This window comes from Neospora caninum, chromosome Ia, assembly GCF_000208865.1.
Source record: "Neospora caninum Liverpool complete genome, chromosome Ia".
NCBI lineage: Eukaryota > Apicomplexa > Conoidasida > Eucoccidiorida > Sarcocystidae > Neospora > Neospora caninum.
The window spans coordinates 8,348-69,295 of NC_018385.1; the positions used below are offsets into that span (position 1 = coordinate 8,348).

At 53.4% G+C, this 60,948-nt stretch overlaps 5 protein-coding genes across 5 annotated transcripts; 1 reads left to right on the top strand and 4 right to left on the bottom strand.

Annotated features, from left to right (window-relative positions):
* Positions 1-7,105: 7,105 nt before the first annotated feature.
* Positions 7,106-14,575, top strand: NCLIV_000010 (putative heat shock protein 90; the record flags this gene model as incomplete). Its single annotated transcript, XM_003879489.1, has 14 exons — positions 7,106-7,604; positions 7,934-8,016; positions 8,690-8,812; positions 9,028-9,293; positions 9,970-10,080; positions 10,283-10,358; positions 10,993-11,256; positions 11,755-11,879; positions 12,089-12,200; positions 12,335-12,436; positions 12,795-12,947; positions 13,422-13,563; positions 13,871-13,968; positions 14,273-14,575. The coding sequence occupies 14 exons, from the start codon at positions 7,106-7,108 to the stop codon at positions 14,573-14,575; spliced, it is 2,457 nt and encodes an 818-aa protein (XP_003879538.1).
* A 640-nt stretch (positions 14,576-15,215) lies between these two features.
* Positions 15,216-23,564, bottom strand: NCLIV_000020 (putative M protein; the record flags this gene model as incomplete). Its single annotated transcript, XM_003879490.1, has 15 exons — positions 15,216-15,326; positions 15,604-15,681; positions 16,304-16,359; positions 16,846-16,969; positions 17,242-17,370; positions 17,774-18,167; positions 18,701-18,775; positions 19,488-19,558; positions 19,881-20,060; positions 20,776-20,997; positions 21,469-21,635; positions 22,064-22,262; positions 22,545-22,721; positions 22,953-23,209; positions 23,513-23,564. The coding sequence occupies 15 exons, from the start codon at positions 23,562-23,564 to the stop codon at positions 15,216-15,218; spliced, it is 2,292 nt and encodes a 763-aa protein (XP_003879539.1).
* A 2,165-nt stretch (positions 23,565-25,729) lies between these two features.
* On the bottom strand, positions 25,730-31,414 carry NCLIV_000030 (conserved hypothetical protein; the record flags this gene model as incomplete). The annotated part of the gene is made up of 1 exon (XM_003879491.1): positions 25,730-31,414. One exon carries the CDS (start codon positions 31,412-31,414, stop codon positions 25,730-25,732), a length of 5,685 nt encoding a protein of 1,894 aa, XP_003879540.1.
* Positions 31,415-35,359: 3,945 nt separating this feature from the next.
* Positions 35,360-39,604, bottom strand: NCLIV_000040 (putative transmembrane domain-containing protein; the record flags this gene model as incomplete). The annotated part of the gene is made up of 7 exons (XM_003879492.1): positions 35,360-35,594; positions 36,345-36,450; positions 36,851-37,051; positions 37,224-37,287; positions 37,754-37,879; positions 38,201-38,415; positions 38,656-39,604. 7 exons carry the CDS (start codon positions 39,602-39,604, stop codon positions 35,360-35,362), a joined length of 1,896 nt encoding a protein of 631 aa, XP_003879541.1.
* Positions 39,605-41,985: 2,381 nt separating this feature from the next.
* NCLIV_000050 (conserved hypothetical protein) lies at positions 41,986-58,708 on the bottom strand (the record flags this gene model as incomplete). Its single annotated transcript, XM_003879493.1, has 17 exons — positions 41,986-42,076; positions 42,501-42,892; positions 43,511-43,822; positions 44,503-44,671; positions 45,469-45,542; positions 46,333-48,009; positions 48,275-50,110; positions 50,547-50,656; positions 50,942-51,110; positions 51,589-51,711; positions 52,295-53,383; positions 53,756-54,254; positions 54,891-55,165; positions 55,845-57,107; positions 57,794-57,967; positions 58,448-58,547; positions 58,644-58,708. The coding sequence occupies 17 exons, from the start codon at positions 58,706-58,708 to the stop codon at positions 41,986-41,988; spliced, it is 8,418 nt and encodes a 2,805-aa protein (XP_003879542.1).
* Between the last annotated feature and the right edge of the window lie 2,240 nt (positions 58,709-60,948).

The window sequence follows — 60,948 nt, forward strand, 5'->3', positions numbered from 1 at the left end:
CCCATCATGCTAATCATACGAAGATACGAAAGGGGACATGCAGTCTCTCAGATATGCGTTCCCCTGGTGCACGAGTCGCGAGAACCCGCCGGGGCGAACTGCAACAGTTGTAGTGTCGAAATAAGCAAACCAACTGGTCGCGGTATTCGGTTTTTCCTGCGTTCGCTTATTCTCAAGTAGAAGCGTTCCAGTGCTGAAGGCAAGCAGTGGACAACAGGAAACGAAAAGTCAACACAACACCACTCGAGATGCCGTGTGCATCCCTCTCCGCGCGGCCAGGCCCGGTCCGTGCCTGCCCGGCCGAGTCGAGCCCGCCCGCTCCGCAGATGATTCGTGCCAGGCTAGCAGGCAAGCATCGGACCCACATTGACGCGGAAACCCGGGAAGAGGGTTACAGGGTGACTTTGCGCGGTAGAATAACGAACAAGCCCAAAGAATGATATTGTCGAAGATGTGGTTCGCGCTGGATCGAAACGAAAGAAGCAAAAAACAACGGCCACGCGGGTAAATGTTTGTTCCTGGGGTCTGAAGAAGAGGCTCCCTATTGGAAGAAGCACGGGGCTCCCTACAGATGTTCTACAGATATTCTCTCGCTCGTTCGCATTATGACCTTGCAACGGCCACTACTACCGCGATGAACCAAAACTGATTGACGGGCTACGGTTGACCCAGTGTGCCCAGAAGTAGCGAAAGTCCGACAGACGGCGCTTGTCTTCCGGCGCGCAGCTGCAAACGGTTGTCTTCGAAAAAGAACGAGCGTCTGCTACATCAGTGTACAGCGGTGGCGGCAGTCTTCAAACTGCAACTTCCTTCTTGGATGTGAAATATAAGGCTCTGTACCGATTACTCCCGATCAGTTATCGCAATGCTATGACCAAATGATGGACTTAGAAGGATATCGGCGACACCACCCGAGCGGGGTTCAGCGCTTCTGTCGTATGTAGCTTCCTTCCCAATAACGATATCAGATAGTATTGAAGTTTTTACGTTGATTATCATTGGCTGTCATAAGTCACTCTTCCCGTGTTTCCGGCACACTTTAGTTACTTCATAATTCATCATCGTCCGCCGCACTCGGTAGACTGTGTACAGACTCAACGTGAGACAAATAGATCGTGAGCTCGTTAGCAGTGCAGTGGGCATCGTCTATGACTTAGAACGTCAGATTGGGAAAGCGATGCAAAGACACCAAAACCTGAAGACAATTGCTGGGGAACCCCGAAGACAATATAGTGAGATACCCCCACAACAAGAGCGCATGTTCAGCCGATCACTCTTAATCGTCAGGATACTTGTGGTGTGATACAACCATCTCTTCCAGATCGCCCAGTTTAACGCCCCCCTACTTTTGTGTAAGAGGGGCGAACTTGGCGAGATATCGTTCTGTTGCTGGTACTCAAATGTTTGTTCCCTGCTTGAGCCGCAGCTGGCACTTGTCACTGTCTGGTCAACCCTCGGCATGACCCACTCGAGCATGATGAAGTAGCATTTCGCTTTGCATCTATCAGAAAGGGGTGTACACTCGTTTCGTCCTCAACGCTTTCACGCTAGCATACCGCCTGGAGGAACGGATTCTTTATCGTTGAGAAAAACTCGACATCGTTCCTATGTTCTCCTTCAGGTATAAGCTGGAATCGACCACTTCTGCGTTCCTTCGAGGTTCATACGGGTCGGATATTCTCGTACGCTGTTTCATAGTTCCCTGTCGTGCATTCTTGCATCTTCCGCTTACATAACTTTGCTCGTGGTCACTATAGGGGTACTGAATTAGACCTCAATGCAGTAGCCACCGGTTGGTGGTATCCGCTTCGGAAGGACATCCCAGTCGACAGCATAAGGCACAATATTCGGCTAGGTAGATAACCAGTACACTGGAAACCTGCTGCACTAGCAGATCGAGCTGGAGTGCAGCTAACAGCGAATACGTGTCTCCTGAAAACTTAAATATGTGTGCACTACCTAAATTGCTACGCAAATTCGCTGACAATTACAAAGCTTCTTGTATAACGACAATTGTGTACAATGCGCACGGATGCCTTATGAGCTTGCCTATATCCTTCGGTCGGGCACAACTTCATTTCCGGTGGACCTTAACTTTGACCGCCGAGGGTAGACCAAGCTCGGCGAAAACCCGGTGCAGTCCTAGGATGCGCGCGAGAATGCCGAGGTGCTGTTAGACGAGGGAAAGCTTTGCAGATACTTTGCCAGCTGGTAGACGGACGATCTGAATCCATGCATCCACGCAGAGTCACCGTGTCTGTGATAGGAGGGTTGTGTCGCAGTAAGGCAGCTGTAATAACGAGCATTCCAGCACAGGATACGAGGAGAAATGTCATACTTCTTCTCCTCCCGTCAGTGGCCCAATCCACTTGTCAGAAGCTGGCGGACGACGTCGGAGTCACAGCGGCTTATGCATCTTGATTCCTCTTTTCTCCCGGACACTGCGGCTTTCAGAGCCTGCGCCTGCGTGCTCTCTCCTGGTATGTTTCGCAAAGTCTCACATTACCGTAGTTCATGTTCGAATGAAAACCCCATGTCGGCACCAGCCAGAGAAGCCCAAATCACTTTTATCTGTGGACGTAGCTCCAACGACGCGAAACCTGGCCAAGTACGGGCGTCACCGTCGCTCGCTCTCACGTCATCGTATCCGCAAAAGGGCACTGGGGCAAATCTACACCTCCTCCCGAAGGCTACGTCATTCTGATGCATTTAGTACCATGCCCGGTAATCGTTGATTCGTCACCAGGCCGGGAAACCGTACGCCGAAGTGGACGATGCTAGATGCTTTGCCGGGTAAAGCATAGTGAACTCAGCGGCAACAGACTGGTGTACCGCCACTACCAAAGGCTTCACGGTTGACTAGGCACGGACACAAGAGCGGCCACCAAGGTGATATTGAATGGCGCGAGCTTCTCACTTCAGCAGGGCAGCCCGGTGAAATGGGTACAGAGCCCCCGTTTGTCGTTCGGCTTGTAAAACTCTTGGAGTTTCTCTGACACAATCGGGAAATGAAACCACGTTGAGGTGTTTGGCCTCAACTGTAGTAACCGCCTGCATTGATTTCCCGATTTGGTTTTCGTGAAAGCCTTTCATTACGCCGTGACATCACTAGCCGAACAGTATCCTCTCTCGTCTCCACGATAATCCACCTCCTGGCGTGAGGGCACACGATTTGCGCCCCCAAACACTTGTTCGAGGGGAAACATAGCTCGGCCAGATGACGCAGGGTATGCAGCAACGATGCTGAGCAAGTCGGGCAATGTACAAATCGCATAAAGTGCCTCTTAATCGGTATACCCTGACCGTGGAGGTACATTGAGTGCGAGAGTCTCCTGAACGGACAAAGCCCAAAGCGAAATCTGCTGACGGCAGAGCAATCAACTGTGAGGTACCGGCAGACTGAGCTGCGAATGCGTAAACTATCGTCACATTGTTTACTATTCAAGGAGAGCCAATACATCCGACATACCCACATCCAGAGCAACTGCCAAATCCGACGCGACGGATGCTCATAGGCTGGAGCCTCGTAGGGGTCGGAGACTTTTTCTCAGTCAAACAATAAAATTAGTATGTGGAGTGGTGCAGCAACGAGCAGTTGTTTGAGGAAGGACAGCCTGTGCACACAAACCACCATCTTTTCTTGAATATGAAGGGCGCGGGTTCGATCCGCAGCCTCCGTTAAAACCTCTACGGTGGTACTAGCATTATCTAATGTTATGCGCAACAAACGCTCTGCTTGTTCAACTACCTAATCATAATCTACTGTTTCAGGTATGGAGGACAGGAGGTCATTTTCATCGCAATAATTGCGACTGTCCCGTGTGAAATCGTGGGGACATATTGAGCACAGTGGCACAATACCGACGGCCAATGTCAGCGTCGTAGCTGAGGGGGAACCCGGCTGACCAATCCGGTCTGGGGCACATAAACAGATAACGAACGTGCTTTCGCACACCATGACGAATGCGCATGGAACTCATATATACACTGGACCTCGCAGTGCCAGCATACTTTTCAGCCATGGAGACACTGTCATATTACCGTCCCGACGCTGCAATTGACACACTTGTTTTAAGCACATACTTGAAACCCTCCCTTGGCGTCACGTTGCGCTTCCCCATCTTTTGTGAGAGGCCTCGGGCCAGTGTGGTCACGGCCTACGATGAAGTGCGTGCACCCCACATTTGTTTCGGTGGAGACCGTGACGTAACCACTCTCGTGCCACAGGCATTCTCATGGGCATGGGGATCAGGGGCATCACCGCCTCATTCTCTCCGTTGTATTTCACAACTTGTTCGTGACACCCGCTCTCGCACTGGACGCGGAAGTCTCTTGGTTGCGGCAGCCCAAACAACTGGAGCGACGCGGCGGTGCGATTGCTTGGATAGCTCTTCCTGAACTTTCGTCAGCGGAAACACCCTACACCCTCAATCGTAGAAACAAGCCCTATAAACAACCTAAACCCAAACAATCCCGAAAAAAGCCACAAATAAACCATAAACCCTACCTATGGGCTACTTAGACCCGAAACCAAGGGTTGTCATGTATGCAACACAGATGGGGTTTTCTACGACGAGGGACTTCGCGTTGCACGGCAACCGTCGTCATTGAGGCACCCGTCGTCATTGGGAAGAGCGGTGCCTGAACGGGTACGTTATGTCAGCTGCTGCCATTCACAGGGCGCGCGCCTACAAAAATTAGTGTTGCTGATGTGTTAAAAAATGAAGCACGCCACGCCAAATGTAGTGCTCAGTTTGCAATTTTGGGAACAGCGTTTTAGTCGATGCGTTACAGTGGTGAGGGTTCGACAGGGTTCTGGAGAAATAGCGTGCATCATCTTGTCTACCTCGTTTAATTATTTAACGTCTATTCGTTTATTACTTGTGTTATTTGCTGCCGGTCATTTGAAACGCCTGCAGAGTTACCGCCACACCAGTTCCCCGCGCGCTAGCCTCTCCCTTGCTTGCTATTTGTTTATTTTATTTCCTCTTTGACGACAATGTCTGTGTCAGGCCTCTGCTTAACTGCCGTGGTGTGAGTTATCCTCCTTTTCCTATCTAGTGCTCTTCATGCTTCCCTCATTTCCCCATTAGATATTGCAACAGAGTAAGATGACCCAGAAAAGTGAAGGATGAGAAGATGATGAATTAGGACCTGTGGCATGTCTGTTTCCTTTTGAAATAGCTCTAACACCGACAGCAGCGGCGGCCTCAGCTCAGTCGGTTCGTCTCTTCTTTCCAACTACTCTGAGCAGCAAGATCATGCATCTGTTCGTTTCCGTGTCGCAACGGTTGACAGAACAGCGCTTTCCGCATGCCGGTGTAAAATTCCTAACCAACTCTTCGATAGAATAAACTATAGTGGCGTACGTCAATTCCTGCTGTTTCGTTTACGAATGGAAGATAAGGGATATGCAGCCCCTCTGCATCTCTTCTGTGTTCACGTATTCTTGTCCCATTCTCATGTGTCCTCAGAATCGTGGAAGGCGCTCCAGACATCACGATGGGATTCTCGCTTCATGTCCTCCAGAACTTTCGACGCTTGTCTTTGGTGAACGAGATAGAGGTGAATCTGCAAATAGCTATGACTAAACACATCGCGCGCTTGCTTTCTCTCATCCTGATATAATCTGTTTTATCTACCTACCTGTATTTGTAAGTGTAAATGTATAGCAACGAGGAGTGAAGGGGGCATCTCCGCTTGCTCTGGGCTTCCACTGTTTCCGTTGTAAAGCAGAACATAAAAAGCGTAGACTCCAGGAAAGAATGGAACAAACGTGTCGTTCACGGATCAGGTGGTGTACATTGTGAAACCAGCGGCGCTAATTGTTCTGCCTCCGTGCTAAACCAGCGGCGCATGCCAAAACAGTCAGCGATGCCGTACTTTTTTACCTGGCATTCCGTTGGCGAGAGCCAGCTAGGCAGAAGAGGTGGTACTATTGTCGCGTAGTTCACGAATAAATCCCTCGGACGTTAGAGCAAACTAGCGATAGATATCAATATATCTTGGATGGTTGTATATTAGCGGCTAGGACCACCACGATAGGCGTTGCACTGCACCCCTAGCCATGTAGCTCCAGCATTTATTTCTCGAGTCTATGCAGCGGCCGAAGCAGCCCTCTACCACCTTTGAGTCGACGATGACCTGAGTGAACGGCAGAATGAGTCAATAACACACTGCTACACTGCATTTAAGATCACAGCATACCTTCTTCTCGTGTTGGTACCGCAACGGGGGCCATCGCAACAAGATGTTTTGTTTCCCGCGCAACAAAAGCAAAAGCAGGAAGTTACAACAAAAACAGCTGCAAGAAATCTATGTGCAGTCCATTGTCACCCGCCAGGGAGGTCCTTTGGCAACCTCTCTCCTCCTCTGCATGCTTCTACCGGTGAGAACTGTAGCGGAGTCGTAGCATTGGGTTTTGAATCAGATCGTCTGGGATGCGGGAAAAAAGTGAATGAATAGCTCTTCCATGGCCATGAGAAAACCTCTCTAGTCTCCAAAAGGGGAAAATATCTGTCTATTTCGTAAGGTCCATGAGCTGGGCCCAAATTCCGTCGTTGACAATAACCCCACAGCGGAGCAGACACATGCGGCGGCGCGCTGCGAAGAAAGAAACGATTGTCTGTTGTGCCAGCCCATCTATTAGGTGTTCCGTTCGCATCCAACTAACTCTCGCGCCGCATGCCTGTACCTTTCCTCGCTTTGATGAGCCTTTTACGTAAAAGCCTTTTCAACTGTGCAATCTGCGAGAAGCGCAATTTCACTCCTTGTCTGGTGTACTCGTCACGCCTGTGTCCTCGCTCATTTATTTTGCATCTTGACCGGTCTCTTGTCTCCCCGGACTCGCGCCGCTTGACGTGTCCAGTGATTCTCGCTCAACATCATCAACGCGCACGCGTCTTTTCTGTCTGCGTTGTTTCCGTTCCGCTTCAACTTTTTTGTCGCCTTCGGCGTATTTTAGTCCTTTAGTTTGTCTGCAAAAATGCCTCCTCCCTCTGTCAGCCATCCGCTCTCACGGTTGGCCACCACCAGGCTGCCGAGCAAATCAGCTGTTTCGCTCGGTCCCGCGATAAAGGAAAGCAGCGGAAACAGTTCAAGAAGAATGGTTTCTTCTCTATCCTTCGCAAAAAATGGGGATGCAGGAACAATGTCAAATCCGTCCAGGAAGGGCCTCTCCGGAAGTGTGTGTATCCCGGTGGCCCCACCCACGGCTTCCCCAACATTTTTCCTCCATCAGGTGAAGGCTGCTCTTTCGTCTTCTGCATTTCCCTCTCCTTCCACAGTTCTCTCCTCTTGCTGCATCCAATCAAAGGATGCGCGTCGAGGGCTGTTCCGCAGTGTTGCACGGGGACTCGCGACAGTGAGCTGCAGTGGGGAAGACAGTTCAATCAGAGGGACAGCACATGCAGACAGCGCCAACACGAAGGACTCCGGCGCCGATGCTGGACAAGGCGAAGTTCATTCCTTCAAGGCAGAGACAAGGAAACTGCTGCACATTGTAACGCACTCGCTCTATACGGACAAAGAAGTGTTCGTCCGGGAGCTTATCTCCAACGCTGCCGATGCCCTTGAAAAGCTTCGTTTTCTTCAGGCAACTCAAGGTGAGCACATGTTTAGCAAAAGAAAGGAACCCTGTGGGCCACCTTTTCCAGGCAGTAACGGTTGGCGGAATCACGATTTAAGCGCTTGAGAGCTTTCTGCAGACCACTCTACACGGAGTACCGTTTGTCAAATGCGGGTTCGGGACTGCAAACCGAATGTGTTGCTGTATGCGGTAGCAACACATCGCGTCTATTGCACCAAAAGACCTCATGCCAAATACATCGTCTCTGGACGTTCTTTGGCTGTTGAAATTTCAACTCCATGGTCCGACTAAGGTGTCATCTGGTCATAAAACTTGACGTTTTAACCGATTCTTGGCCTCCTTCAGTGTCCGGCACGGACAGTAATCAATCCATTCCCCTCGAGATCCATCTGAGCACGGATGCAGCTGCCAAGACGTTCACTCTCCAGGTTCGTTCGTTTTCCCTCATCCACATGTCTGCCTCTTCCTTGATTGCCAGAAGGGCGCGTGTGTGACTGTGGATCTTTCCCGTCGCAGTCGGCGAGATGGCATCCCGTCCAAAGTGTCTTTTCCTTGTATCTGACGAAAACAGAAAGAAACAACCCCTACTGGCAGTTACGCTCGCTTCTAGCACCAGATGTGGGTGGCTTGAGGACAGTGTCTCTTCGTTCGTCCCGCGTTTCCTCGTAGCACAAGAGGGGGGGGGGCAAACATGTAATTTCAAATGGCACATGTCCCGCGGGAGTTCCTCAACCCCCTCATTCTCAGTGATACTCGCGCTAAGCTTCTGCTCCGTCCGGTGTGGCATCCCAACTCTTTCTTTAGACGTACTCAGCAGACATACATTTTTCCGGATTGTTCGTGTATTTCTAACGAAGATGATCCCCTATTGCACGGTGCCGCAGTCCTGTCAGGTAGCAACAGAGCCAGCACGCCCGCAGAACTGGATGTGGTTTGGCAGAAACACACCCAGATCGGCGCAAGTGAATCGTGAACCAGGAAGTGTGTCGATGTCGTGTGGCTACTCCAATATAGCCGAAACTCTCTATAAAAAACGCAGAAAAGTGTCCACAGATGCGATTACGCTACAGCTGTTTGCTGCTCTGTCTTTCTCTCTACCAGGATACAGGGGTTGGAATGACTAAGGAGGAGCTCTTGGAGCACCTGGGCACAATCGCAAAGTCTGGGAGTCTGGAGTTTCTCATGAAGCATCAAGGAGAGAAGAACGCCGATATCATAGGCCAGGTGAGAGCCCAACTGCATATTTCGTTTTCGTTCCTGATTTCTTTGGAGTCGACGTCGTTGGTTCGTCAAGGCAACGTGGTTGTATAGTCCCAAGGACTGTGGGGTCTTAACTGCACGATATTCGTGCGAGCGCTTGTTTGGTCTTCTGACTTGAAAAAATGCCTTCCTCCGTTGAATCGCGTGCTACCCAATTTGACTGCGTCCGTGTCTCTCAGTTCGGTGTGGGCTTCTATTCCGCCTTTGTCGTATCTGATCGCGTTGATGTTTACACGCGAGCACACGAAGAAGGCGCGAAGGCCTATCTGTGGAGCTCAGACGGAGCAGGAGATTTTACCGTCAAGGAGCTTTCCGAGGCAGAGGCGGAAGCTGCCGGTCTCAAGAGAGGAACCAAAATCGTTTGCCATCTCAAGAAAGACTGTCTTGAATTTTCGAATATTTACCATGTTAAAGAATGTGCTACGAAGTTCTCCTCTTTTGTCAAGTAAGTTTTCCGTCGATAGTGAGATGAACGCCAACTAATTAAATTGGGCGTATGCGATATTGTGCAAAATCTCGTCGTGGGCAATAAGCACAGAGTCTTGTTCAGCGGACACCTGAGAAAGCAGCACGGTGATTGTTGCTCGATGGGAATCGTTGTTCTGGGGTGATGCCTCAGTACCGAGTCCCTAGCGTAGCAGCATCTTGTCGCATCGTCCCATGTGATTTTGTCAAGCGCTAATCATCAGATTGACAGGCGAGATAAGGTGCACGCAGAAGCATGGAAGACTTGCGTCGTGTGTCAGGTAGCATCTGTCAAAGGAAACTGTAACGAGCGAACAAGCCTCGAGGCAACCAGACGGTGGCTCTGTGTGAACTGGTGCGTTGGTGCTTTATCGTACCTCGTATGGTGTTCCTATTACGGGGGTTGCGAACTCGTTATATCTGTCACAAACGCTCCATGATTATGAACATGTAACCCTGTAGATGTACACCTTTTGTATGGTGTGAACGCCCTGCACACATACAGGCTTCTGTCATGCTCTACCAAACAGGCGCGACTGAATGTTTATTCAAGTAACACAACGATAAAGCGACACATTTGTTCCATACTCTGACAAGCTCTTATGAGAGGCCTCCACATCACGTGCCTTTCTGAAGTCAAGTGTGTGCATTCGCAGCTTCCCAATCTATGTCAAGGAAGGAGAAGGGAAAGACACGAAAATCACATCCCAACAGGCGTTGTGGCTGCAAGCGTCGGCCACGGAGGACGAACATCGCCAATTCTTCAGGTAGGCACCCAGTGAGTCGTGCTGATTTGTCAATATGCCCCGGAGAAAAATGACGAACGTTAGATACGGGCAATGTTACGCAGGCGTCTGATGCGCGGCAAGATAGACGCACAGAGAAAGAAAAGAACGGGACCAGTATCTCGGAACACATGGAAGTGGCGCAAGGGCGAGTCGTGGTTTTCGAGTCTTGTGTATACAACAGGTACTTAAGCAATACTTCGTGGGGTGACCCCATGTACAGTATCATGTTCCGCACCGATGCGCCTCTCTCCATCAAGGTAAGCGCTGGCCGTCTGTATGCATGCGTTCATGCGGAAAGTCCCTTCTTCTCTCAAGGGAAGGAACGTATATGATCATCGGATGCTGCGATCGAGGCGTGTGCACATTGATGACCAGTAGAATGCACATGCATTCCGTTCACAAGCTGTGCAACCGGCCATCTTGTGCGTCTAGATCCGCGCAAAGCCTACAAGCATGTCCACCCTCCATGCCTATCAGTGGAATATTCAGGCGCAGAATACGCACGATTAGCCAACGCGCTGCACTTTGGCTCCAACACCAAGCTGGAAAGCTGAAACGGTGCCGGTCGGTTACGGGCACGCGAGGCTAATGCAAATTAATTACCGCAGTTGCAATTCGCTTTGTCCCGTCTACTATCACCCAGGAGACACTCAGTTGATCTCAGCGTCACAACGCCAAAGAGCAGCACTTGCGTATGGCAAAAACGGTTTTCGATTCCTTGACGGGGTGCGTTGTCGGTACTGTATCTTCTTCTCTTTCCTGCTTGGCTGTGCGAGTACCGCCTGGGTTTCCTCGCTTCGTCAAAAAGATTTCATTAACGCTCACGTTATCGCCCAGTTTCTTCATCCCTCCCTAACTTTATGTTCGCCGCCCAATGGTGTGTTTGTGCAGGCGGTTTTTTATATTCCGGAGGATGCTCCAAGCCGCCTTTTCCAACCGGCAAATGACGTTGGGGTCTCGCTGCACTCGCGCCGTGTTTTAGTGAAGAAATCTGCGACAGATATCATACCTAAGTGGCTTGGCTTTGTCAAGGGTGTCATCGATTGTGATGATATCCCCCTCAATGTCAGCCGCGAAAATATGCAAAACTCACTTCTCATTGAGAAGCTGTCTCAGATCCTTGTCCGGAGAATTCTGAAATTCCTGGATGACCAGGTAAGAGCAGCAAACGCTGCTTGGCGAGATCGGTATGTAAATTTCATCGAACAGGCTGGCCTCGGAAGTCTTAAAGTCATTTTATGTCTACTAGGAAGTTGGAAATGCTGCCCTACGATGCTGAACCGCAGGCCAGCGCCGCATGAGCTTCCACCACATATGCATCAGTATCCGTTGCACAGTCCGGCTCTACCACATGGCAAACGATCGCGTTGTAATGTTACAAGGACTTGCCCGTTGTCGTATGCGGCCGCTGTAGTGCGTGTAGTCTGCTGGTGTCAAGCGCTCGTGTTCATGCTTTCTTCTGATGTATGGCCAACAGGCGAAACACACTTGGGGCTACATGCTTATGAGGGGGACGTGCCACCAGTGGATAGATGCGTGTTTATTTCCTCTTGCCTTTTTTGCCTCGTAGTCTGATTCATCTCCAGGCGCTTGCCTGCTGTGTTTCTCGTCCCATTCTGGATTGGCACCGCACCGCTTCCCTGTGTGTTGTAGTCGAAGTCGAACCCAGAGAAGTACCTGGAGTTTTACCGAAAATACGCGCAACACCTGAAGGAGGGGGTGCTGGACGACGCACACCACGGAAGCAAGTTCAAAGACAGTCTTCTGAAGCTTCTCAGGTAAGATAAAGATTCTTCAGTTAGCATCGTTTGGGAGCACTGCGGGCGTCCAGAAATTCGGGAAGCGAGGAGCTCGAAAGCAATTCGATTCCAAAGCGGTAACATGACCTCGAAATGCGGTGAGCCATGTCGCGCGTCAAAGGGTCGCGAGCCGCCAGGGAGAGCGAACTGATTCACTGCATGGATCTGCGTCTGGTTATCAATTTCAGATTTCAAACGTCAGAAACCCCATCTGGCGAGCTAGTCTCTCTGGACAAGTATCTCGAAATGGTCAAACCCGAGCAGCAAAACATCTACTTCTACTGCTGTCCTGGTCGCGAGGTGAGAAGTGAACTTCGACTGTGTACACCAGCGAATCTGCATCTCAACATCGGTGTCCGTATCAAGGCAGTCGGCGGAGGCGCAACGAATGCTCGCCTGTGCGTGTATTTGAATGACCTGCTGATTCCCTTCAGACCGCCATGGCGTCGCCGTATATGGAGCAGTTCAGGGAGTGGAAGAGACCCGTACTGCTGATGATGGACGATATTGACGAGTTCGTAGCCATGAACGTTCAAGTAAGTCGTATAAGTTTCTTTTCTGTGTCTGTTCTCGTTTGTGACACTCTCCATAAAGAGTCTTTAGTGGGCGTAGATGCCCGTATTCAAGAACACCACAGCCACTGGATGTTATGTATATCACGGTGAAGTCTTCGTATATGTGCGTCCACCACACGGCCCAACTTTTAAGCCAATTTTCCCAGGTCATCGTATATGCACTTCACAGACGTCCGGAAGTGCCGTGTCTGTGGAGAGCCCAAACGGGTTGCTTACATGACTCCTGGGGTTCCCCCTCACCGCAGGCCTTGTGAGGCATCACTACCCAAGCTTTGCTTTATCAGAGGAATTATGAATGTCGTTTTGTGTTTGCATGCAGTCCTTCAAAGACAAGAAGTTTGTGGCTATTGATGCTCCAGAGGAAGACTTCGAGCCGCTGCTTGAGGAAGACAAAGAGGGGAGAAAGGAGAAAAAGGTCGATACTCCAGCCCTAGTTGGTGACCATCGGAAGGAACTAGAACTGTTTGTGCAGGTTAGTCTCCGGTTCAAATGTGAGGTCGCGGCTTGCAACATCATTACATCTTCTCCGTTTATGTATTGAATGACCACGCCTGGTCGATAGGTCCTGGGAAATATCTGTCGGTTTTGGGGTGGGAGTATACCTGAGACCGTCTGCCAGAGAGGCGATTACGTGGGGGGCAAAAAGTGTGAGACTGGTGGTGTGTAGCAGGGAAAGTCGGAGAAATGCTAGCTGACTCCACCCGCTTGCCTGAAGTGCCGCAACGACCCCCAAATTATTGACGGAGTGCACACGAGAGAGGTCCTGTTCCTCCGAGTTCTTTCTCATTCAGCCAGTGATGCCGGTGAAGTGTGTTCATTCGCTTCTTCGTAGTAGAGGAAAGTGAGTGAGAGGGCTGACACTAAAGGGCCTGAGGGTATTTGTATCGTCCTGTATTTTTCACATGGTTCCATGGTGACGAATCAGTGCCGTTGCTGATCTCTTCAGAACACTCTGGGAAGCCGGGTATCCTCTGTCAAGTTTTCCGACCGTCTCGTCAAGACACCTGCAGTCGTGACGGGCTTTTTGTCCTCAACATTGCGGAAGATGATGAAGGCTACCCTCCAGGGGGCACCTGATGCTCAATTAAGTAAGTATATTTGCGATATTGCGCGGCTATATGGTTCCCGGTATCCATAGTCTCCTCGTGCCTTTCCGCAGGAGTGTTGGGGTACCAGGGTGTCTGCATATGATCTGCCTGACGTGGAATGGCCAGCAATCCATTTGTGCGTGTGTGCAAGATCCCGTGTGTGCATTTTGTGTAAAAAATACAACTGGCAGAGGTCCTGAGTCCGTCGATATGCTGGCCGTACCAAAAGGAATTCATACAGATCAGTCAGAGGTGCAATTCTATCACTGCAGAATACTACATCTGTCCTGTTTCTGTAACTCTTCAGAAATGGCAAGTCTACCTGTTACGCTGGAGCTCAACCCTCACCATCAGATGATTACATCTCTCTATCACCTTCAGCGCACCAACAGCGATGTCGCCAAGGTAAGTCGCCATGAATCGGGCGGGGGGGACCTATGGCAGCTCGTAGCGTTTCGCGTTTGTCCCGCAGCGCGTTACACCAGACCCACGGAGCACTGCTAGGGACTACGTGGGACACGTGTGCACTAGGAACGGGAACCGTTTCCTTTTTTGCTTATCTGTCGTCAAGCATCGAGGAATAATTCTTGCGGTCAACCGTCTGAACGCTTCCCGAAAAGGACGCGCTGACGTACGCATTTGCAACCGTTTCTTCCTTGACCGGAATATGTCGATCCCTCGAACCCCCACGTTGTCTTCTTGTTTGTAGCTGTTAGTCGAGCAGCTCTACGACAATGCGTGCATCGCTGCGGGTATAATGGAGGATCCACGCTGTATGTTGGAGCGCCTTAACCATTTGCTCGAAGTAACTGCTCAGTATGCTTACCACCACACCGAAAATGCGGCAGCGGCTGACGTGACGTCTCCCGACAGCGACACAACTTCAACAAGTGCGACCGAAGACAAAAGAAAACAACCCGAATCTTCAGCTGCACAAGAGGTCTGTACAGGCGTGCCGGAGGTGGAGCCGAAGAAGGCTGAGGCTGTCGGGCGAGAGGGGGCCAGCGCGTAACCATCCCTGTTTCCACTTTTTACAAAGGAGGTTGTAGCTGTATCTCACAGGTGCCGGAGGGTCATTCAGCCCCGTAGCATTTGGTGCGTTGAACGTTTGTAGGCTGTTTACCTTTAGGGTGCTGCTGGTTCGTTCATTTATGCATTCCACGTGGTTTCGTGGCGAACGTGGCCATATGTGAGGGACGAAAAGCGACGGTGACTAGGGTATGCATGGGATATTCCCAAACAGTGAGACATCCCAGCAACTGAATCCGTCGCCGGTTTGCGGGACTTGCTAGAGTTAGCTTCTCCCATTCAGAAACGATCCTTTAGCAAAAGCCAGCTGTTGGCGTCTCTTCAATTTCTGAAACCCAGTTGGGGAGGCATAGCTGGAGCAGAAACTTACAGTTGCAATTATTCACACAATTGGACCAAGGGGTAGATGCGGCCAGTCGCTCACTACCAAGGCCAGTGAAGTGGCCAACCAGCCCACACACACACAGCACTTGAACATCTACTCCAGTGCGTGTTACGGTGGAAAAAATTTTTGCGGCGACCGCCGGGCAAAACTCAGCAATGCAGAGGGGCGTTCATAAAACCCTACGCTTACGGTGCCGATCTGAGTCACACCCGCCGGTGGCCTCTCCGGTGGATTTGGGCTACTCGCCAACGAAGCGGCTCGCAGGTAATGGAGGCATTGCGGCAGCATTGATTGCTGCTGCCCATTCCTGAAAGGTGTCGAAGAGAGCCGCGAGTTCTGGGCGTTCCTGCTGATTGCAGCCGTGAATGAAAGGAGCAGAGCGAGGCATCAGACACAGCCAGGTTCGGTGGTGCGTTCCTCTGTTGGGCAGATTTTGAGGTCGGAATAAAAGCTATTCTGATGGCTAATGCTTCACGTTCTCGTCTTGAATGACAGACAAAATCGTGTTGTGTGTGAAGAGGGAGGTGCGGGTGTCATCAGTCTCTCAGTGCGTTCCTGCTGTCTTTGTGCTTGGGCCTCTCCGTGCCTACCGTCGCGCAGTTCACTAAGTGTCAGTCGAGTCTCACCTTTGTAAACTGGTTGAGGGTATCTGTCAGGCTTTTCGCGTCATTCCGGACTTTCTTGACTGCTGCAATTGTGGATGCCTGATTGCCACACGCGCGATGTAGCACAGTGATGAACCGGTGATGTGCTCAGTTCCGGAGATGATGGCACTTCTGCTTCTTACTTTCAGCGGAGTTCGGGTGTCCTCTTCTGTAGCCACGCTCAGCCGCTTGACGAGCTTTTGATATTGTAGAATGCAAGCAAGGTTCAGCGACCGCCTGACTGCAGACGTGGGTCATCCCATAGCCAAATAAAACGCAGACGCCTCAATTGGGGAACGGGAATCAAGTCTCATTGTTGAGGGGCCCTGTCACACACTGCACACTGGGGCCTTCAGCATGTTTTCTGGTCCTCTATAATGTCCGAACTGCTTCGGCAAAAATAAAACTAGCACATCAGGTTGAATCTAGCGAATGGATACTCGCCGTGTCGTAGCTTGACCGGCAACAAGAGGGCGTACATCTCATCTGCACCGTCATCGCCTGAATGCTGCACATCTCGTTCCGCATTTCTGCTACATCTTCCCAAACTTTTTGGAGTTGGAGGTGCAACTGCAGCATACACGCGAGGCAACAAAAAGCACTTGCCCTCCAGCGTCCGAGTACCTCACGCAAACCAAGTTTTTCGTCCCCCGTGTGTTTATGCGTCGTCCTGAGCACTTACATCAGTGATCTCTTGTACTAAGGCTTGAGTCTTCTCATCAAGTTCGCCCGAGCTTTCTGCCAAAGGAAGAATCCGAACTCACTCTAGTGAATAAAAGGAATGCCATTGTCTTTGCATTTTCGACCAGCCTGTCGGTGACACATTGTCTTGGACCCCGGCGCGTTGACACGCACGGCAACGAGGGTATGGTGTGTTGCAAGCATGCATACCCTCAGCCTGCTTCAGCTTTTGCTTCAGCAGTGAAGCTTGTCTGCCAAGCGACACTCGCATGTGGGTATCGCCTGTCGTTTTTTTTTGTCGTGGCTCTTGTTTAAGCTGAATGAATTGCCGTTTTTGTATCGCCTGTCAGAATGGGCAGGTACACAGGCAATTGCTAACAGAGAAGGTAAAAGCGTTCTACAAGCACTTCCACACAACCATCGGTTTCGGGAAATCATGCGTGTTCTGCTGTACTGGAAAATACCGTCATGGAGGAATTCCGCGCAGCCCTCCAGTGTCTCACGCTTCGCCACCATCAGAAATACGGTGCGGCCAAGTCGTACCCGATGAAACAGAGATGAGACGTACTCGCTGCATCTCGCTGAGCATTTGCTCTTGGCATTTCTTCAGTTGATCCAACCGGAGTTTCATACGATGAATTTCTTTCTTCATAGCAACTAGCTCGCTCTGAGTCGCAAACACAAATTTGACCGAGCAGCTCCACAGCTTTGGTAGGTCCTGCACTTTTTTAGTTGCTCTTTAATTCCTTCACAGGTACTACCCGGGATTCCACGCCACAAGCCACCGGCGGTTATGAGGTCTGCACTTGGCAAACCATGTTTATGTTCTCGAGTCTATCAAACGAACCCGCTCTGGCTGGTCGACTGCTAGTGTAAGGATTAAAGAATTGCAGCAGCTGTCCAGTACCTGTGGTAACCGAACAACTGCAAAGCCCGTACCTGCCCAACGGCGGGGTCCAGGGCCTCGTGCATCTCCTTCTCAAGAAATATTTTCCGCTCCCAGAGCATGATCTGCCTTTCGGCCTCAACCAGTTCTTCTTCGAGTTTGGCCTTCTCCTCTCTGATGTTCTGAGAAGACAGTATACGTAATGTTACAACCGAAACGGACAAACTCGAGTAGACAGATGGTTGGAAAGATTCAGCCGTCAGCATGTATAAGAGCTGATGGATCGATCCATGGTTTGCAATCCTGTGTTGTTGGCAGCTGTCGCAAGGGATCTGGGGATTTTTCAGACGGAGAATAGTTCCGGCGAGGTGGAATGCGCATGGCTGTCCAGCAACCAGTTTAGTCGACCAGCCAGGGTGGCATTCGGCGCCCACGGTTTTAACTGACGGATTGTAGCTATGGGTGTCCCGCTGCCAAAACGAGGACGCCACCTTTTCCCCTGCGGTCGATGAGCTGTTCAGCAGCGTCGTTTGCAAGTTTACATCCATCCTAGTGTGTCATGGCGCGTCTTAAAGCTCGTAATACCTGAGTCGTCTCAGCAAGCTGGGCTTCAAGTTTCTCATGTTCTGCCATGCGAATACCGAAGTCGTGTGCCAGGCTCTGCGTTTCTCTCTCGTATGTTTGTTGCTTTTCAGCCTGTTTGACGATGAGTTGGTTCACCCAGCTCATTTCTGTGCGCATATCTTTTATAGCGCCTTGCATTTCTTTAATTTCCTTGGAGTTGAGAGCTATCTCGGATGTGAGCCTGATTCTTTTCTGCTGGGAGATGAGCTGTTCGTCCTTTTTCGCTGAGATCTGCGCAGGGAGAGTGGACAGAACAGTTACATATGCAGCCGACAACCTCCGCTTCACGAAAGTAGCGCACCCCCGCTCTTGATGTTGGCCCTCGTTGGTGTGTTTGACCTCCGGGATCCGGCTTCTGAAAGTCGGGGCGAAAATCCGCAGGCCCACATCGTAGCTAGCTCAAATGCAAAGTGGAGGCCAACTGTCATCAATCTCTTCTCAGAAGACAATTAGGTAGACCTGCTAGTAAAAGACGCCCTTTGCCCCTCTGTGCATCTGTCTTCCACACATGGTGTTGCAAACCTACAGTGTACAAAGGCACTCCCACATTCGGCAACTTGCCTCTTCCTCCAACGATGATGTCTTATTCTGGATCATAATGAGCTCGGTTTGCTTTCTCATCCACACGTTTTGCATGTCCGTGCTCTCGGTGACCTTGGCGCTTATCTGCTTTCTGCACACGTGACCGGGATTCTCAGCGACATCTAAATGTCTAACAGCCAGGTGCAGATTGCTCAATGATGTATGTGAGCAAATTTAGATCGGCGCGGTAGTACAAACAGGTTTTACGAACTGGAACTACAGAAGACCTGGAATTCCTGCCCCTATGTGAGGCAACCAACTTAACTTGAAATTGTGTGGTAGATGACAGCGAAAGAGCTCACGCACCTCATGCCCTTTATTTTTGCCTCCAACGGTCCTGAGCCTTCGTCGTCGAACTTAGATCTTCTCTCATCGTACTCCCTGAACAAATATAGAACCAGAGAAATGAGGCAGCAGGCATGTCGAGGCCTCCGAAGCGCCTGGCTCCCTTGCGTTCGGCGCTGCATGCGTGATCGAAACTGTCACTGCACACGTATGTTTCACACGACACGCGCGCGTGACCGGACAAACATTCAGGAAGCATGGGAGACACAGTTGCTCATGCGTCGATGAGGCTGTAGCTTTCAAGCAAGGTATAGGCTCCAGTCACATGGAAACAACTAGGGCACTCAAATGTTAGCAGCACTCACTCTGTCGTAAGCGGAAAGTTAAATTTATACCCCTCGTATTTGGCGTCATAAGTTGTCAGGCATCAGAGCTGCGTGTGCGACATTAAGCGATTGACAAACACAATTTTCTGCACGCGAAGAAGTGATTTCCATGCTCATTCGTAAAAAAATATTCCTTCGACCCTATAGTTTCAGTTTTGGTTTCCGAACAAGATCCTCAACCATCGGCGTCTGCATTCCCCGTGGTAGGGACTAGGGTTTGATTGGTTTGGACACGCGGAAAGCCTTGCAAGGTGTCGTACGTATGTGGTGTTTGAGGAGCTAATACGTGAGCAGGCAACGGATATGAAAAGCACATTTGATTCTAAGTTTGGTAACAAAGCCGGTGTACACGTCTGCCACAGACAACGAGTAATATGTTTGTCTCGATACGCTTGCTTGTGGACACGGTTGACCTGACTCACTTGTTTAGTTTCTCGACCAGCTGTTGCTTCTTGTCAATTTCGATGTGACCCTTCTTGATCTCAGCCTCATACTGCAGCGAAATGACACGCGAGTCACAGATTCGAACCAGTGATCACCGATGCACGCAACAGACCTGGTGGCAGGAAATGTTTTAAAGTGAATATTTCCCGTACATAGCAACCACCCCCTGTACACGCCCGTGATCCCAACTGCGCAAACGTATGTCGTAAAAGTTCATTTTCATGCTTCGGCACCAATTACTAGGCCCGGTTGCAAAGCGTAGCATTGATATAGTATTACATGATAGTCGTCTGTCTTTGAATGTGTCTATAGCGGAAGCTCACACGACTATTTTGCCCGCTACCGAACCATTCAACCGCCTGCAAACCCACCTGGTCGACAAGTTTCTCCTTTTCGACAAGAGCTTTTTGAACACGTGTAAGGTCTTCTTGCAGTCCTGTATGCCGAGCCTTCAACTCCAGTGCTTCTACTTTCTTGCGGGCAGTGTCATTCTGAACCTGCTCGAGCTCTTCCTCCTTCCTCTTGCACTGCTCGTTCAGTTTCCGAGCTCTCTGCCCCACCACACACATTGGTCGGCAACCAATCGCATGTGGTAGCTGTTTGCGGCCTCTCTGTTCGGTGGGCCCCAATATTATGGTCGCTTGTTGTCCGCGGATCTTGCGCATCATGTGTATGGTCCCTTTCGTCGTCGCCTTTCGAAGGAAAATGAATGCTTAGAGGTAAACGTACCTTCGATGTATTAGCTGCTGCGCGATTGAGTGTAGCTTGGTTAGAAAGCAAGGTGACCACCTGTTCGTTGAGCGCGGTGTTCTCCTGACTTGCTTTCTTTATGTTATTCTCAACAAGCTGTAACAGCGATCACTCGCATGTCGTATCGCCATACACGTACGTTGCAGGATGACGCGCGGTGACGACCCACTGAGTGGTTCATTCATCTGCAGATCTCGGCGTCTACTATTGGCACGCAGCGTTGACTTGACGATTCATCGACCTACTGGCCAGTCGAAATCCTGTCCAGATATGGCGTCTAAGTTTCACTCCTAAACCGACCCCCACATACAACAGTGCATGATATTGCCCTAGAACCGGGTGCCACTACGCTGGCATAGGTGACGAGAACAATCGTCCACAGTGACGAACATTGACACGTGTATCCTAACTGAGATGGAAAAGGGTCAGCATGACTCTGGCAAAACCCTGACGCTGCGTCTGTCGTTTTTCTCTCCTTTCTACGCGGCAATTCTCAGAAAACACGCGAGGTCACACCTTCACTTGGTTGCGGAAGTGGGACAGAGCGACCTCCGCCCTTGAAACTTCTTGGAGGGTATACTGAACAGATTTCTGTATCATATTGTTTTCTTTTTCGACCATCTCCACATCCCTCTCGACACTGGCAATCTGCGACTGTAACGTTTCCATGTGACTTGTGTTTGTGTTATGCTGCGCTATCAAGTTCTCGTTCTGCTCCTGAGCCTCCCTCACAGTCGCCTGACACGGAGACAGGGACCGCAAGAGCACTTTCACAATCCTACTTGGCTCCGCTCTGTGCCACTGCGCTTTGAGACACCGATGGCGGTGCGTGCACACACAAGAATCGACACACAAGATGGTGTACAATTCGGCAGAGGACAGCATCGCATGATCCAATTCTAATGGGCTGCAAAGCCCCGTTTTTGATCAACAGGAACCTGCGTGAATTGAGCAAAGGAAACACCTTCAGGAGCGCTTCGATGTGTTCGTTGACAGGGAAAGGTTGAGATGTAACAGGCTCTTGTGAACGTGGGGAGAACACCTAGCATGCGTACGCAGGTGTGAAAAACTCTGCTGGCGAACTGAGTCTGCAGTGTAGAGAAATGCAATAATCTTGAACACCCTTTCCTCCGACAAAGTGTTTCAGCTGATGACAGTTTTTGCTAGAATGCAATCATATCATGGCGTTCACGGATGCAAATGGCCCACCTGAACACCCCTCATCTCGGCTTCGATGGCCAGTTCCTTTTCTTCTTGTTTCTTGGCCATTTGCTTGACTGTTTGCAAAGCTTCTTCTCGGCGTTGCATACCGACGACGCTGGATCGCCACTGCTGCAGAAGTCGCTGTTTGTCCGCTGCAACCGCTTCGATCTCACCTGGGGGACGCTCATGAGGGGGTGTGTCAAAATGGACGTTTCTTTCGGTGCTGTAAATAGTTTATTCGTCATTGTCAACACTGTGACTGAGAGGAGATAGTCGAGTGAAGACCACATTTGCCTATTCAGGGTTGTATAATAAAATTTACTCGAGTAACCGGTGCACTTTTTCAACCTCGTTCGCCGCTACGTTGGACATAGGCTGCGAGGGCTGGCTTTGCGGTCGGGGAATTCTCCCTGCAGGCAGTGAGATGCGTACTTGTAGCAGAGGTTCCCTACCCTCCTGAGGTTCGCTTTGGCCCTATTCCCACGTGATAGATGACTATTAAGATCTCCCTCTGCAGGTGCCTTTTGCAGACACCATGTGCTTGCGCTTTTTTAGGGGCCAGGCCTGTTGTGGCGCCGGCCTCAGCCTCAAATTGGCCTACGTTGAGCCTCGTGGAGCGCAGCTCTCGCAGCTTCAATTTTTGTTGTCTGCACGGCGGCCTGATTTTCGTAGAGACATTTTTGGTCGTTCAGATCGCGAAGTTTCTCCTTGAGCTCGTCGATCAAAAAATCCTGTTGCATCTTCTCGGTCTCACGCCTTTGCAACGTTGCGTTTTCCTTATACATCTCCCGACGTTTGAGCTGTGACGCACCATCAGCGAAAGAAATTGCTTGCGTGGTTATAGGAACTCGACAAGCGAGCAGGGTGACGTACCCGATCACCAAGACGTTTAAGCTTCGTTGTCACTCTGCTTGCTGGGGCCCTGTGGAAGACATACCTCCTTGTGTGATTACTACCTGATGTTATTCACCCTATCAGTGGTAAGGTTCGCTACACCAGGTAGTCTACAACATCATAACTGTAGCAGCTTCCCTATGACGTCTTCACAGTCAACCAGCAAGCAATGCTATCGCATCACTTACTTTTATGTCTGCCTCCAGCTGTTCGTTGTAGGTCTGAGCTTGAGAGACAGCGAACTTCAGTTCATTCAGCTCATGCTGGGCATTGTTCAGCTTGGTCACATAGCCATCAAGCTCCTTTTGCTTGGCTTCCAGGTCTTGGACGCCTTTATCGAGATTCGCTTCTGCTTGGTTTCTCCTCTGGTTACAACACAGTTGTCAACAAGGTGAGATCACCGGGTGGCACATTATCATACCTGCACGTCTACGATCCGCTTTTCGTTTCACATAAATCTTGGTTACCGCCTCACTTGTGCACCACCGTGTTCGATGTGAAGCTATTCGTATCTGCGAACAGGACCCTAAAGAGGAGACGACCGCTACCTTTACCTGCGCGGAGACACTTCCCACCGTTACCACTCCTGAGCGTACCGCTTTCATTTCCTCTTCTACCCTGGTTAGTTGCTCGAGATTTCCCTGCAACTTGAGTAGCTCCTGCTGAGTGTTGTACAGCCGAAGGCCGAGTTCCTCATGAAGGTGCGCCAGGCGTTTGTCCTGGTCTCGTTTTTCTGCATATTCGAGCTGGGCGCTTTTTAGCTGCGATGATAGCTGCTGAAACAGCGTCTGTTGAACCCGTTCGAGCAACGGATGATCCGACGCTATCAACGGAGTATCATTTTTGGCCTTCTCTTAGGCGGGACATAAAGACAGAAGCCATAAAACGCGGGCTATTATGGTTCACAGACAATGACAGTAGTTCGATGGCACACCAAGCGCGATATAGGTCCTATCCCGCTCCTCGCAAGCTCGACGGACGCAATCGCGAGAATGGTGTTTGTAACTCGTTGAGGAGTTGTTTCTCTAATCGTTTGAAATCCTCCTTTTATGTCAGAGTATTAACGAGATTCAGATGCCGCAGGTGGTTGAACACTCTACGGTCTTCCAGTCAAAAGTGAATTTTTATGGAGATGAAGGGAAGGTTCAAATCTCACCTGGCAAAGCCACGAAGGCTGTCTCCTCATCGTTACCATCTCCGATCTTCATTGTACCAATTTGAGCTGCCCAATGTGTTTCATGACTTTATGCATTAGAAGGTCGCCGTAAATGCCAAACCCTGAGCATGCTCAAGCCGCGAAACAGACCGCGTACTTTCCTTTTTGGCAGCAGATGCAATACGTTCTCAAACAGCCGGAATATGCCAGTTTTCCGTCGGGGTCTCAGCTGAACGTAGAGTGTCTGTTTAGGGCTAGGGCTTCAGGCAGCCGGAGGGGGAGGGGCCCCTCCCTTTTCTTTGCCACATGCAGTCACAAACCGGTTTGTCTGACTTGGAGAATTAACGGATCTGCCTTTTAGGCGGTGCGGAGCACCAGTTTGCAATACAGGGTGACTTTGCAGTGATGCGGCTCGGCACTATCACACTTTTTGCCAGGAGACACAACGAGAAACTGTTCTTGTAGAACTGAGTGGCCACTGTAAGGACGTCGAGTGGAAGGTAACATTGTTTTCACCTCGCAGTGTAGCAAATAGAGCTGCAATGGTATCGTCACACATGTAAGCAGTGCTGCCTGCTGCTATGCTGCCGGCCAAACCACTAAATCGATTTTTGCTAGATGCGGAAGGGGACAAAACCCAGGCTGGCCGTGGTAACTGTAGTCCTGAGACCTCACGGAAGGCCAACCCGATTTCCTGGGAGAGTAATCCACACGATGAGTCCAGGTTGCCTCTCCTTACTCATATTTTGACACCCTCTATAGTCTACATTTCTAGTACATGAAAAAATATACCCACCCACAGCCACCAACATGTTTTCGTTCGCAGCGCCAGTATACTTTTCTGTCTTTCTAACTGTACGCAAGATATTCAGTGCCAACTGAATTGTCGTCTTCGTCCTGGAGGCATAAGAGTTTTTGTAACCGATCATTTGCATCAGATTACATTCACATGTGGCCAAAGGGGCACAACATATTTGGACCAAATGACTCGTTAGGAAACTCTGCCTACGTAAAGTGCTTTACCCAAGAGCCTCATGGTTGTCGCCCGGTATGGCAGTAACTCTGGCACTGTTGGAGGAAGGCGCCGTTTCAGGATCCCTCTTGATAGCATCGACAAGACCGTCTGCCGTTTCAAGTTTCGCCTCCGGCCCCTGGCAAAATTTGCCGCTTGGAGGTGGTCATTAGAATCAGAGGGTGTGCCTCTTCTCTCCCGTCTACGACTTAGCAGCACCTGTCCCTACCTCTTTTGGAAGACCTGACAGGGGCAGAATTTGACGACTTTGACACTTATTTCACGCGGGTGAAAGTTATTCTACCACAACAGACGGAAGCAGCCTTCTGGTACTACCTCGCCCCCCCCCCTACTGAAACATTCTTTTCCTTAACATAACACAAAAGAACTCGTGGCTTCTAGGCGCCCAGGATTGTTGCTGACCAGCAAGTGCTTTGCAGGATATGCAATACGCAGGCTGGAGCAGACAGAGGAAAGCTGCTCTACCGTGCGCCGCTAGGGATGACCAAACTGTGCGTCGCCCGTCACGGTAACCACCACGACAGAGCAGGTTGTGTACGTCGGCATCAAGGCTGTGCAGGTTCAGATTGCCGTTTTACAATGCCTACACATCTGTTAGCGGGTAAGCGATAAAAAGCGACTCTATCAACGCCTGAGGCGGGCACACCCGACGCTCGGCGACTGAGTGCAACGACTCCCCTGGTGGTGTGTCGGGATCTCCTTCGAGATCGCAGCAAAAAAATGGAAAACACCCAAACTACTAGGCGGGCGCGGCATCCACTCGAACTGATATCCAACGGAGACAGTTTCTCACTGCTGTGAGAGACAAGAAGCGGCGCACCTCATACGGTAAGACAAGAAACCACCTGACGGGCCATGTGGATCGAAGTCACTGGCACGATTGGCCACTCTAAAACTCAGTGACCAAGACACCGAATAGCTTGCATCAAACCGTTCCTGCGGCTGTGGGCGCAGAAACAATGACAGTTCCAATTTTAAAAAGAATACAAACGTCCCTGCATTCGTATTTCACTCCCCCACATGCAGCAAGAACCACACATTTTCGCACACAGGTTGTAAGAACACTGAAGTCACAACACCTGCAGCTCCACGCCTTCTCTTCACCCGCAGCAAAACGTCCACGCCACATGTGGCTGTAGCAATTCTGTGGCGTCGCTCTCCTGCTAGAGCGATTCCCGCGTACTTCACCGTGCCTGTAACTGATACAGGGTTGACATCGACACAGCAGGTCCCAACAACCGTCCGACGGGAACAGAACCACGGCGGTCTTCGACTTCTATTTCTAATTTAGGCGTCGAGATGAGAGAGCCTTGAGACGCCGCGTCCTCGCACAAGTGATGAACAGATGAATGCTGGAGAAGTGGAACATCACAAAACACATTCATTCCGCAGAGTGGTCCTTTTGGATGTTGCTTGGAACTGGCAGAACTGATTTGGCTGGCTGCCGTACTCGTTGTTCCAAGGCCGTTCGGCAACCACGTGGCCTTCGTATCTCCTGGTGAATCTCTAAGCTCCTGCTCACGACTGCTCCCCACGGCAGGTCCAAAGGAGCCGCTCGGCTTCTGGGGGGCTCGCACACGGTGCAATCGGGTTCCCGTGTCTTTATTTCGTAAACGACCTTGCGACGGAGCGGCCACAGAGGTAGTCAGTCGCGCCCGCATAGCAGATCTGTCACCTGCTCCAGGCTGCATCTTTTTAGATTCCGGTGATCCGAGTCCTGTACCTCCAGAAGAGACCCTCGCAGCTTTTCCCCTTATTGGGGACGTTAGGCTTCGTCCTCGAGCAGCTGTTTGATCTGCCGTACCCACCTGGGAAGCGCCGCTCGTGCCTGTGCCTGCAAGTCCCAAAAACTGCTTCTGTAAAAAGGCCGTAAACGTTTCGAAGGGGCGGAAAGTCCCGCTAGTCGGAGAGACGCCCCACCGCTTAGATGCCGTGGCCGAACTTCGGCCTAATCTAGCCTTCGGCCCTGTCAGGTTACCTTCTTGAGGCGTGGCAGGAGCTCTTGGAGGGGCACGGGTGCTCTTAAGAAGCGGTGTGGATTGTGAAGCCGCATGACTTGCCCTTGGAGCAACTTTCGTTTGTGGAGAATCGCACAGCACATGTTCTGTGGAGCGCGAGTCTCCACTGTTGTGGAGAACTTCCCGGGATCCTGGCCCAGTCATGAATTGCGGCGCCTCCAGATGTCTCTGGCAGTGGGTCGCAGCCGCCGTTCGTGAATGAGGACACCTTGCTGCGTCCCACATCTGGTTCACGGAGGCGCATGAGCCGAAGGCAGCGGCACCCGATTCTCCGCAGTCCGACAGGCTGGCACTTGGCCGGGAACCCGTCCGCGGGAGAGTTCCCTCACGGCTTAGACTGGCGCCGTGTCGAAACTCCGGTGAGACGCCCTCTGAGGAGCACACCTGAAGAGGCGTGAAAGACGTGGGAGCTGTGCTGACTGTGGGGTACGCATACGCCACATAACGGAAATTTACTGTCGAGTTTGGAGCGTGGTCCCGGAGAGCCTGACAGGATGTGTTGTCTGAGTTGTTCGAGACGGGTGCTGGCACTCCGGGCAAGTAGTAATAATAAGGAAGGCCTCCTAGGTGATACGGATAGCCGCCATTTTGGACATGATGCAACGGTGGCGTTGTCGATGTTGAGGTACCGGGCGTCACGGGAGTCGTCGGTCTAGAAGAAAGTGGAGACGAGCTGACCCCCTGGCGAACATCACTCCCTTTCAGCTGCGACTGTGCGAACCCCGGGGCAGCGTGGAGTGCAGACTTGACTGTAGCCTCGTCGCTCGTAGATTGAGCATGTCTCACCCGATCTGAGCCGGTAGTTGCGCGGGCTTCAGGCTCGCTGGACGCCCCCGATACACAAGATACACTTCGCCGTTGCACACGAGAGATACTTCCGCTCCCGGCTGCCCACAAAAAACCTCCACTCTGTCCTCGCGAGCCGTGGCTGCGACCAGTCTCGTCTCCTCGACTTCCCTTCCGCACATTTCTCTGAAAGACCTTGGCAACAGATTGGCCCACATTTCCGTGGAGGCCAACTACGGAGACCGGATAGCCTCGTCCCCAGACCGCCAGTTGGTTTGCTTCGGCGGCTCGGCCAGGTGAGACTTGGCAAAAGTATACACCACTGACCGCTGCCCGTGCGCCCACGTCTCCAGGCCCGAGTGCGTCGGGAATGGAGACGGACACGGGTTTCGCTCCAGGATGAAAAGGCGACGTGCTATACGTGGCCATTCCCGAGCAGGTGAAATTGACGCGTTGAGTGTTCTCTGTTAGCAACGGAGGGAGCTTCGAGGGCGAAGACCAGACAGGAACAGCACTTCCTCTCGCTGCTTTTGAGACATGTTCGGCTAGGGGGCCGCGCAGGACAGGCAGCTCGACTGCGGACACTGAATGCTTGACCATTCGTCGCGGAAGGCGAGGATACGTTTTTTCTCCTTGTTCACTTTTCGCGTCCCCTACCGTTTTCCCCTTGCACATTGAAGGACGCTGATTCGTAGTTTCTCCAGTCTGAGTGGCGAAAAGAGGAGGTAAAGACGTCGTTCCCGCGTCCCCGCTGCGGTGACATCCGGCTCCAGAATCCTCCGACTGCGAAAAGGCTGGCTTCACCTTTCTGCTGCCTTGCCTCTCAGCCGTGCCGAGAACAGGCTGAGACTGGGATGGCACCATTTTCCGGCGCCCCACCCCTTTGGGTTTACAGTCTGGCCAACGATGTGCCTCGGTGGCACTCTTGATTGGAAGCGCGGTCGCCTCACTCGCCTGTGCGTCAGGGAAGGGAGTCGCGCCTTCACTCTTTCGGCTCCTCAGCGAAGGCTTAGTTGTCTTCAGCCATAGCTCCTGCACTTGTGGCTCCTTGTCCCCGGTGTGCTCCGCGGTTTGTCGCTCGCACAACTCCAGAGCCCCTGTCCTGTCTCGTTCTCCAGAGACGGGGCGGTTCTCTCCATCTGTCCCCACTAGTTGTGCGACTTGGAAGTCAGCGGGACGCGCTGCCGTGTGTGCCAGTGGTCTCCCTTGCTCCGGAGGCAAAATACCCGGGAAGAGAGAACGAGAGTTGGCCGAAGGCAGCACCTGGCTGTTCTTATGGAGAGCGGACGAGGCGCTCTGACCCTCCGGACGGCCGACACAGTGCAGAGGCGAGGCAGCGGGGGTCGTGCTCTGTTGACCTGGCATCATGTGGAGCGCCATTCCTGGTGACAGAGCATGATGAGCCGCGTCATGTGTGGCGTCGAGGCCTGCAAGGACTTGCGGTACTGGGAAAGTGGCATGGCTCGATGACGGTGTGGACACAGGGAGAGAAACGAGACATGCAGACGGGTGGAGCAGAGAACCGGGCGCTGGGGAAGCAGACAAAGGAGCTTTCCACGAGCGAGCAGGCACAGAAGTGGGGAGCGAACCCCGTGGACCCGCCATCATCGGGTGTAGCGACGGCACACGCACAGGGGAGGGTTGGCGAGTACAAAGTTGATGAAGAACGGTGTTGTCCAGAAGTAAACGCGCGTTCAGTTTCTGCAATTCATCCAGTCTCTGAATCATGAGCTCGTCAGTTGACGACAGACACCGACCGTCGTCCACAGAGTCACTCAGGCTCGCCGAACCTCCTGTACTTTCGCCGGTTGCTGTCCTTCGGTGCTTCTTCTGTGCCGCTGCGACGTCGCCCGTGAATATCTGTAAGTTCTGCCTTAGTGTGATGACCTCATTTTGCAACTCCCGCACTTGGTCTTCTGTCAACCGATCCCGCTCCTCGTGAGACCTCTCGGCACCCGACTGTCGCTGAGTCGCAGCTCTCTTTGATGAGGGGGACAGCGACGCGGTCGGCTCAAGTCGGAGAGAGCCCTCAGCGCTGAAACGACGATTCTCGGTTGGCACACCGACACCCGAGACGATGGAAGATTCCTCCGCCATGGTTGGGTCTTCTCGAGTTGAGGCCCCCCTGGATGTTTCTTCTCCATCCGTAGCTGAGCGGTTGTCTGCGCTGCACATCCGACATGCTTTGAGAAGCGAGATCGTGAGAGCCCTTTGGTCTTCGGCGTCCAGGTTCTGAGAATCAAGCAGACTGGCAGCCTCCTCAAGACGACCCATCAGACTCCACAATCGGTCACACAAAATATCACCTTCATTCTCTGCCCCTTCTCCGTTTCCTTCAGCACTCTCTTCTACTCTGGATTTCGACTCTGCGGCCTCGGTCTGTGTCTCTTCTGCTGTAGCGCAACAATCGTTTAACGCCTCGTTCGCGCCGCCTGCTGCCTTTTTGCTTATTCCTTGTCTCTCTTCTGTGCTCCCTGTTTTCCTCAAGGAGGACGAAGCGAAGGACTCAGCAGAGACAGTCCTTTCCCCGATTTGTTGCGGATTCGAACTCATCCTCTTGCCGGGGTCTTCTACAGCAATGTTCGCTAAATCCGTCCTTTCCCTTAGAGGAGGGGCTACCGCGTTGTGTAAAAGAGGAGTTACTGCCTTGCTACAGACTGAGCCGCCACGTGTGGGTTGAGAGCGAGGTGACTGCGGATCCAGCGGAGCTCGAGGCGTGAACACCATGCTGTCGACTGCATGGGTGAGAGCGTCTTGAGCGAGAGCCAGCGCATTTTGGAGTTGGTCTTTGTGCTGCAGGGTTGCCGAGAGATGGCGATTTAGTGCGTCCATCTCTTCCCGCAGACGACCTAGCTGCTTCTTCAAGTCCTCATTTTCTGCGTTCTTCTTCCGCATATCCTGGTAGTACTGGCGCTTCAATAATTGCTCAACCTGAAAACTCTCTTCCTGCATTGTTCTCTTCTCCTCTTCTTGTGCCTGAAGTTTCTCCGCCAGCATCTTCAGTTTCGCTGCCTCGCTGCCCACATCGCCGCAATTGGCCATTTCCGCTGAGAAGGCCGGACCGGACGCAAAACCTCCATCGCCACATTCTCCTTTCCCCGATAAACGCGGACAGAAGTCTGAATCGCTGTAGGCCTGAGAATGTGTACTTGGTCCTTCATGTGCAGGAGAAGAAGGTCCCCTTAGCAAGGCGTCCTCAACCTCTTCAAGCAGCACCGACTCCGTTCCCCGCTGTACGTCCACCGTCTTCATTCTCTGGTAGACGGCCCGGCTCAGATCCAGGCGCGTGAGAGCTTTGTTTAGAGGCATCCTTGCCGGTTCTCCCTTCTTGTTTGTAGCATATGCGACCAAAGACTGGCTAGGGACCGGCGACGCGGAATTACTACTCGGAGCCATCAAATCTGAGGAGCCCCGTTGTGGGTCACGACACAGATATCTTGTCTGCGGTACTTCCTCCTGTTCTTCAGTTCCCGCGATGGCCTCGTGGCTGATCTTGCAGTGCTCGAAAGCACGGGAACCAGCTGAATGTGACATGTCAGCTAAGTGTGCCGTGTCACCCGGATGAAAAGAAGTTCTTGCCGGTGAGCCCTCACAGCGAAAATCCCATCTATCATGCGGATCGCCAGAAGTTGGGTCAGAACTGTGGACTGGAAGGGGCGCAAGTGAAGCCGGTGATACGGCGCCACTTTCCGAATGTGGAGGGATCGGATACTGCGGAGGAAGATGAGGGTGACCGCCTCCGACTCGAACCTGACCCTCCGGAGGAACTTGCGGACAAGCTGCGTGCGTCTGAGCAGAAGGCGCAGACGGATTCGTCATTCGACCAGCGAGGGGAGCAGACTCGGCCGCAAGAAGAATCGGAGGAAGACAGGGCGACGACTGAAGACACTCGCGGGCGGTGAAACTTGGACTGATCTCGACTCCTGGTGCTTCACCCCTATTTTCTGGAGCAAAGGACACGTCCCGTCCAGTTCGCTGCGTACCATCACAATCGCAAAAGGTTGTCTCCACGACAGAAGATTGAGAGAAACCACTGGACGGAGGGGCACCACCGACGAATCCCATTCGCTGACGCTGCAGCACTTGACACTTTGCTGGATTCGAGGGGCCGAGAGACTCTGGACAAGGGAGGCGGTGTCGGTGCCGTGTAGCCGACGAGATGAATTGGTCCGCGTACAACACAGAACACGGCGCACTCACTGGAAGGTTCTGGTTAGTAAGATGCGGTCCGAGAACCGACTGACTGTGGTGCATCGTCTGATCAACTATGGCTCGATTACGGCGGCCCGACTGCTGTTGCCGGAGATGCAGCATATGTTGGAGCCTTTCCTGTTGAAGTTTTATTTCCTCATCGAGAAGAAAACCCTTCAGCGAAAATCCCGTACTCGACGGCACTGCTTTCGCGGTCAATACAGGAACAGAAGCAGAACTCATGGCTCCACTCTTCGCAGCCGAAGAAGCGGAATCTGAATGGTCGGTCGCTGCGGCCACCATCGCATACTCCTTTCCGCCAGCGACACGGTTTCCCGAGAGAAGCAATGACTTCATACCATCCACGTCCTTTGACAACCACCAACTGGAAATACCTTAGAAAGAATCGATAGGGACACGCGCAGAGTGGCAGTGACATGTAAGGACTGAAGAAGTCCCACCAACGGTCCACATGGATATGGAAATAACTTTGCTGAAATAACGAAGGGGAATACAACGACAGCAACTGGACAAGCAGCTCGTAGGGGCTTGTCCAGTTGCGAAATGAAAAAAACAGTCGCCCTTGCACACAGAAGCTTCTAGACTCGGAAGGCGACAGTAACATCTGGAAGTCGTTGCCTCATGAGTGGCTAGGAGCCGCCAATAACACAGAGCAATTGCAGCGCAATACTTCCACTACGGCTCGGGAACCCGCTGGACATCGTAGCTCACGAGCTTACGGTGGCGGCGGTGAGCGCACACCTGAGGAATATTCACGACGCTACGAGGGCAATAATCGTGTAACAGACAAGACAAGGTGGCTGTCACGAAGTCCACTCGACATTTCCAAAGCCTTGGCGTGCCACGCCAAACCACTCAACGTCCATGTACACAGTTATACGTGGAGAACTCATCTTGCACACGAAACTTGGTCAAAAAGAAGACGTATTTCGGAGCTCGTTAGACGCAGCTCACGAGTGGAAAAAGCTTAACGCACCGTGATCGGACGCCACTCGGCGCAATCCGTTTTGCCATCTGCCTCCGGGCGTTCACTGGATATCCTTGCAACACAGCAGCGACAATACGGATGTGTCATTAGTGAGACAGCGGCGGTTGACTCTGAAAAGCACACAGCCAGAAGCGCCTAGCGAAGAGTGGAAAATGTTTTGTTTTGTAACACAACTCTGTAGCAGCTGTGATTTCCTCACGGCGTCAAAATACGCGCTTTGCCGGTTCCTCAAGCAGCGGGACGGAGGGGGGGAGGGGGGCAAGGTGCGGGCAAAACTTTAGAGTTTTTTCCTTGGCGACAGGGCACTTGACGAGCGGCCACAGACGGAAAACGTGTCCGAATCAGGAGGCAAAACCGCGCGCTCAAAGGTGGGGAATGCGGCGAGAAGACGCCAACTAAAACCGTGCCCTTCCGGCGGCCACCAGCCAGATATGAGGTGTCTGCTTGACGACTGGGGCGCCGGCGCTGTTGAGTAGGTACACTGCAGCTGCTCAACCGACGAAGGTGCAAACGAAGACCTGCGTTGGATGAGTGCATGAGGAACCGGCAACTGGAGGGAGGCTTTGGAACAATATCGTTTTTTGCGCGTTTGACTACAGAGCAGAAACGCACGAGTAAGCGAACACGCTTCAAAGTAGTTCAATCTCGTGTGAAAACTTCCGGCATAGCTGCGCGGGACCGGCAGCTGTTTTTCGCCACTGGAAGCAGCAGACGTCGTGCGCAGTCGTTGTAGGTCGCGCCGGAGGCACTGGACGAACAACCGGCAGCGGACAAGAGTCTTGAGATGGAATACCCTGTATTCCTTGAAAAAACCGGCAGCGATAAAGTAGAAAAGAAGAAAGATCGATACGGGAGAAATAGGAGCAAACAACGCAGAACGACTGGGGTGACAAAGCCGAAGGGGGGTCACCGTCGGGCAATGGAAACAGAAGACGCGCGCTGTCTGACAGTCGCTGGCGGCTGCGATCTCTTCAGTTCGTTGAGAGAGAGGAGACAACGTGGGTTGCGCTGCTGAGTTTCCCATTGCAAACTATTGATGGGCGGCTGAACCCCAAACCTCCCGAGAAACAGGTGATAGTCTGATGAAGTCGCAGTGTACGATCAAGACAAGCTCGCTGTCTCCCTGGTTTTCAACCCAGTAGCCCTTTCACACGGCGCATCCCAAATATAAGGGCAACAAAAAACCTCGATTTTCCTGGAAAACATAGTGGCTGCTACAGCAGTCAGCAGCTTCCGACGGCAGAGGAGGTTATATTTTCAAGCGTAACGTGGCGTGACAGCCATTTCCGTGCCTGTCAGAATGTCTTAAGCTGGTTTAGTCCGACACAACGACCTTAACGAATGCCGGTGATGTGAATCAACACCTCTGGCACGTTCAAGAATGCTGTAGCAGCTAAGCGTCAGTGGGTTGTGTCCCACTCAACAGGAGCAACTGTGGCACAGACCGAGACGAATGAGGGAAACTACTGGGGGTTCGACGCCAGTAGAACCAGGGATTTTTTGTCTGTTACGCGCAGGACTGGTTTGCACTTCGCTTTCGTCAAAGGGGCTCGATCAAAACGCTGCGTTGTGTGTATGACTACGAACACGCCTGTTCGATTTTATTCCAGAAAGTAAGTCCCATCTTGAGGCCGAGACATTTCGGTGCTGTTCGAAAGAGAAACGTGTTGGCACCAGCCCTAGAAGCTCGACTGACTGTCGGCCTTTTCAGTGGCCTCGTCGCTCCTCATAGTCCATGCTAGCGCTGCTGCAGAATATTTGTGAAGGATAGCGACTTCCGTGTAGCTTGTCTAATTCAAGGAGTTCGCGATCGGAGCGATACATGCAGCAGCGGTTGATTTCCATTCTCATGCTTTGCATCTGGTACAATCTGCGTGTGATGCGTTGGTGACCTCAGAGGTAACCGAGTTGAGACAACTCCGTGAACATCTGTCATCACAAGTGCGGAGCAGGTAAAGCACTCCTGCTCGATGCGCTTTCGGTCCTGATGTCGCGCTCAGAGAGGAATTGTTGTGCTCGTTAGCCACGGAGGTGGATTGTTCTGGTACTATTAATTACCTTGAAGCGCATCAAAATAATGTTGAACTGCTACGACGCGGGGTCCCCACTCGCGCTTCCGGGTGCCCGCTAGGTAGTCTCCGCCACCACGAACTCATATACCGACGGACTGGACTTACGTTCCTTTTTTCTGCCGTTGAAACGTTGCGTGAAGCAGTTTGTTACATATCCATGCGGCATGAGGCTAGTCGGTTCGTGATTTCTCTAGTTGTGAGCCCCCCGCTGGAACCACTCATTCATAGGCTTTTTCGCGAGGGTCAGGCTTAGCCACTATTGTTTATGTTCCGTTTCAGAGCAAGTCCGTCTAACTATGAAGGCATGGCTCTACAGTCGCTTTGCAGTGAGTAATGTTTCACCAGTTCCTAGCCCCTAGGCACCAAGTTGCTGCATTGTGCCAGAGCTTACTGAAGAAAAGTGGCTGAAAACCGAAGGGGTGAGTCGGAGCCGTCCACGCTTCTCACCATCTCAGGACGAGTCACACTTCGTCGCGATGGGTAGACGAACAACACAACGGACGTACGCAAGTTTGTAACCGATATCAACAGCACCGGAGGCTGCGTCCCAAGGGAAGCGACCTATGTTTCATTAGGAGACCAGAGGAGGAAAAGTTTACAAGCACTGGGGTGCGTAGTATCGACCCTAAAAAACACGGCAGTAGCCCTCAACTACTTGCACAGATGTTTGGGAGATAAACCCCCTACAAAATGCGGGGAAATGTAGAAATTCGATGCTGTATGACACCCAAACATATCTCACAACCTTGATGCCACAATTTCTCGATCGTCCCCGAAAGGGTCGATCGCTTCCTCACTCGTTACACTCCCAGAGCGGAGTCTCCGTGTACTGCCACCCCCTAAGGAAAGGGTCGTCCCTGATCCGGGGGCCCCAGTAGTTTCTGAGGGGCCTCTGGAGCCGTCCGCAGCCGGAGAGAAGCCGAACGTACCTCGTCTGTGGTCGTCCGTGTGCGAACGGCTAGACGCCAGCCTGCTGCGGCAAGGATAGACACAGGTTTGAACACGCGATGGCACACCACCTTTAGGAGGCCATGTGCACGCCATTCGCAGTTTCGATGGGGCACCCACTGATGCTTCCAGACAACAGTCAGACCGGCCGCAGAAAAAATTACGGACGAAGATCCCAGTGAATTAATCCACACGAAATGTAGGACGGATTCACTATGCTTGAGAATGCAACAAGCCTCGGGCACTGACTCATGTGTCTCTCAAAAATACCAAGCATGTCAGCCGGACTTCACTGATGTCTTAAAGGCGACGCAGTTCCCCGCTTTTTTGCACTGCAGCGCGTACTTCTGTATAAACCAACACGTAACACGAGTTAAAGCAACATGGTTGCCATGATGTATGCGATCAGCAAGATACCTACGTTTTACCCAGGTCCAAGTACCATCCTATGCGTGCCACACTCTATTACCACTGCGGGGCTCGGAAACTGACAGATGAACGCTGCTGCATTACCCACAAACGGCAGAAGTCTTCGAAGCCATCGCAGAGGAAGATTTCTCGAACCCATGAGAAGCGAGAGCAAGTTTAGGACTTGCTCCTGCGCTCCATTCCCTGCACGGTTGTTTCCGGTGACAGAATTTTCCGCAACGACCCCCAGCCCCAAACCAGAGTTCTGGCGCACAACACCATTGGCGGGAACCAGGAGTTTTTTTCACTTACTGCTCTGTGGCAGTATCTCACAAAACAAGGAATTCAGGTTTCCGACAATCCTTACTGCGCTCGCGTTCGCCATCGTATGTAGCGGACATTCATTTCAACTCCCGTCAAGATGGGGGCGAAGCCAATAACGATGCCAGCCAGTAATCCGAATACAAGGCCGACTGCAGTCGCACACGCAGGGTACAGCCAAAGCATTGAATTTGTGCTTGTGCTTGCGTTCACACAAAAGAGGAAAAAGTGCCAACGCAGCCACTTCCGTACGCATGAACTGCAAAGTCATCATCTCCTCAGCACTAGGTCCGTTTGATGGGGAGAAACGGTTAAGCGCTGCCTTCTCTATGTAAGCAGCAATGCTATTCCATCCGCATTGGTAGTACACCGTCGAAGCGATTCCAAACGTATCATGATCAATAAAAGTGGTTCCGTGGGACGATAATGCAGCAACTGACAAACACAGAATCCGATGAGCAAGCAGAAGGGCACCACCGGCGTTAACTGAACACTGAAGAATTGCTATTTGCACGTCTTCTGAATCCACTGCAAGCTCGATCAGTGGCTTACGAGTTACAGCTACAGGGGTTGCGCTAGCAAGTCCAGCAATTGTGGCTCCTGCGATGGATCCACCGAAACCGCCAATCCAGGCACCTCGCGTCCCCACCAGTACAGAGGAGACAGCAAATGACATAAAGCCACCTCCAGCATACAGTGCGCTCGTCCAGCACTGGTTAACGAGTCCACCCAACAAACCTCCAGCAACTAGGCCTGAAAAAACCAAAAACATAATACGAGTTCGAGGATCATCAGAGCCGCACAGCGTACAGCTGTAGTTGCGCTTGTTTGTGGATTCGATGCTGATAGGTGGATAGTAGTCAGTGTTTGACTACCCAACTGCTGGACGGCACAGGGGAAGTATGCACCCATATGGTACACTCACCAACGCCAGATGCCAACAGTATCACCCAGCCACCGTGGCGGAAGAAGTTTTTGGAAAAAAAACCCTGACACACATGCAAGGGGTTGCAGCAAGCAAAACGCATGTGTCCCGTCGCGGACTACCCGGTTATGGCATCTTTATCACCGTCTCTCTGTGGTCTGTCATATGCCGAAACGGCACATAACACTCGATAAATCCACGCACAGTAAACAGGAGTGTTAATCCGTATATACGCAATCATTCCTTCTTTTTTGATCTCAAGGTGAGGATAGCGGCAAGCACGGAGGAACTAGTCTTCATGTGTACACCTTCGGTAGACGCTTGCAAAGATTACCACACCCTCCAGAGAGCAAGAGTGTGCGAGGTCAACCAGGCCAATCCATTTGCCACATCGACTGAACGATCTTAGCGATGTGATGACGGCCAAACATAGTGAAAACCATCCAAACAATGTAATAAACCCGAATAGAGGGGACACTCCCCAAAGCTACCAGCTGTTACCAGGTCGCATTTGGAGTGAAAAACTCTACCTTGGAAAACAACTGAGACATGAGAATTGTCGCCGCCAAAACGGAAACACCGCTAATGACCAGGACACTAACGCCTCCGATAACGACCGGTATGCACGTGCATCGGTCGAAGCACACGTTGTTAGGCTGCAGAAGAACGGGGCACAACAAAACACTTGAGCGTCTGAAGTAAAAAAAACAAGCGAATTCAAAGACCTGGTTGACGCCATTTCTGTGGCCGTTTCCGATCGAATTCAACACCCGTACCACATCGGTTCCCGGGATCGAGGAGACCGGCACAAACCAGTAGCGGTACGGTCGTGATGAATGTGTAGGAATGACTGCTGATGGAGAAGCCTCTCGACGGGGGACGCCGTGGCACGCAAACGCCTTTCGCTGGTGCTATGGTATCGTATGGTGCCGACGGGTAGCTGTGAAGAACAAAATACCAACAACTGTAAGACTTACAGACTGTAGTAGCTCTTCCGCTGCACCCAGCTGAGTGACCCCACTCCCCGCATTTTCATCCCCCTCCGATGGCATGCCGGCATCCGAGATTGAGACGTCATGTCCTTCTTTGACCTCGGTTTCTTCTGGCTGGCTTTCTGGGGCCACATGCTGAGGGCCCCCGTCACTTGGCGTTGCAATCGTTCCTTGAACTTGACTTTCGGATGAAACGGGAACTGCAGCATGCACAGACATACAGGGACAGCTGCTACATCTCCGAAAACTGTATGGGTATAGTATGTAATCCCTTCCCGGTACAGTAACATGTAAACGGAGACTCCACCATGAATTGCCTGGCCCTGGAAACCGTTTAGGCTCCCGCAACTTATCTGGAGCAGGCTCGACAACGATGACGCCACTGGCAGTTGAGACCACGGCGCCGGCGTGAGCATCTGGCGTTTCTGTGGGTGACATACCGTTCAGCGGAATAACCGGCGATATTGGAACTGTGGATGAGGCTTGCGCCACTATCCCAGGCATCGCTCCTGAAGCGGGAACGACACTAGGTGAGAGTGGCTGATTCAGACTCGGCTGAGTCACCGACGCAGACTGAGGTGTTGTGGCTGTCGCAAGAGGAAGTGCGATGCTTGGCTGGAAAGCCAGTGTCTGCTGTTGGGGCACAGATGAAGACGCAGCAGGAGCCACCACAGGTTCGGGTGAAGCTGGGGCCGGTGGCGCATTGCTAACCACGGATGTTGGCAGTGGGGCGAGTGGAGGTGGAGGCAAGACGTTCACAAATGGCAGAGCGTTCGCAATCCTAGTAGCAATAGGAGACTGCATGGCTGTCGTATTCACGTAGGAGATAACTGGCAGCTCTGGGAGATGTGGCAGGGGGAGATCAGAAAGAGGACCGGCAGGAGGGGTTGGTTGCGGTAGCCACGTCTCCAGCGGCCGTGGCGCTAAGTACGGACCACCTGTGGTTGAAGCAGGCGGTTCGGCCGCGGCCGTTGAATTTGCACCTAAGAACGATGTGAGAGTGTCTTCAGGGCTGGTTAGTTGGTCTGGTACAACTGTGTGATCCTTGCCACTCGCTGAAAACTCGCTGATCTGGCCTCGGTAAGCATCACTGGGTGGCTGGTCACGCAGGAATCCGTGGCGTGAAACTGCAGCACTCCACGGTGCATTCCTCACAAAACGTTTTGGGCTTGCGCGGCCAGACAAACCTGGATCAAGCTGAGTCAGGTGTTCCGTGGTCGTTGCAGCCAACGTTTCCGGCGCGCGGGCAGTAAGACCAGCAGTCGAACAAATTTGCCATGGGCAGGGCAGGGAAGTCATTAATGAAAGGAGAAGAGTAACCCACCACATGGTTGACCATGTGACGCAGACCAACGCACTGAACTTGTGGAGATACCAGGCTGACCCCATTTTGGAGCCTGGTGGAAAAGTGGACTGTTTACATCCGGGGAAAAATGACAATAATAGGCAGGGCTGGCCTGTTTAAATGCACCATGAGTGACTCCACATGCTTCTTCCGCATGTGTTCCGCACATTGAAATCCTCGTGCGAAAAGCCAGAGGTTCGACTACCACGACTAGAGTGCGAGAATTGCGGTGCTCAACTGAAGAGACATATGCGTAGCTAGCAAACTACACAAGCTTGCACCAGCTCGACCGCTAGCACCGTGTGACAAAAACTAGCACCTAGAAGCAGATCGGAAGAAGCAGCATGCGGCCTCTGCTATGCGGAGGAAAATTGTGAAACATCAAAGGAAGGTAGACTTCAAAGAAAAAACTCAAGATTACGGCTTGAGTGAACAATGGGTACGGTTCCAGAGAGATGGCGGCTGCCTCGACGTCTGCCCAGTACCAGACTGTTGGTTGCGTTTGTGGATACCATGCGGGAGACCACGTTCTGCTGTGTGTTACTACCTTACCCAGCCGTCTCTATTCCGCAACGGAAACTGATGATCCACTCTGTGGTATAATGTAAACAGATTCCGAGTATTTGAAGCTTTTGTTACTGAACTCCGCACAAAAACTTTATTGCACCACTGTAAGGAATCGATGCTTTGCGTCACTCAATGCAGCAGTTTCTGGCCATATTTGTGGTCCGGTACTGTCCAGTTTAAGAAAATATACTGGAAGGCGTTCACACTTCCCAGAAAAAAGTAAAAAGCGCCAAACTTGGCTGGCACTTCGTTGGTGGCGTGAGCATTTGTAGTTGAGTTCTGACACGTCGGTAACGGTGTAAACTGTAGCAAGGTTGCGATGCCACGCAATAACTACTCGTCATCGCGAGAAAAGAGCTGGTTGCAACCTACACATTTTTAGGTAAAATGATCCGAGATAGCATAAAAGCTGACAACAGCATCTTCCACTTGACGTTGAGCGTATGAGTGTTCGAGCTGTCTCCCACGGGGGGACAGTGTTGCCGCCGGATAATACGGATGATCAAATCAAAGCGCGTTGTACCCAGTTATAGCTCTGCATGGATATTATACAACTACAATGTATCCTGCCTGTTATGTCACAGCGTAGGCATCTCCTCTCGGCAGCCACCTTTACCCAATGGTCTCTGGACATCCAGCTCGTGGACGCCATGTACGTCAACCTTCGAAGACGCGCTCTCAGGCTGACCACACCCTTGCCGTGACAGCGGATCCCCCGTTTTCGCATGATAGCCCCATATTGCCGTGCAATCCACGTAACACATGCAGACAACAAAACAGAATCGAAAAATTGTCGCCATTCGGAGGAAGCGTACGACGCTGGCTTGTACGGAACCACAGCGGCTTTGTCAATGATTGACACCGAATGCAAGCAGTTGAGATTTCCACGAAGGCCCACCCGTCGACAGCACTACGCCCAGGCTCTACCTGTTCTGCGTCTTGGCCCATAGCGGGAAGAAACATCTGTTCTCTTGTTTTTTAGCGACCAACGTGTTTACACATTAGGCCACTACCTGCACTTTTGACGAATTCTCCACGAAAACGGGTTCCGGGAGTGTTCTGAGATGTTTTCAAGGTACGAGAAAACGTCGAAGTCAGCTCCCTTTCGTCTGCCGTATTTTCTCCTTTGTGGTCTCTAATGAAATGTGACATGACGCATCCACCATCACACACGTCTTCAACTAGCACCTGGTTCAAAGAATTGATTCATTTTTGTAGTTCAGCACTGAGAGTCAACGCGGGAGAACTCCGGGTATAACGCTGCGCCATGGTCTGCCCAATGCTTGCACCCATTCTCCTCTCTTGGTGAGAACCAGGCAGATGAACCAGAAGCTGCAATAGCATTGTCGTTTGACAAAATATCAGATGACGTACACCAGGTCCAAAAGTATGCACGGCTGGGGCGTTTCAGCTTGGTGCCGAACGCAAACTTCTTTCAAACAAAAACAACTTTACCGAGGTACTTTCAGAAGGTCTGCGGCTTAGTTTGAAGAAACAGCCATCTGAAAAAGCACTGGAGAGCCGACATGCCCCCAAAGTATCTGAAACAGACGGGTGTGCGCAGGGGTAAGATGTCCATATACACACGGTATATATATATATATATATATATAAAAGGACTTGCAAATATACGGGTATACCTGCAGATATTACTCTCTTTACCTTGCGACGCTATACGGACACAGACTTCCTTACATGCAATAAGTGCCAGTATATCATTAGCTGGTGGTGTGTGCATTCAGATGGCGGGAAAACTGCCTAGAGACACCCGCAGTTAATCAGAAAAATCATCCTGACATCTGTCTTCCACACTTGGGAGAAGAGTTCCGGCGGTCTGGTGAGAAATTGTCAGGTTCGCTCATGATACGTGTTCACCAGATGGCGAGCTGAGCACGCAGTTTAAGGCAGCATCCACCTGGGCGGCGTCGGGCGTATCAATCTCGATCAGCCTGAATGAAGAAGAGACGAAGGGCAACCACTCTTAGCGAAATTCAGGAGCGAAATCAAACAAAATCCTGACTGCCCGCCACAGGCAATTACAACGTGCCCCGTACCAAGGATGCTAAATAGGTGTCGTGCAGAATATTCAACAAATGACACAAGGGATTTGGTAGAACACATCACACCAGAACGTTTATCACACTCGGGGGCCAGCAAGCTGTTGAGAGAGAGGAAAAATCAGCAGACACCCAAGGCAGTATCGAAGCTTGTTTTCTTGACGTGTGGCCGTCAATGTTGCGTTTGTGTTGCTGGGTTTCTTGTTTTTGCCCCAACATGTCATATCCCACAAGCATACACTTGTCACTTCATTCGAGCTTCTGCGGTGTATATAGACAACGGAGGGTATGCTGTCGACTTCTGCTTCGTACTTACCTGTATCCTGCCTTTTCGGTGAGCCGTCTAATGAGCCGCCGCCCTCCACAGGAGCCAGCATCCCTAAACTTCTGTTTTTGTTCTCCAATCTCGTTAATTCCTGATCGTGGTGGCCCCACGACGCATTCTGAGAGCTCCCAGTCGAAGTCTCGTTCTTCTCCCAAATGGCGTGCTTCCCCTACCCCGTCTGCGCTCGCCCCCCGCCGTTGAACGACCAGAGGAAGCGTAGGAACAGCAACAACGAGATCAGGCTCGAGTCCGCTAATGCAAGAAAGGGGATCAAAAGCATCTGCGTCTTCTGCGAGAGCCACAGATGCGCAGTGCGATCCGAGGAGGAAGACGACGCGCTCTTTCGGAAGAGCTAAATCAAAATAAAAGGGAAGTCCTGGAATCTGAGGAAATACGAGAGAAACGAACAAACAAGAACAAAAACGGAGGCGGTGGACAAAATTGAGGGAAGGAGAAAGGGTGGAGATAGACGCACCAAAACGTCGAGAGGAAACACGAGTAGGGAACGGAGAACGCGGTAATAAGAAGCACGAGATGGTAGCGACACATGCACAGACAACGACCGAACGTTACGGGGGTAACTCGTCCCAAGCAGATAAACGGAGAGGCAGACAAGCACGGAGAAACGAAACAAGACAGGAAACGGACAACAGAACGAGAGGGACCAAGATGACGCACATGCATCAAACATCACACATGGACAACACACCGAGCATAAAAGGAAGACAATGAATCGGAAGTGGAGCGTGCAAGAAATGACGTAGTGGAGAGACACAATACAAGAGAACTTCTGGTGTGGAGGAAAACTGCCAGCAACACGAACACGCAGTGTTCAGGGGGCTCGTCCCTTTTCATTTCCTACCCTGACTGCGTACCTCCGTCTTCTTTGCTTCTGTCTGTTGCTGCGTCCGACCATGCATATGTATGCAAACCTTTCACCCTTTCCCTTTCGCCGCCTTTCCAGTCGTTTTCCCGCCATTCTCCCTGTCTCAATTCCCTACCTGGAAATCTGTTGCCCATAAGAGGGACAGTCCGTGCTTCATTTGTGCCATGCGTATGACGGACTGCGCAAGTGGTGAAACAACCGAGTTAGCACGCAGGCTCGTTTTCCTTGACTGTCCCTCGGTTTCGTCTTCCGACTCAGTCCCATGGTCACCTTCGTATGGAGCTTTCCCAGAACCGGATGCCGCGAAGGCGTCCGAAAAAATGCTCCTTTCCTGGTGGAAGCGCGTCGACGACAGCACCTCCAGCGCAACCCAACAGAGAGGGAAACGAGCTTGCAGAGACGACACCACCGAGCTATCCCCTTCATGCTGAAAGAAGACACCAATGGACAAAGGGCGAAGCACGGGAAAACCAGCACAGGACAGTGAACAAACGAATGGAGAAAGGCAAGGATGCCAGCAGAAAAGGGGGACCGAAACGCTGTATAGCAACAACAAGTATGTCCGGTCGTCTCTGAACATGAAAAATCACAGAAAGGACTTCGGGGAAGTCTCCACATGTCGGCTTGGGTGTTGAATATACGGCAGAAAAGTTTGATGAATGACGGACAGAAGCCAGTGAGCAGCAAAGAGCCTGGATATGTTGAATCTGGTGAATCAACGCTCAGAGAAAGAGGACTCGAGAGCCCATTCCTGGTTACTGCCTGTAGCTCCCAACGCGACAAAGTTTTCGCGATCGCTAACACAGACTGCTCAGAAGATGGATAAAAGCAGGTGCATGCAACTCCCAATTCTGTCGCATCGACCGGCGCCAGACTCGCACGACCCGAAGGGCTTCTCCTTTCTGCTATTCCCTTACACAAGAGCAGCACCATACACACACCTGGGGGTTAACACAGGGCGAGCCGCACCACGAAAAAACGAAAGTTGCTGAGACCTCAGTCAAGGCGTCACTTGACAGGAGAGTCATACGAGGAATGGATCATGCTTTGTCGCAGCGACACCAGCAAGAACGTCCTTAGCTCGGGAACAACGCTTGTAAGGCGTACCAGAAGAGAGACGCATGCAGCTCTCAAGCGCGTCGAATCAACAGGTGTCTGTGTAGCAAGAAATCGGTAGATCGGCCCCGACGTGAGGAAAGGGATGTGGTTAGGAAGATCCGCGGGTTGCTCGATAACTCGTTGCTCTTGCAGGACCACGTTGAAAAAAGATTCAATTCTGAAGAGACGAAACGGAAAAAGCCATTGGAGAAATGAGGAGCACGGTAGAATTAAGTTGCAAAATATCCATGGCGCGTGGAAGATATAAACGGACCGAAACAGCGGGAGGCGACGCCCACGTACACAACAAGCGAACTGCGTTGTTTGTTCTGAGATGTGGCCACAGTGGTCGTTGACGAAGTTGTCCTGTATTACGGACGCAGTGGAAGGAAACGACGAGCGACACCAAGAGAAGCAGGAGCCCAGAAGAGAGAGACAAGAGAAAGGAAAGAGGAGAGAAAGAAGAAACAGCGGTAGGCTGACAGCTACACATATGCCGCAGTCCCCCAGTGACAGCAAGACGAAGAAAGAGAAGAGAAACACCGCACAGACAAGAGGAAAGAGAGAGATGCGGATGACGAAACACCGACGCCCCCGGGTGTGAAGCACATAACGAGAGGGGAAGGAGGTGACAGACACGCGCGAAGCACGCAACCGAGAGAGGGCTGCGCAGGCCGTAACTATCGTAACTGGCAGTCGCGTCTCCCGAGAATACGGTTACAAAGCTGTAGGGGAGTCCCAATGGACACGAACCTGACAGACTAGTCAAAGAACCCGGTCCAGACGAGGCCGACGTGAAACACAAACATATGGCGAGGGAACAGAATCTCACGCGGGAACACGGCGCTGTCAGATCGGCGAGCTATGGGATATACGCACGACAAGCAAGAGGCCCTCACGGTCGATATAACGGAGCAGTAAAAACGGCACGAAAAAAGGCAACAAAAAACGACGTCAGACACGAGACCGACCTACCTGTCGAAGAGAAGTACGAGAAGATCCATTTTTGGCTCTGGCATGACTGTCAACGCCCAGAGAAGTCCTGTCGCCTGCACGTATCCGGGATGGCCAAGGACAACATGGTCTCCTGCTGAGGAACGACTGCATCTAAAATGGACAGGAATGTGTTGCCATCGTCAAAGACAAGCTTTCGTACCTCCCTGGGGCTGTGCTCCACATGTGAACAGAGCTATGGGCGCACGGGAAAAAATGAGGTGTCGCGCTGCTAACAAATACCCCCTTTATGTTGTGCTTCTACATTTTATACGGGGCATTACACAGTCAAGAACAGGCGTATGAATCGAGAGACAGAAAGCGAGACCGCGCGGACGCGAGCGCGCTCTTTCCTATCTGCTTCCCACATACACTTCGTCCTCGTATCTATTAACCAATTTGGCCATTCATGTGTGCCTGCAGGCACTGCGGGGGTTTTATTCAGTTACGCGCTGGCGCGCGGAGAGGCAGTTGGGTGACCAGATTTCCAATGTACACGAAGCGTTGTGCGATTTTCTCCACGTACAGAGCTTCTACTGTGTCTCCCTCTTCTACCGCGATCGGCATGTATCAATTTTTTGGTGAACGCGTTGCGAAGGCGCTGGATACAGATACGAACTCTTCCTTGTCGGGTGCCACATTACATCCCGTGAGAACTGTTATGTCCTCATGAATGATGTATCCCTGCAGTGTTTATACATTGGTCTTCATGGACATTCACACCTGCACTTTGCAGTCTCGTCCTCTTTTTCGCTACTCATCACGCCTCCTGGTAGGGAGATCCTATTTGTGTGCGCCACGACCTGCTTCCGCTGGTTGGAGATCCACCCGGGGCTTCATTCTTACTTCCGAGAAGGAAAGAGTTTCCCAGCCGTAGGCGAGCTTCGCCCTGAGAGAGCCCTCGAGAGCCCTCTGCAAGTGCGTCGCCGCACGTCGTTTTTCTTCTCTCCACTCCCGCTGCAGCCTGTCGCTTTGCTCTTCTCGTCTTCTTTCGGGTGTCTCCCTCGTCTCCTTGCGAAGCTCCCTATTGTCTCCATCCGTTCCCTGCTTCACGGTTTCCCTTGGGTCGTCGACGCCTTCTTTTCTTTCCAGCTCCGGCGCCAGAAGGAGATGAAGCTGGATCGAGTCCGCACTGAGGGCAGGAGAGGACCCGTGGAGGTTTCGAAGGCTGTTCGAGCTCGGAGAGCCGTCCCCGCCGTTACCCTGTCCGCCTTCTGCTTGCGGGGTATGTGGCCCGAGCAGCCTCTGTCTCTCGGCTGTGAGCGAGGCCGCAGCAAGAGGCGAGGCAGCGAAAAAGACAGGACAAGTCAGCGGGGAAGCAGCCGCGGAAGGCGCAGGATACGAGAGAGCCGACCCTCGCCAGGCCTTCTCTTCGTCTGTGGGAAAGAGACACCCGAGAAGATCTAGGCGGGCAACCGCGAGAACAAGACGGAAGAGCTGACAATCTGAAAGGGTGGGCACTGCGTTGCAGAGCAGTTCAAACGGCTTTGAAAGGTGAACCAGCAAGTCCTGTCTCTCCATTTCCTCGGAGAGACCACTCTTGTGGTCTGCCGCGGAGTCGGCCGCAGTCCCCCCGAGGTGAGACGGAGACGCGAGGGTCAGATCCGACTGATCGGCCACAGAAGTCGCGTCCTGCTCCGTCCTTCCGGCTTCGGGGTCGTGGTCGGCGCTGCCGTCTGTCCGTTGCAGCAGAAGAAACAGCAACTCACGCTGAACAGGAAGAGGCGAGCCCGCGAGCATGTGCAGAAGGAGTTCGAAGAGCGACACGGCCTCCTGCGCCTGACTTCTCATCGCTTCCTTTCCTCCCGTCGCCGCGTCCGTCTGCTCCGCCTTTGCCTCCGCCGACGGCAACTCCCCAGCAGAAGCCCGTGCGAAAAACCTACGCAGGGACGAATTGAGTTTCGTAAGGCGCAACACAAGCGCCTGCATCAGAGAGCCGTAGAAGAATTCGCGTCTGTCTTTCATCGCCTCTTCCCACCGGCGGGAGTGGACGAGTTGCGGCTCGGCCCGCTTTGTCCCCCTCCTCGCGCTCGGTTCCTCTTCTTCATCGAGCTCTAGCCCTGGCTCTCTGCCCCGGTCGGCGCCGTTCTCTTCTCTTCCTTCCGCCGCGGCCCCCGCCTCTCGCTCACTGTCTCTCCATGGACTGCCGCTCGCTCCGGCCTCGGCGACAGGGGGTGCCAGGCTCTCAGCGGAAGACCCCAATTGGCTGCGGGCGTCTTCCCGCGCGGGGAAAGGAAGGTAGTGCGGCAGTTTGATGACGCGTCGAGTGTTTAGCGCCAGAAACTGAAGCTCGGGGACCGACGCAGAAGACAGTTTTTCCACGAACAAGAGGTCAAACGCGTCGTAAAGCGACGAGAGAGCTGTCTGGTACGCAGCAATGGAGGGGAAAGGATGGAAGCACGCTGACAGAAAAGCATCCTTTTCGATCGTCTCTGCCGTAGCTGGGGAAGAGACGGAAGACCCGAACTTGGCATTGAGACGGTTTATCACCTCGTTCAAACACTGCAGCTCTTCATCGACAACCTGAATGCAAAGACCGCACGGAGGCCACAGAAAGAACCGGAAACTGTCCTCGCATGCGAAACGCCCTAACATCACACCTATAGACGCATGCAACTGTGCATACCGCTTCTTGTCGGTTCGAAAAGCCGTAGCTCCCCGCGTGCAAGGCAGAGAGCCGGGGCTCGCGGCTGCAAAAATTGCCAGAGTGTGCGTCCCTGCCTTCAACGTCATCGATTTGTTTGCGTGGATAGAAACGGGGACTTGCTCATCTTTTCCGTCAGCTTACCGTCATTCCTGTCGCCAAGGTCGTGAGGGTCAGATGTCGCAGCGGCTCTGCAAAGCGAGACGAATCCAAGGCCCCGGCGACTTCTGGGTCCGCTCCCATCTCCATCCCTTTTGCCTCTTCCTCGGCTCGACACATATCGTGCGAAGAGGGTGCAGAGACACTGCCTTGTCCAGAATGGAGCTTTTCTCCGTCTCCTGCCGTCGCGGGTTTCGTGCTCTCCGGCTGGCTGCGCTCTCTCGCGGTCGCAGCCTCGCCGCTTTTTTCCTCCGAAATGAAGAGGTTCCCGTCGGCGTCGAATGTGAGAGAAGAGAGAGCTAGGTCGCCTTCATCCTCCAACTGCAGCGCTGCAAATTCGGAATCCTCTGTGGCCTTCGCCGCCTGCACTGCGTCGTCCGTCTCCCCGGTCGGGTCGACTCTCCGGGCTTCCTGTTCCTGTTCAGCTTTAGGTGTGCACGTGCCGCTCGTTCCTTCGTTTCCCTCGCTTGGCGAAGCCTCAGCCTCTTCGCTCTGGAGCGCTTCTTGCTCTCCCCCTTCCTTCTCGTGGCCAAGGCCTCGCTGCCGCGAGGCGTGCTGGGGAGGAACTTCCCATCTCGGCCCCACAGCCTCTCCTTGCCCCGGCCCTTCCTGCTTCTGCCCAGTCCTCCCCCTCGTTTCCTGGTTCCCTCCTGCCTCGCTGTCGCCGTGCGTCGCAGCAGCCGCCTGAAGTTCGTCTACCCCCCTCAGGTGCGCAGGCAACGGAATCCCTGCCGCTCGACAAAGGAAGAGAACCAGCGTGGAGACAGCGAGCTCGGGGGAGACCGGCTTTGTGCCGGCGGGACCTGGCCCGCGGGCGGTCTCTTCCCTGCCTTCCGCAGTGCCGCCCTCCAGGTCGTCCTCGGTGGCTTCGCCTGTCTGTCGCGTTTCTCCCTCAGTTTTGTCGGCAGCCTCTGCGCTTTGCTGAGTGGACCGGAAGAGCGTACTCCGCAGAGCGCTGTAGCGCCGCGCATGGAGCTTTTCCTTCCAGATGTTTAAAAGGTGCGGCAGAAGCAGCGGAAGATGCAGAGCGCGGTCGACGTCGGCGTGCTGGGCTAGCGGCACGGCCCAAGAGCGGTGAACCGACGCTTCCGTCAAACCATACAGTGTGACCGTTCCTTCTGCCTGCATCTCCTCACTCGCCTTTTCGCCTTCGGCCAAGACTTTGGGCATCGCCGCACGTCTCCCCTGTTCCCCCGACGAGGCAGAAATCTGTGCCGCTTTTGTTTCACCCGGTAGGCACCCCGAGGGAACTAGGGAAGAACGCGAAGGCAGGCACGCCGAAACGCGAGGGGTGTCCGGACTCTCGGGAAGGCCAGAGTTGGGATTCACGGGCGTCGAGGAGGGTGCACGACCGCGAGACCCCGTCTCTCCAACTTGGCGGGAGGCAAAGTGGGAGATGAGCTGTTGCGGCCCCATGCCGTTGAACCCTGGGGTGCGGAGACACGCCTCAAACAGCACTTGGTACAGCCGAATGGTGCGCCGAAGATAAGAGACGCGAGGATTCACAGAACGCAATTGGGACGTGTCGAGCGCCACCAGATGGAGGTAGGGCAGCAGCGTGACCGGACTGGGCGCGAAAACCAAGTTTCCCGCCTGCTGAGAAGGAGGCGAAGACGAGACAGAAGGCGGAGAGGGGGGAGGCAGGTGACGGGGAGACGTGGCGAGGGGCGAGGACGACGAAGCGTCAGCAAGACGATACGGCACGAAAGGCGGCCCAGGAGAACGCGACGGCCAGAAGAAAATGCCCTTGCAAAATAGGTTCGACAAGAGCGAAGAGAGCACCTCGAAGAGCGCGTGACGAAGACCTGTTGCTGCATGCATCTGATGAGGAAGCGGAGACGGAGGTCAAAACACACAAAACGCTCAGACGAACTGGAGAGACGAGAAGAAAACCCTCGGTCGCACGGCGCGTACCACGTCGGCGTGCACGCTGCCACCAATGAAGCGAGAGCGAAGGTTGGGAAAACAAAACCAACGCAACAGAACACCGGGGAGGCATGCACAGCCGCACAGGGATAAGGTGCATAGGGAACCGTACTATGGGCGGGAGCGAGAATGAACGCTTGCCCAAGCACGCGAGATGGACGAATGTGCGAGGCAGGCAGGACAGCCGGAAGAGGCAGGCGGCAGGCAACAGCAAACGGGCCCCCACGGACGTGGTCGCAGCGAGAAAACGGGGAGACCATCCGATACAGGGAACAAAGTCGAGAGACCTGAGAGAGTAGAAGCGAGGAACACACGGTCAATGTTTTCTTACCTCGCGCGTTGCCGCCAGCATGCAGACGACGTTCGCAGCCGCTCGAGGCCCGCCGTGAGTGGCTAGCTGGTGAATGGTTATGCGATTATGTGGAGTGTATCCGAGGTGTCCTGCAGAGCGACAACGACGAGAATTGCGCACAAAACGACAAAGTCGCAGGGGAACTGAAGACGAGGAGTTCTCACACTTGATAGGCGGACGGGTGGGCGTTCTGGACCTACGGCGAGGAAAAATGCGGCACGAAACCGTAAACCCTAGACACACAAGGCAGCAGGTGAAAGGACCGTGACGAAGCCACGCAGCAGTTGTCGGAGGGATGTTGTTTTCCACCTTGGTTCGTTTCCCTTCCTTCCTCGGGGGCCGTTCACTCTCTTTCCCCGGTGTTCGCCACTCACGCAGAAGCTGCTGGAGGAGGAGATATCGCTCCTGCTGGTGGGGCTGGAGAAGACGGGCGGTGTAGAGGGCCTCTGAGTAAAGCACACTGATCGCTTTCATGAAGTTCTCGAAACGCGACAGGGGTAGGACGCGATTAAGGCCTCCAGCAGTCGCGGTCGGGTTCCCGTCCTACTCGACACACACACCCAAAGTGGAAAGCAGAAAAGTGGAAAGCAGAAAAGTGGAAAGCAGAAAAGTGGAAAGCGGAAACGGGAAGACGAGCAGCAAAAGACGAGAACACGTGCAGACGAGGGAGGTCACCGTCTCAGGCGTTCTCCACAGGTTGAGATGAGCTTTCAAGGTGCCGTTTGCGCGAGCCGAGAAAAAGAAACAGTTTGCCCTCCAGCTGCGAGTCGACAAGCGAAACTCAGGAGGAACACTCTGCTCCGTAAAGCCGACTCGAAGCCAACTGACGGACACGCCACGATCGACTCCACCCCGCAATGGAGTGCCACAGCGTCGGAGCCCCAGCAAGCGTCGAGCGCGGCAGCCTACCAGCGAACTCGCGGCTCTGGAAACAATCTTTCGCGCCCTGTCTCACGTGACTTCCACTGCGGGTTCTCCGCTGTCCTCTTTTCGCCTGTGTTCGAACGACAAGCACACTCACCGATGTCCATGTACAAACCCACCGCCAGCGAACGGCGAGGAGGGTCAGCGCTGCCACATGGACGCCGCGGTCGTCGCGTTCGTCTTGCCGGAGAGGCGGAAGACGAGGAATGAGGTTCTGGAACTGGAAGAAAAGTGGAGGTGCCACAGGGTGGCGGCAAGGCAGGAAACAGGACGACGCCAGCCGCTGCGGTGTACTGACACCCGAGGGAGACAGGAGGAGCGAGGAGAGCGCGAGCTTCGACGAAGCCGAGGTCGAGGCGGAGAGCGCCGCGGGAAGCGGCGTGTGAACGCGTCGGCTTGGCGAGGGAAAAGACGACACCAGCTGGGACCGGAACAGCGGCAGGACGACACAGGAACGAAATAGAAACGGGGGCGCAGACAGAAAAGCAAGGGAACAGAACACGTGTCGTGAAAAGCGCGGGGAAACCGCCAAGAAGTCGACGCAGCTCGGCGATAACTGACAAAAGACAAAAGGGAACGGCCGTCCCCCCCTGTCCCCCCCCCCCCCCCCGTGGCGCGCCCCCGGAAGCCGTGAGAGCCACACAACGAGAGCAGAACGAGAGAGGACTTTCGCAAGACTGAAGCGGAAGGCCCAGGGACGGTCAGTCACGCACGAAACGGAGACACGCGTGCCCGGGCGAAGTCTGGGATGAAAGCCAGAGAAGGAAACGAAGACGCTGTGCGGGGAAGATTCGCCTGCCTACCATGAGCATAATGAAATCCCGAGGGCGAGTGCGAACGAACTGCTCGATTGCATGCTGAGGCGCCCGACAGAACTCGTGTGCAGCGCGGCAATACAGATGTTCGAGGGCGACGAGAGTCCGAGGGAGAGATAGCCATTCTGCACTCTCTGGGTCCTCCACATTTCCGCCTGCCGTCTCCGCGTGTCCAGCAGACGGAGGAGTCGCGGCGGAAAGAGGCACAGATGCGTGGTTTCGCAAGTGGAAGGCAGATAGGCCTGCGCGCTTGACGAGTCCGGCTTCCAGGTCAGCCTGCATGCGGACTTCCCACGAGCGGAAGGCGTTTTTGCCGACTTCGTTCGCTGCGCCCGCGGGTGTGCCATCGAAGAGCGGCGACTCCGCGCCTTCGCCCCCCTCCAACTCCGCTTGTCTGTCTCCCTGCTCAGCCTCCAGAGAACAGCGCGGAGCGTCAGCGCGATGCAGGCGCGCGGCAAACGCGGCGAGCTTGAGCCAGACAGGCTCGGCCTCTCCGGGCATGGCCCAGAGAAACGACCAGTCGGAGAGGAGCTCGTGAGACGCCTGGAGAAACTGGACGCCGTCTCCAAAAAGGCCCTTGCCTCCCCACAGACCCTTCGCGACCTGCGTCCAGTCTCCTTCGCGCTCGTCGCCCAAGCCAGACGGCGGCAGAAGCGGCGGCGCACCCAAGACCCGCGCCTGCCACGGCGAAGCCGACAGCTCGGTAGGAGACAGAGAGTCCGCAGGCCGGTCGGCACGCGGAGACGCGCGGGAGTCGAGCGGAGGCGGAGGGGCGTGTGGGGAGGCCTTGAGAGACGGCAGGGAGACGTACAGCGCGTCTGGATAGACAGAAAGCAGCGACGCGCCGTCGGGGCTGTTCGAACTGGCTGCTGCAGAAGAAACGTCGCCGGTCAGCTCTCCACTCTGTGCTTGGCTCGTGCCTCTTCGGTCTTCCTGCAAGTGCTGAAGCTGTCGGAATATATACGTTTGGCGCATGCGCGCGCTGTAGGCGAGCGCTGCGAGGTTCCCGACGTCGGTCGGCATGTTGGCGTAGACCTCGTCGCACGTGCGCTGCATCGCCGCCGCCCAGGGGAGAGCCTGCCGAGGAAGCCACGCAAAGCAAGGCAAGAAACGACGCATCGGTGCGGCAAAAAGCTGAAGCGACGACCACGCAAGACGCCAGGAACTAAGAAAAAGCTGTCTTTGGCCGCTGAAAATGCCTTCCTTGTCGCCTTCCTAAAGAAGGGAGAACCTCTGACCTCCCTGATCGGCGTCGACGAGGGTTCACATCAAAGCCCTGCCCTGCCCACCTCCGCTCCGAGTTTTTTGTTTTTGTCCCTGAGCGTGCGTAAGCTGTGCGCGTTCCGCTGGGACGGCGGATGTCGTTTTCCCAAGTCCCACGCTTTCACAAGCTTCTGTGCCCACGGCCCCGGGTCTCTGCCTCCCCTGAATTCCAGCACAGATTGTCACCTGAAGAAAGAAGGAGATTTTTGCAGAAGGCCGGACGTCTGGGAGACGCTGGAAGATCAGCCACAGCTCCTGCCAAGCCGCCACAACGGCGTAGCTCGCACGCGCAAAGCCCTCCTCGGTGACAGGCTCGTCGAGCGTCCTCGGTGAGCGCCACGTGGAAGAAGCCGACGCGCTGGATCCAGTACTGGTAGAAGCTGGGGAGGAAGGAAGGACAGGAGAGGAAGAAGTGACAGGAGAGGAAGGAAGGACAGGAGAGGAAGGAGAGACAGGAGAGGCAGGAGAGACGGGAGAGGAAGGAGAGACGGGAGAGGCGAGTTTCTCCGTCCTTGGAGCCTGCGCTGGGAATTTTATCTGGTCAGCGACACTGAGTGCGATCCCGCGTAGAATGCGAAGCGCCTGCTGCATGTCGGCCTCGTTCTTCACGAGGCGCGTGCCCCAAAGGGACAGCGCCCCTTGCAGGCAAAACAGAGAAGCGTAGGGCAGGCGCGCACGAGCTAGCCTGCAGAAAGGAAAAGGCGAGACGGGAGAAATGGCGACGACGCCCGCGGAGATACGCTTCGGACAAGGATAGCGAAAGTCCGAGAGGTGAAAACTCCCCCGCACGCGACCTCGACCGGGCCTCGACTGGAGGCCAGAGACTCGGAGCTCGCCTGACAGCGCGTTGCCCCGACTCTCCAACTGGTGGTTTCGCCCAGACAAAGAAAGAGCGGCACGAAAAAAGGAAGCAGAAACGGCGGGAACTGGGACCAGAAGAACTCCGGAAATGTAACTGAGGGTTTGGACAGAGCAAGGTCCCCATTCAGAAAAAACCGAGTGGAAAGGAATGAGAGGTAAAAGGTGTGTAACGGAGTGCCTGCGGCTCTCGTTTCGACACAGGTAGACGGCGAGGCAAGAGAAAGGGAAGTCGATCGAAAGAGCGGCCCACACCAAAATTAAGATTAGGCGACCCTGATAAAGACACGGGGATAGAGTTTGTTGTACACTTTCGAGCGAGCAGCACGGAAAAGAAAGAAACCTTTGGAGCACTGCCGAAACGCACACGGGACGCACAGACCGGCAGCGGGATGCGCACACGAGTCACCAGAGACAATGCAGGGCTTGACGGCCTTCTTTGCGCGACTTCTATTTCACTCACGCTTCGACGAGGGGGAGAAAGGACTCAGAGTCGATCCGGAAGAAAAGGGGTTCGAAGTCGATCGCGTTCTTGGCTTTCTGCTTCTCGTTCACTTTGCCACTGTTCGCAGCTGCGGCCGCTGCTGCATCTCCGCTCCCAGGCCTCTCCCCTGTCTTGGAAGATGGCGACGAGGAGCGAAAAGCGGAGGAACCGGGCGCCTCAAAAAAGTGAGGGAAGGTGGGCAACAGCGTTCGAAGAAAGAAAAGATAGAGCTTATCGTAAGAGTCCTTCGGGCCCTGGGCGGGAGGGACACGGGACACAACATGGGGAAACACGAGAGATTGCAGAGGATTTGCAACGAAGCAGCGAGAGCCCAGCAGAGAGAAGGGAATCAGCATGCAACGGAAAACGACAAGCGCCAGGCACAAGCTTTCCACGCAAACCGAGTGGGAGTCGGGGCACAACGGACGCGGCCGACAACAAAAGGGGGAGCTGGCAAAAGCCGGGCAACAATAAAAAACCGAGTTGCGGTGTGTTTCGAACACTCCGTGTGCCCGCCTCCGCTGTTGTCTTCCTCCGATGTGTCTTCCTGTCTACGTCGGTTTCTGGCCGCCCTGTTGCTTTGTCTCTTTGGCGGCTGTCTATCAGACCAGACAGCACCAGAAAACCCAACATGTGAGCACGAACACGTACACCCCGAACTGAAAAGTGAGGGATGCTGACACACACAAGGTTCTCCGGTCAGTTGTCTTCCTCCTCGGTCGCGGCGTCGATGCCTGGTACCTGTGGCCTGTCTCGAATTTACGCCTTCTCCCCCCGACCTTGTCGGCTCGCCCTCCAGGAACGCGAGAAGCACAGGCATTATCCGCATGGGCGCAAAACATGCAGTCCTTTCCTTTTCTCCTGGAAATGTCTCGGATCCTCTCTTCCCTCCGCGTCGCGCCCTCGTCTCTTCTCACCGGTCGCTTGACTCACCATGGCCTGGAGCGAGTAAAAGAGAGACAGCCAGACACGGGGAGTGAGGGCGTTGTCGCGCCTGAGCTCTTGGCCGAGGTCGCTGACATTCTTGTACTTTTCCGTCAACGCGATCAAGTGTTTGTGAGTTTTTGCGCTCGGCAGCCGCCGAAAGTCCGGCAAAACAGAGGCCAGTGCAGCTGCAGAAAGCGGGCCGCGCGCGAGCTGCGATGCCTGTGCGGGCGCGGGTCGGAGGTACACGGAAGACAGGGACGGAGGCGAGGAAGATCGACGAGACGTTTGCGGTTCGCCGTAGACTATGGCATAGAGTTGCAGGAGCAGGGTGCGTTTGGTGTGAAGAAGCTCTTGCACCTTGGCGTGAGCCGGGTCTGGGGCCTGGAGGCCCTCTCCTGGCCTCCGACCGCGGTCGGAGGCCTGTGGCCCGGCGCCGCGGCGCCGCGCCTTGTCGCTAGTTGGGCTCGGTGGAATCGCGACAGACTCGATCAAGGACAGGAGACTGAAGAAGAGAGAATCCTCGAACGTCAAGCACGGCGGGCCGAGATCTGCGCGCTTGCTCGGTGGCCATGCGGAAGAGGGGCCAAAGGCGAGAGGCGCGGAAGACGGGTGCGAGGGAGACGGCGACGGGGAAGAAGGAGAGGCAGACGGAAACGTAGGAAGACCCGTAGACGGAGGGACTCTGTTCGGCGCTCCGCCCGCCATAGAAGGAACGGGCCGTTGAGGCGCACCCCGCGGTCCCCCCTCTCCATAGAGAGGCGACGCGGGAAAGGGGCCAGGCAACGGTGGAGGCGCCGAAGAAGCGGAAGCACCGCGCGGCAGAGGCGGGAAAGGAGCAGACGGAGACGAATGAGGAGACGGAGTTACAAAGGCCGAGGGCGCCCGAGGGACAAACCCATGGTGGGGAACTGTAGAGACAGGAGGCGCAGCGTCACCTGGACGAGATGCTGGCGCCGAGGCGGAAGCAGAGGAAGGAAGGGGACTGGGAGACGGCGCAGGCTGCTGAGGGAAGAATGGAGACGGCGGGGGCCGCACGCTTTCTGGCAGGCCCGCGAGTCCGCCGATCGCTGGCCTTTGGCCTCCGCCTCGGGCAAGCGTCGGCAGAGGCCGGAACCCCGAGGGCGGCGAGGCATTCGATGCGGAAAGGGAGAAGGCGGAAGGGGAGGCACGTGCGCGAGTTTCCGGTTGCGGCGCGCGCTGTCGCCTTGCGCTCTGCGCCGCGAAACTGCGAGACGGCTGTTGGCGGCCATCGCTCCTCGCCCGGAGACCCTGAAGCAGAAAGGAAACAGTTGAGAAGCGATGACCGGGCAAAGATGTTTGCAGAGACGGAAGAAAGGTCCGAGGCAAGAGGGCGAGGAAAGCGAGATGGGAAACAGATTTTCCGTCTCGAGCTGGGGCACACGAAGGAGAGCCCGATATACTCACAAGGACCGGGGAGCAATCCTGGTCGAATTCCGAGTCGCCGGTCCACAACCTCACATGGGACTACACATGCACAGGGCCCAGGCAAACGCGGAGGGAAACCTGAAGCGGGTACATACGGGAGGACCGCAGGAGTTCTCTCTTCTCCCTTGGCAAAAACCGTGTGACAGGTTGATACCCCCGTTCCAGAAGAAGCGAACCGCCCCAAATAGTTCTCGGCAAAGACGCAAATCAGGATCCGAAGCGGAAGGGAGGCGCCCGAATCGACAGAGACAGAGCGTCTCCCCTTTTGATCGGGCCCGAATCTCCACGACCCTCTCAATGGAAGGCTCCACAGCTGGCGTCTTTCCGACTCGTAAGATTGCATGTCTTCTAGCAACTATAACTTTGAAGTTGTCTGTCTCTGTCCTCTTTTTCCTGTCCTGAGTTCTGGCCCGTGTTTCTGTCACGAGACAGGTCGGTGAGGCTGCCGTATGCCTGCTGGGAGACTGACGCCTCCAAGTCTTCTTCGCCTTCCAGTTTTTGCAGCTTACCCGCGCGACAGCCGAAGCCGCGGTTGACGTCGGAAAAGACGGAGAGGCCATTGGGCAGTTGGCGTCGGCCGCGGTTTGTCCCCAGACTCTCCTTTTTCTTCGCAGGGCGGTCAGACGTAGAGAGAGGACAGGGGCGGCAAGGGGGACCGAAGAAGCGGAGTCTTCAACGGAGAGCTAGGACAAAAACGGAAGACACAAGTGAGAAGAGAAATCGACACAGACTAAAAAGTTGAAGAGAAGGATGCACAGACTAAAAGGGCGTGGGCGAGACGAGATGAGGCACCGAAAAAGAAGGACGAGAGAGAGGATTGTCACCTCGCAGGAAGGGCATGACAGGAAATTGGGCGCCTTTCTTTAGAGAAGAGCGCCGCCCAGAGAGAAAGGGGAAAAGCGAACGCAAAAAAGAGAGACAGGCGAATGGAAAAAAAAGACACAGAGAGAAAAGGTGTGCTGTCATCTCCGACAGGTTGCACGACCTCGCTTTTCCACCAAATAAAATGCGTCAGGAGACAGGACGAATCGTCTGTCTGTCACACGCCCTGTCCAGCCACCTGGTCAGTCCCCCATTCTAGCGCTTTTTTCTCTTACAAACTCCCGTGCTTCTTCTCACACGCTTCTCCCTGTTCTTCGCTCAGGAAAAAGGTGTGCACTCACCGAGACGTGAAGGCTAGCCTCGGTTTGTGGGTTTCCGGCGAGCCCGCAGCGAGGAAGAGGGGCACCCTCGGACGTCTCCGAGCCTCGCTCTTTTTCGATGCTGCGCGTGGCCGGAAGGCGCGAGAAAAGAAGCAAAGGGGACGAGAAGAAAGAAGATCGCTCGACTCGTTTGGCGAGTTCAAGGACTTCTGCTCACGTATCGGTTGTACGAGTGTCTGGCGACGGCGGCCCTACGCAGGAGATCGAAGCCAGCTCCTGCATGCGTAAAACGGGAGGGAGAAGGGCCAGGAGAGATGACCGTTTTTCATCGTTATTTTGAGTTTGCTGAGAAAGACGCGGAACAAATCTGAAGACGACTCAGGAAAGAAAACGAGGGGGGCTGGCCGAACAAAGCGGGGTGAAAGGACGCGAAAAAAAGTTGCGAAAACATGTACCGCTTCTTCTTCACGCTGGAGTTGCACACTGCGTGAAAATCGAGAGACAAGGGCACTGCCGCCTGCAGACAGGGGGGGGGGGGGGGAGCACGTCTCTCTGCGCTCGTTTTTCCGCTTCTTCAGATTTGGCAAACACCGAGGAAGCACAAACAGGAAATAACACAGGATGATGCGCCGTGCATGAATCTAACCTAGATCTTACGGGTGAGAGCGAGGAAGGGGGAAACATGAACTTTCTGCAGGCGAACGCCGAAAAGGGGACAGTGTTTGTGTCGGAGATCCGAGACCAGCCGAAACAATAAAGGAACGAAAATGAACTGTGGAGATCAATCCAGACTGAAAGCGGGGGATATGAGAGGCCAAAGAGTGGAGAAGCGACAATGGGGAACGGTGAGACAAGAGCAGTGAAACAGAAGCTGGAGCCAGGACATGAGACGCATTACCGAGACCGCATTGAGGTGGTTTTTTATCGGCACCTCTTTTCACAGTTAGGACAGCCGGCTTGCCTCACCTCGCCACAAGAGGACTTCCAATTCCGCACACGATGGATATACGCACCTGCAACGACCAAGTGTATACACACTGTCAGTCATCAATGTCTTTCGGAGTTCGCGCTGTTGAACTCCAAGAAGCTGCTGTCCGAGGCTCAGCTGGCCTGCTCTGACTTCCAAAGCGGCTACCAGTTTACATTTGACTAGTCCCAGCTGGAGAATGTGTTCCGGAAGAGCGCGGAGCAGGGGTTTAAGATGCTGCGCAGACCACACGTTTTTTTTGAGAGGGGGGAGGCTTCTGCATTGCTTCTGGGAAAGCCGAAAAGGTGCGTCAACGAAAACGCTGACAAAGGGCGAATGCTCTGACATCACCTTTCATTCAGCCAAGTGCGAAACAGAGCGGCTGCATCCGAGCTCTCTGCTCATCCTAAGGGGTCCATGGCAATGCCATGAACTGAATGTGTATCACCGTGGAGAGAAGCGAGAGGTTCGCACAAGATCTCTAGCACACAACGCGTAACGCGTCTGAGGCTGCTGGTGCGTATCCTTTCGTACCACGATTCTCGGTTTTTGTGGGCAATTCATCCATGAAGAAACGAGCGTACCACCCTTTCAGGAAGACAAAGCCCTTCCAGTTCCCCCCTTGACACGGTCGAATTCTGCGGAGCTTTAAGCGAAAGGCATAAAAATCAGCAACTGTTGATGAGGCCAGTACGGGCGGGAAACTATCAGGTGTAAAGGCACTGTGCGAATGGCAAAGAAGTGACTTGAACAGGTTCCACCTTCGACCTTAAGTTTCTCGCCGGATATAGCTAGAACCTTCTGAAACTCGAAAGATCCCCTCGCGTTGACGCCAAGCTACCTAGAATGCTCATGGGACACTGGAGAGAGGGAACATGCAGTCGGTGAGTTCACCACATGAATCCGATCGATCTCGCATGATCGTCCTTTTGGAGAAGCGACGAGCCTTGTATTACCCTGTCTGTGCTAGGGGGAGGCGCACAGGCTCATAAAATCATTTTGGGAAAGCATCCGCATAGCGATGCTGGAGGGGTGCCTCAGGCTCAGTCCTGGCTCGAGACAACCTGGAAAACGGCTTTCTTTCACCCGAATCTGTCTAGTAAGTTGCCCTCTTGCTACACAGCAAGGATACAATCTACTAGGACGGCGGTTCATGAAAGATGCAGCGCATGCCTTTCCGTCAACAGAGTGATCTGCAGCTGTTAGAAGCCACGTGTGATGAGTAGGTTGGGCGGAGCAAGCATCGCCGCAGTTAACGCACGTTTCAGATTCTGAGGCGGTTCAGCGTCAGGCCAGGAGCTTTTGAGGGAAGCAGCCGTAGCGTCAAAAGGCGTCTCTAATTCTGGAAGAAAACGGACTGAGGACTCGCAAGGAGGCTAGGTTCTTGTTTGCTGTAACGTGCGCGTTCTCGGCACGCGGGCGCCACACGTTGCCTCCCGAGTTTCGTGGTTCGTGTTTCCTGGTCTGTTTCCCTTGAGACCCGCAGCGGATGGTTTCTAGCAAATGGGACGTTCTTCTGCGGATACCACGATTTTTCTAGACGTTTTTCTTGCGC